The sequence below is a fragment of the Benincasa hispida genome, chromosome 6 (assembly GCF_027475165.1).
Source record: "Benincasa hispida cultivar pf3 chromosome 6, pf3_genome.v1.1, whole genome shotgun sequence".
In the NCBI taxonomy this organism is placed as follows: domain Eukaryota; kingdom Viridiplantae; phylum Streptophyta; class Magnoliopsida; order Cucurbitales; family Cucurbitaceae; genus Benincasa; species Benincasa hispida.
Genome location: NC_143483.1, coordinates 36,525,296 through 36,597,384, shown reverse-complemented (window position 1 = coordinate 36,597,384; position 72,089 = coordinate 36,525,296). Strand labels below are relative to the sequence as shown.

Genomic DNA, 72,089 nt, shown 5'->3' with positions numbered 1-72,089 from the left:
AAAAAACAATGTCATCAACATATATATGAACAATAACAAAGTCTTTATAGATTTTTTCACAAACAGAGTTTTGTCGACTCTTCCTCTACAATGACCATTCTCAACAAGAAACTGAGTTAACCACTCGTGTTAGGCCCTAAGAGCATGTTTAAGACCATAAAGAGCCTTTTTGAGCTTGTAAACATGATTAAGATGGGATGAATCAATGAATCCTTTAAGTTGTTCAACATACACTTCTTCAAAGAAGTACCCATTTAAGAAGGCACTTCTCACATCCATCTAAAATAATTTAAACTATAACAAGCACGAAATACCTAGAAGTAACCTGATAGCTTTAAGTCATGCCACGAGAGCAAAGGTTTCATCAACGCCAACTCCTTCTATCTGTAAATATCCTTGAGCAACCACACGAGCTTTGTTTCTGGTCATATTTCCACTTTCATCAAACTTATTTTAGAAGATCCAGTTCTTCCTTGTAACATTAACATCATCAGGACTAAGGATAAGAGACCAAACATCATTTCTCATAAATTGGCTGAGCTTCTCCTAATAGCATTCACCCAACATTCATCAACAAGAGCTTTCTTGACATTCTTTGATTCAAGCGAGGAGGTAATGTTGGAGTATACCAACATGCAGCGGAAGCAACAAGGACCAATAAGCATTCTAATTCATTAATTTTGGCAATAAATTAAGCATGCTCATAAACTAATAAGAGTATTTCATGACATACCTTTCTAGAGCCACTTTAATCTCGAATTCAGCTGCAAATCTTCTCCAAGTCTTTTTGTGAACCACCTCAAGGTCTTCCCTACTATTCTCTTGGAGTCTTAGATTGCATTGTAGGACTCAAAATAAGCTTGAATAAAAGGGATTTGGAGAACAAGCACACTGCTGCAACTTGAAGAATACCTTTTTCAACCTCTCAAGTTTTTCAACAAAAACTCATGATTGCATTAGTTTGCATGCCCGATTTCACTTCAATCTTCTCTATTTATTGTAAGACTATCATGTAATGAAGATTGCTACATGAAGAGTAGCTCATGCTAGGAAATTTGACTCGAAAAGAATGTGGGAAACGAGTGAGCTAGTTGGATAGTAAGTGGAGATTACCCACTTTTTTCATTTTTGTGTTTTCAATTTTTGTTTTACAAATTTGATTTCCAAAATCAATTTTGTTTTCAAAATTGATAACTTTATTAATTTTACAAAATTAATTCATTAATTAATTTTCTAACAAAATTAATAATAAGTTTAATGTAATTAATTCTAATTAATTCAATATCAAATACTAAATTAATTTAACACTAATTCCACCATCATGAATCCATATTCATGAATTAATATTTAAATCATATTTAAATATTAATCGATTCTTCAATTGCGTTTAATTCCAAAGTGAAACGCATAATTATATCACATATAATTACTAATTTCATTAATTCTAATTTGAACGTTTCAAGTTAACTTATCACACTACTCTAAGGTTAATCAATTTATGAGCTAATAGAGGGGCATCATGGACCTACAGATCATGGGCTCCAACGATCTCAGATTAATTAGCTAAACTCTTTACACCGAATTAACCCTCATTCGTTAACTAATGGGTCACTTCATAGTTGCACTTCCCTCACTGTAGATATATTATGTCCACTCGATATAACCATGATTAGTAAGTTAACCCTTCATAGGTTATTCGTAATAACGGCTGGGTCAAATGTCTATTTTACCTCCGAGATTACCTCTTGTTTCTTAAGTTCCACAGATTCTCTAATGAACAATTGGTTTGTGATCCAATCAACAAACCGAGTCCCTCTCAGGCCAATGAGACGGTGCGGCCCCTTGTTCAAGACCCGGAGTCAACACTTAAGGGAACAAGCTCTATACTATCTCTAAAAGTAGGTAGGAGTGAATTCCATCTTACACCCTATGTCCCCAGCTATCTACCCGTTCTTACCCCTGAAATAGTCAGCCCTCACCTATGCAAATCTAAGGATAATCCCGAATAAACAGGAGTTCATAATTAGCTCAAGATTAAGGTCAAGTTACCTAGGTCATCGCTTTGAAATAGTCAATCTTAAATAATAAACAACGTTATAAAGTAAAAGTGACTAATTTCATGGTACAATCTTGTACAAACACATTGCACGGGATGTTTCCACTTCTCATGTCACAACATGTACAAATTAGGATCACATCGTCTGTAGCACTTCACAACTCCTTGTAACAACTACAAAGTGAGCCGCATCCGATAGTGTCACCAGAATAAGGCACTCAACCTTATTCATATACTATAGATCATTTTGACTATTTACTCGAACCTAATCCACTTTTATGTCTCCACATAAAGTTCAAGTACTCATGTAATAGTCATGGATCTTTTAGTTTATTGGGTTTATTTCTAAAACGAAATAAGCAATTTATAAATTCAATAACAACTTATTGAATTTTCAAAATAAGTTTTATTGTTTACAAACCACAAGTTTTAGGACGTAAAACCCAACAAACTCCCATTTAGACTAAAACTCCATTGGTAACATATATATCTGAATATATAATACTGAGTTTCTGAGTTTTACAGAGAAATACAGTAAACTAGGGCATCACATACCCACGATTTACCTTTCGGTATCCCATACCTAGCTTTTCTCCCACTTACCCTAGGTTATAAACCTAATATTTCTAGTCTTACTAGGTGATTCTCAAATACTTTAGCTGAGACAATCGCTATAAACATGTTAGTGTACAATAGACTTCTTATTAAACTATATGGGGAATGCATCTTATTCTCACAACACTTATTTCTCAATAATGGCTAGGAAGTCATACATTCCTCCCACTACATCGAGGTACTTTCAACTCTTTGAGTAAGATGCATCTAACCTGTCTAAACAACTTTTGTTTACAGTGTCAATTCACTAACTCTTTATTGATATATGCAAGCTTTTATGAAAACAAATATACATGGTGATCTTGAACAATGTTCTAATAACTGAAATGATGTTGGGAAAACAATTGAAGGCAACTAGAAAGTTTTTCACCAGATTTCATGCTCTATCAAATAGACTTAGAAATCTTAAACTTTCTGTACTTTGATCCAATTAAAGTATTTTGATTTTATTTTACCTAACAAGTTTTTTAACACTCTGAACTTTTCAAGTGTTCTAAACTTATCACTTAGGTTAAATAACTACTTGACTTTATTGATTTCTAGCCGTTTTAAATATCTAAATATTTGCAAATGGCTTTTAACTAGGTTGGTTCTTAACAAAAGTTGCTATGCAGTAGAACAAACATAACTTTGGCTAATGAACATTTCATTTACAGAAATATATACAATTTGTTTTTTAAAAACAGGGTAAACTAACTTTTATTTCAATAACAAAAGCTGATAAGATTATCTTCAGATAGCAACATCTCCCACTAGTTATGTTGAGGACAATAAGCAATCTTCAGGAACTAGTTTGCTTTCTCTGCTCTCTTCTCCGCAAGGTACTGAGGGAAATTGCTCTTACAGTGCCCTTCCTCGTTGTAGTGGAACACTTTTCTTTGTCTGTGGCGTTAGCCTTGCCTTTTACCAGCGGCTTTCTTCTTCCCTTTCCTTTTATTCTTCTTAACAGGAATACTCTTACTCTATGAAGAGGAAGCAACATCGGGCTTTTTGGAGGACATTCCTCTCTTCTCGGCGGTACTAATGTTTACTTTCGCTTCCAGACCTTTAGCTCTCATCATAGTTTGGTAAGCCTGTAGCTCATTTAGAAGAGTAGTTAAGCTGTATTCTATTTTATTCATAAGCGCGTTCGTGCAGAATTGCATAAAACTCTTCAGAAGAGATTCTAGAATAAAACTGATTTGACTCCTTTCGTCAACGACAACTCTATTTACTTCTGCCACATTGAAATGGACCATCATATCCAGGACATTTTCTCTAACAGAGGCCTCTTCTTTCATACGGTAGTTTTAAACGTATTTAATACCATCATGCCTTAGGGAGAAGGATGGTTGTCCAAACATCCCACGTAGAGATTCCATAATCTCTTTGGCATACCTATACTCTCGTGTTTCTTTGCCAAGACATCAGATATGATGGCAAGTACATATGCACGGGCTTTGTCATTCGCCTTGATCCATCTTTCATATGCATCCCAAATAGCTTGGTTTGCATTTGAGCCAAGAATGAGAGGACAATCCTTTATTAAAACAAACTGTAAATCGTCTATCACCAGTATAGTATTCAGGTTTGATTTCTAAGTTGCATAATTATCCCCAATCAGTTTATCAGATGCCAACAATTGTACTAATGAACTCGTCATTCTAAAAAATATAAATAAATTTTATGAGTGAATTGCTTTTTAAACCCAATCAAGTTTTAACAAAGTAATAATATACCCAAGATTTATTTTTTTGCAACGATACTACAACATGACATTCTTGACTAAATACTATCTCCAGAATAACTCATATTCCGATTGTCATTTAACTATTATTTTTTGTCAGAAATTACTAACTCTTTAGTAATTCTATAAGTGTAATCCTCTGTTTTCAGACCTCAGAAGTCGACCTCAACGATGCTTTCGAAGTTGGAAAGTCAAAGTTGAAACTGACTTTAGAAATTCTATCCATTTCTGGAGTTTGAGTTGTTCCGAATCCTATGTTAAAACCCTCCAAGGGGATAGCCATCGTTAAATGACTAGCGAGGCCGACTTAAAGACGACAAGCAGGCGCAACATAGGAATCTAATGGTTCAAACTAACAGAAGAGACCGCATATCCTTCGCCCACTTATTATGAATTACTTCCCCCATTCGCTTTGATCTTGATCTCATGACGAACACTTTGCGAATGATGGTCACTCCCACGATGACACGAAGTGCTGCCTGGATCTCATAGCGGGAATTATCTAGGGACGTGAGAATTGAAATCAATATATCGTATATTTAATTTTCCATTGAACAGCTTCCCCTCATTCACCATGATCAATTCACGCAAATACTTTCCGAATGCAGTTCACTCCTAAGGTGACACGAAGTGTCACATGAACCTTTCGGTGTTACCATCTTGAGAATGTGAAAATTTTAAAATCAAAAAGTCACATTTGATTTTAAGGTGAACAACTTCCCCTATTCACCCAAATCTCGATTCGTGTAAACACTTTCCGAATGGAAGTCATTCCCAGGATGACATGAAGTGCCACATGAATTTCGATCGTAAACTCTTAGAGACGTGAGAGCTAAAAATAATTATATCATTTATGTTTATTAATCTCCCACTGAAGCATTCTAACATATCATATACGTTATTTGGTTTTCACTGAAGTGTTCTAATAGCATATATATATATATTATTAAACTCCCATTGAAGTGTTCTAACGTTAAATGGGTTATACATTTTCTTAGGTTTGTTCCGGCTAATTAAACAACCTAAGTCTAGGTGTTTATCCAAGAATAACGTTTATATTTGGATTTAACCTACGATGTCTAGGTGATAAAGCAGTTTTAAAACCTCACATCTTTCACGTATTACTCATAAAACTGGTTAACAACGCTCAATTATTTAGCCATAATCCCCAGGTACCCCTAACCTTCGACAGGATTATATACCCGTTGAGTTTGTAACCCGAGTTTTACAAGTTTAACGATCTATTTTAACTATTAAAACGAGTGGTTAACTTACGTGAGCATGCATCTGTTCTTTGTTATGGACTTTAAATGTCTAACCCAATTTTATAACAGTTTACAAAATTTTAGACATGATAAACATCCACAACATACAACAAAGGCATTCAATATTTAGTATAACATTTATATTAAATAAAAAAAACCCCTAAATATGCATTCTATATATTATAACACTTTATAACATACTTTTAATGCATGTAACATATTTCCTATGGTGGGATTTTAAATCTACATGGCATACTGTATGTACATACAAGATTTATTTAATTATAACATACATTACATGCATAAATAATTAAACACATACTGATATGGTTTTAGTTTTGGCATTTTCAAGCAAAAAAGCCTAATTATTAAAAAAAACCAGCAAGAAACAACTCTAAAACTCTTTCGAACCACTCGAACTGCTCTAAACCGGACCCGAATAGCTTGAATCGGACATGAACTGCCTGAACCGGACCAGCCAAAACCTTTTTTAAGCTGAACCGGACAAAATTTGAAGAAAATCGGTCAATCTTCACTCGATCAAACTCGTCAAGCCGGTCAAACTCGCTTCTGGACCGTTTGATACTCAATCTTCGATGGCTGGTTGAATGAAAACTCAATCCTCACTCCTCGATGAAACTCATTCCTTGCTCGACTATGAGCAGCTCACGACGTTCAAGGGCAGCGTTGCAACACTGCCTGGACAGAAGCTCATGATCCAGTTTTCTGCAACTCGGCCTTCTTCACTTATTTCTTTAATTACAACTTAATTTCAACTCTAATGACTCCAAATAAATTACAGACTCTTAAGCACACATATAAGCTGATTAAACAAGAGCCAATTACAAATTTAAATAAGGAATCAAAGATAATTTAAATGCCAAATCTCAGAAAACCATATCAATGCAACATTTTCATATATCTCATAAAAACACCCACCACACCAAAATTAAACCAAATTGAATGCTTAAATAATGCTCTGATACCAATTGTTGGAGTATATCCGCATGCAGCGGAAGCAACAAGGATCAATAAGTATTCTAATTCATTAATTTTGGCAATAAATTAAGCATGCTCATAAACTAATAAGAGGGTTTCATGACATACCTTTGTAGAACCACTTTAATCTCAAATTCAGCTGCAAATCTTCTCATGAACTATCTCAAGGCCTTCTCTACTATTCTCTTTAAGCCTTGGATTGAATTATGAGACTCAAAATAAGCTTGAATAAAGGGAATTTGGAGGACAATCACACTGCTGCAACTTGAAGAACACCTTCTTCAACCTCTCAAGTTTTTCAACAAAAACTCATGAATTGCATTAGTTTGCATGCCTGTTTCTACTTCAATCTTCTCTATTTATTGTAGGACTATCATGTAATGAAGATTGCTGCATGAAGAGTAGCTCATGCTAGGAAATTTGACTCAAGAAGAAGGTGGGAAATGAATGAGCTAGTTGGATAGGAGATTTTCCACTTTTTTCATTTTTGTGTTTTCAATTTTTGTTTTACAAATTTGATTTCCAAAATCAATTTTGTTTTCAAAATTGATAACTTTATTAATTTTACAAAATTATTTCATTAATTTTCTAACAAAATTAATAATAAATAATTAATTAAACAATTAATTAATTCTAGTTAATTCAATACCAAATATTAAATTAATTTAACACTAATTCCACCATCATGAATCCATATTCATGAATTAATATTTAAATCATATTTAAATATTAATTGATTCTCCAATTCTGTTTAATTTCAAAATTAAATGCATAATTATATCACATATAATAACTAATTCCCTTAATTCTAATTTGAACGTTTCAAATTAACTTATCACGATACTCTAAGGCGAATCCATTTATGAGATAGTAAGGAGACCTTGTGGACCTACAGATCATGGGCTCCAATGATCCGAGATTAATTGGCTAAACTTTTTACACCAAATTAACCCCTATACGTAAACTAACGAGTCACTCTACTAAAGCCCATAGTTGTACTCCACTCACTGTAGATATATTATGTCCACTCGATATAATCATGATTAGTAAGTTAACCCTTCATAGGTTGTTCATAATAATGGCTGGGTCAAATGTTTATTTTACTCCCGAGATTACCTCTTGTTCCTTAAGTTCCACCAATCCTCTAATGAACAATTGGTTTGTCATCTGATCAACAAACCAAGTCCCTCTTGGGCCAATGAGAGGTGGGACCCCTTGTTCAAGACCCAAAGTTAGCACTTAAGGGAACAACCTCTCCACTATCTCTAAAAGCGGGTAAGAGCGAATTCCATCTTGCACCCTATGTCCTCATCTATCTACCTATTCTTACCCCTGAAATGGAGATTTATTGAGCCAATGCTGTTGAGCCAGCCCTCACCTATTCAGATCTAAGAATAATCCCGGATAAATAGGAGTTCATAGTTAGCTCAAGATTAAGGTCAAGTTACCTAGGTCATCCTTTGAAATAGTCAGTCTTAAACAGTAAACAGCATTATAAAGTAAGGGTGACTAATTTTGTGGTCCGATCTTTTACAAATCTATTGCATAGGACGCTCCTACTCCTTATGTCATAACATGTACGAATTAGAATCACATCGTCTGTAGCATTTTACAATTCCTTATAACAACTATAGAGTGGGTCATATCCAATAGTATTATCAGAATAAGGCACCCAATCTTATTCATATACTATAAATCATTTTGACTATTTACTCGAACCTGATCCACTTTTATGTCTCCACATAAAGTTCAAGTACTCATGTAATAGTCATGGATCTTTTAGTTTATTGGATTTATTTCTAAAACGAAATAAACAATGCATATATTCAGTAACAACTTATTGAATTTTCAGAATAAGTTTTATTTTTTTACAAACCACAAGTTTTAGGATATAAAACTCAAAAGATAAAACAATTATTGCTAATCATCTCAAGGTAGTTAACTTTGTCTTTTCTATTGGTTGGAACACCTTCTTCTAGAATACCAATAATGTTAGAGACATGATGATTTTTGCGAACCCTACTAGAAGGTTATCTCTCTTGAGTTCACAATTTTCAGGCACATCACAACAATTTTCAATCTAGCTATCAAAACACTTGTTAGATAACTTGTCCTGGACATTAGAGCTAACAACAAGTAAAACGTCATTCTCCTCTTCCACAGACAAAATCTGAACTATTCACAACATCATCAATAACAACATTTATAGACTTCATAACACATCGTGTGCGTTTGTTGAACACCCAGTAGGCTCTACTATTTGTGGAATAACCCAAAAGTATGCCTTCATCGAATTTAGGATCCCATTTCCTTCTGAAGTCTCTATCATTCAAGATATAACATCAACTACTAAAGATATGAAAATATTTGACATTAGGTTTCCTCCCCCTCTAGATTTCATAAATCGTGCTGCAGGAACCCGGACACAAGGCAACACGGTTGTGGATATGACAAGCTATAATCAAGGTTTCAACCCAAAAGTGTAGGGCAAATTTTTGGCATGAAGCATTACTCGAACCATCTCTTGGACAGTTTGATTCTTCCGCTGTAGGAACCCAGATGCAAGGTGTAACACTCCGAATTTTTATTATTAATGTAATTTCAGTAATTTTTATTAATTGAGGGCATTTTTGAAATTTTGGACTTTAAGTGTAATTGGGGAATTTAATTATTGACGTTGGAAATTATTTATGTTGGAAATGAATGGCATGAGTTAATTCTTTTTTAAAGAAAGGGAGTTTAAAGAATTTATGTGGAAATTATTTTATTTTATTCTTTCCTTTTCTTTTCTATTTCTTTTTCTTTTTCTCCCTCTCTTCCCCTCTTCTTCCTCACGCAGACACCCCCCATTTTACCCCTTGTTATTCACGTGCCCTAGCAGCCACCTCAACTCCCGCCGCCAGCCACGAACCCCGCTGCACGCCAAACACTCTCCATCTCTCGCATCTTTCTCTCGGCAACCTTCGCCCTCGCGCCGTTCGTCTCTTCTTGCTGCATCGCCCCTTCGCTCGCACCGGATCTTGCCAACCGATCAAGTCGCGTCGCCTCCCGATCGACACCTCAGACCCAGCCGCGCATCCATCCAAAGTAGTGTGCCGCTCATCCTCGTGCGTCGCTGCGTCTCCCCAAGATCGTCCATGTCGAATTTGAGGATTTGATCGCACCTCTAGTAGTCGCCCGACGCTGCGAGCACGCTGCCACCCAGCCCTGTTTGGTTGAGGCTGACCCACTCGTCCAAGACCTCTGCCGCTGCTCGCTATCGCTTCTCCATTCGGCCAGCTGTCGGTTCGATCTTCGCCGTGCACCGCCTATCCCCTACCGGCGTCGTGGTTGCCGTCAGATCTGATTTGGGTAAGACATTAGTTTTATGTGTTTTCCTTGAAGTTTTGGGTGTTGTTTTGTTTTGAAATCATGTTGGTTAAAATCCATTACGATTGGACTTTCAGAAGCGAGATTCAGAAGATTGTGGGACATTGCTCATCGAGGAAGAGATCGATTTTCGACAAAAATTGTTAAGTTTGGGTGAGTAGTTGGGTTGGGTGTCTTTTGGGTTAAAAGTACTTATAAAGAAAAATAAGTTATTAATTTTGGACTAAAATTTTGTTCAGGTTGGCCTTTTGGTTTGAGTTTTGGAATTTTTTTTAGGGTCAAGCCAAGATTTCCGAAGTTAAATTTGGGGACATTGGGTTTAATTTGGCTAATTGGATTTAGACCCCAAAGATGAATTTAAAACTTTGGATTTATTATTTTTGGACTAGGGGTGCTAAATTAATATTTGTAATGTATGTTATAGGGTGGATTCAAAGCCTTCCAAGAGTTGTAAGAAGGTTAATTACTTGGATTAATCTGTGACCAAATCTGAGGTAAGTAATCTTACTATTGGAACTACCCACGGGCCAGGCACTAAATGTAGTTAGTATGATAGATGAATGTTATGGCAGAATGACAGCATGATAAACTGATAGTTTAGTATAACTGATGTATGTTCTGGATTGAGAATTTGAAAGATGTATTTGTGCACATAGATACATGAATGCTAGCATGAGATGATATTTGATTCCATGAGATTGTATGTGATCAGTGGATAAGGCATGTGTGTATATTGTAGAGCCATGATGTTGAGGTGTATATGTATGTCATAGAACCATATTGTGATAATTATGGTGTTGAGCCTATGATAGTGATTTTACTATTTAGTTAGAATGACCACTAGATTTGTGTTTCCTTCGGGATTCACCAGTTTGTGTTTCCTTCAGGATTCACCAGTTTGTGTTTCCTTCGTGATTCACCAGATTTTGTGTTTCCTTCGGGATTCACCAGTTTGGGTTTCCTTCGAGATTCACCAGTTGTGTTTCCTTCGAGATTCACTAGTTTGTGTTTCCTTCGAGATTCACTAGATTGTGTTTCCTTCGAGATTCACTAGATTGTGTTTCCTTCGGGATTCACCAGAGATAGTGGCCATATTTAACTACAGTAAGATAGAAATCCGTTTTTTTTTCATGTATGTATGTGTCCCATGAGGACTAGGACAGTTAATATGTTCCACCAGAGGTAGGCATCTAGAGGACATAGATGCCTAACCTGACCCCAGTAGTGAGGTTACTTATTGAGTATTTTATACTCATTCTTTCTTATGTTGTTGTTTCAGGTAAAGGTAGAGATGCACCAGCGATGGACAAGCAGAATTCGTGATCGAGCCACTGGGACTAGTTTTATGCTTCCACTCACGAGATTTAGATTTATTTTCATGTTTTTCTTAACTTTCAGTTTTGATGTTTTAAACTTACTATTAAGAATCGTTTTCAGACTTATTTATTATCGTTTATGATTTATGGGTACCCTAGTTGTTTTTAATATTTGAATTTAATGAAAGTCTTTTGAACTTACCTTATTTATTTAGCATTTATTTCGCCATAAAAGAGTGTCGTTTTAAGTTCCATGCATGCATGTATTTAGTAACGACCTAACTTAAGTGCTAGAGGGTCGGCGAGTTGCAGCCTACAATCTGAACTGAGGATGGGTTTTTGGAGTTAGCTCACCCTCGCGGGATCACGACCCTTTGTCCCGGCCATTGTAGCACGTGTGTCGCCCACAGCATAAGGGGCATGATGACTTGACGTCATCCTCACCTTCCCCTGGCTTATCACCGACAGTCTGCTCAGGGTTTCAACCTCAACGGTTGGGTCGTTACAGTTGGTGTTAGAGCCCATATTTTGGGTTATGTAGACTGACTTACTACGTAACTCTAGATAGTCTCTATGGCCCAGTAACGGATCCCTTGTCATCGCCAGGTATGTCATACTAATGAAAGTTTCAATGCATATATGAGATTAGTGATGTAGTGTTTTAATAGCATGATTTTTGAGAAATACCCAGAGATAGATAGTTAATTTATGAGTTCATGACAGGACATGGCACCTAAACCTAGAACAAGATAGACCATTAGAGAAGAAGTGCAAGAAGAGGGATCTGAGAGTAACCAGACCGTCCCGGCAGTCCGAATCCACCTATGGCTCAAGTTCATGAGAAGGCAATGAAAGCCATAATTAGTGAAGCTGTTGCATCCTCTCTAATAGAAAAACTGTAGGAGCTGATCCATAGCACGATGACAGGGCAGACTGCCCAGACCGAGGCTCAGGAGGAACCAGTGCCACCCGAGCAGTTACAGCAGACCCGACTGCAAAACAGAGATATGCAGGGCCTACCTCTTGAGGCTAAGCATCTAAGGGATTTCAGAAAGTTTGACCCCTGCTCTTTTGATGGGTCGTTGGGGGACCCCACTAAATCAAAGATGTGGTTGTCATCTATCGAGACGATTTTCCATTTTATGAGGTGCCCAGAGGAGCATAAGCTTCAATGCACAGTTTTCATATTGACTGGTAATGCAGAAATCTGGTGGCATTCAGCAGAGAAAATGATTGATACTGGTGGTGAACTTGTAACCTGGGAGCAGTTCAAGGAGCGCTTTTATGAGAAGTACTTTTCGGCCAACACCCGATACAACAAGCAGGCAGAATTCTTGAACTTGAGGCAGAGAGTTATGTCAGTGGAAGAGTATGAGCAAGAATTTGATAAGCTATCCCACTTTGCTCCTGAACTAGTAGCCACCGAGGCAGCGACGACATAGAGATTCATTCAGGGTCTAAGGAGCAGACTGCGAGGTATGGTACATGCCTTGGACCTCAAGACGTATGCTGTGGCACAACGGGCCGCTGTGAGGATTGATGCTAACTTTCAGGTGGGAGAGGATTACAGGAGGTCGCTCGGGATTGGGACCTCCGCAGGTCAGAAAAGGAAAGCTGAGCCTAGGGCTCCTGAGCACCAGCAGAGGAACCAGAACACAGTGAATGCTCCACATCAGTGGGGACAACAGGGTTCCCAGGTTGTGACTGGCAGGGAGGATAGGCCGATTTGTACTACCTGTGGTAAGCGACACTAAGGACGTTGCCTAGCCGGCTCTGGGGTCTGTTTTCAATGTGGCCAGAATGAGCATATGTTAGAGAGATTCCCAAGAAGGAACGTGCCTGAACACAGGGGCCAGTCCATAAGCTCATTTCAAGGAGGCTCGAGTCATCAGCAGCAGTAGGGTAGGGTGTTCTCTACCACTTGACATGAGGCCGATAAGTCAGGCATAGTGGTGACAGGTACGCTTCCCATTTTGGGGCACCATGCTCTAGTTTTGTTTGACTTTGGCTCTTCGCATTCGTTTATATCTTCTGTATTTGTAAGGCATGCCATGTTAGACTCAGAACCTTTTCTATTTGCATTATCCATTTCTACTCCATCAAGAGAGATCATGTTAGCTACAGAAAAGATAAAAGCATGTCAGGTAGAGGTAGAAAATCGCGCATTAGATGTAACCTTGATAATTTTAGATATGTGTGATTTTGATGTGATATTGAGCATGGATTGGTTAGCTGCTAATCATGCCAACATAGATTACTCCCGTAAGGAGGTCATCTTTAACCTTCCTACGGGAGCCAGTTTTAAGTTTAAAAGGGTTGGGACCGTAGTCCTACCCAAATTGATTTCAGCATTGAAGGCTAGTAGATTGTTTGACCAAGGAGCCTGGGGCTTTATGGCCAGTGTGGTAGACACTAGAGAAAATAAAGTCACTTTGACTTCAGAGCTAGTAGTGAGGGATTTTCCAGACGTTTTTCGAGAGGATCTTCCTAGACTACCCCTGCAGCGGGAGATAGATTTTACTATAGAGTTGGAGCGAGGCAAAACCCCTATTTCAAAGGCTCCGTACAGGATGGCCCTAGCAGAGTTGAGGGAACTGAATGTCCAATTGTAGGAGTTATTGGACAAGGGTTTCATACGCCCTAGTGTGTCACCATGGGGTGCACTTGTTTTGTTTGTGAAAAAGAAGGATGGATCGTTACATTTGTGCATTGATTACAGAGAGCTGAACAAGGTGACCATCAAGAACAAGTATCCCCTCCCCAGGATTGATGATTTGTTCGACCAGTTGCAAGGAGCTATGGTATTCTCAAAGATTGATCTTCAGTCAGAATACCATCAGCTGAGAATAAAAGACAGTGACATACCCAAGAAAGCTTTTCGTTCGAGGTATGGGCATTATGAGTTCATAGTGATGTTGTTCGGTCTAACGAATGCACTAGCAGTGTTCATGGATTTAATGAATAGGGTGTTCAAGGAATTCCTCGACACCTTTGTGATTGTTTTTATTGATGACATCTTGGTATATTCCAAGATGGAGGCCGAACATGAGGAGCATTTGCGGAAAGTTTTGGAGTCATTGAGGGCCAATCAGCTGTATGCTAAGTTTTCTAAATGTGAATTTTGGTTGAGGCAAGTGTCCTTTCTAGGGCATATAGTATCGAAGGAAGGTGACTCTGTGGATCTTGCAAAGATTGAGGCAGTTACGAGTTGGGCTCATCCAACCACAGACAGTGAAGTGTGCAGTTTCCTGGGGTTAGCAGGCTACTATAGACGATTTGTAAAATACTTCTCTCGCATAGCCGCCCCATTGATCTAGTTGACTCGGAAGGGAGTGGCTTTTGTTTGGAATGAGACTTGTGAAAACAGTTTCCAAGACCTCAAGCAGAGGTTGGTTTCAGCCCCAGTTCTTATAGTACTAGATGGATCAGGTGGTTTTTTCATTTACAGTGACACGTCCAAGAAGGGGTTGGGATGCGTATTGATGCAGCAGAGCAGAGTAGTTTCTTACGCTTCACATCAGTTAAAAAAGCATGAACAGAATTATCCCACTCACGACTTGGAATTAGCAGCAGTGGTTTTTGCTCTCAAGATCTAGAGGCATTACTTATATGGAGAAAAGATTCAGATCTTCACCGACCATAAGAGTTTAAAGTACTTTTTCACTTAGAAAGAGTTGAACATGTGGCAAAGAAGGTGGTTGAAGCTGGTGAAGGATTATGACCGTGAAATTTCGTACCACCCAGAAAGGGAAAATGTGGTGGCAGATGCTCTGAGCAGGAAGGTGGCTCATTCAACAGCCCTCATTACCAGACAGACTCATTTGTGTAGGGAGCTATAGAGGGCAGAGATTGCAGTGGCAATGGAAAATGTCACGACACAGTTAACATAGTTGTCAGTGCGACCGAGTCTAAGGCAGAAGATTATTGATGCGCAACAAGGTGACATTTATCTGGAGGAGAGAGTTCGTAGGATGGAGTTAGGCCAGGATGGAGAATTCTCAGTATCAGTGGAAGGTGGTCTCCTTTATCAGAGAAGTTTGTGCGTGCCAGCAGTTAGTGATATTAAAGATGAGTTGTTATCAGAGGCTCATGGTTCCTTATTTTCAATTCACCCCGGCAGCACCAAGATGTATCAGGACTTGAAACGTTACTACTGGTGGAATGATATAAAAAGAGAGATTGCAGAGTTCATCAGTAAGTGCTTGGTGTGCCAGTAGGTGAAAACCCCGAGGCAAAAACCAGCAGGCTTGTTACAGCCATTGAGTGTGCCAGAATGAAAGTGGGAGCATGTGTCTATGGACTTCATCGTGGGGTTGCCACGGACAGTCAAAGGTTTCACTGTGATATGGGTTGTGGTAGACAGACTTACAAAGTTAGCATATTTCATACTTGGGAAGTCCATTTTTTCAGTAAATAAGTGGGCACAGATATACATGAAGGAGGTGGTGAGATTGCACGGACAGAGACCCTCATTTTACGTCTAATTTCTGGAAAAGTCTTCAGGCAACTTTGGGGACCCAGTTAGATTTCAGTACAGCTTTCCACCCACAGACTAATGGGCAGACAGATCGATTGAATCAGATATTGGAAGACATGTTGTGTGCCTATGCCATAGAGTTTTCAGGAAGCTAGGATGCTCACTTGCATTTAATGAAGTTTGCTTGTAATAACAGCTACCAGTCTACTATTGGGATGTCACCATTTGAGACCCTATTTGGGAAGAGTTGCAAGTCCCCTGTGATTTAGGATGAGGTAGGAGAGAGGAAACTGAGGACATGAATTAGTGTAGACCACAAATGAGGCAATACAGAAGATCAGGGCTCGTATGCAAATAGCTCAGAGTAGATAGAAGAGCTATGCCTATGTAAGACGTAAGGAACTGGAATTTGAGACTGGTGTGAAAGTGTTCTTAAAAGTGGCACCCATGAAAGGTATTCTGAGGTTTGGCAAGAAAGGAAAGTTGAGCTCGAGATTCATTGGACCTTTCGAGGTCTTGGAACGAGTTGGCCCCGTAGCTTATCGTCTGGCATTGCCCCAGCATGTCTTCAATTCATAATGTCTTTCATGTTTCGATGCTGAAGAAGTATGTGACAGACCTATCCCATGTAGTTGACTTCGAGCCCTTGCAGTTGAATGAAAACTTGAGCTATGAGGAGAAACCTATAGAGATCCTCGCCAGAGAAGTAAAGACATTGCGCCGCCGGCAAATTGCATTTATGAAGGTCATGGGGCAGAATCACAAGTTCAAAAAGGCTACCTGGGAACAAGAGGATGAGATGAAGGCCCAGTACCCGGAGCTTTTTCAAGAATAAAATTCCGAGGACGAAAGTTCTTTAAGGAGGGAAGAATGTAACACTCCGAATTTTTATTATTAATGTAATTTCAGTAATTTTTATTAATTGAGGGTATTTTTGGAATTTTGGACTTTAAGTGTAATTGCGGGAATTTAATTATTAACGTTGGAAATTATTTATGTTGGAAAGAATGGCATGAGTTAATTCTTTTTTAAAGGAGGGGAGTTTAAAGAATTTATGTGGATTAAGAAAAGAATAAAATAAAATATTTTATTTTATTTTATTCTTTCTTTTCTTTTCTATTTCTTTTTCTTTTTCTCCCTCCCTTCCCCTCTTCTTCCTCACGCAGACACCCCCCATTTTACCCCTTGCTGTTCACGTGCTCTAGCAGCCGCCTCAACTCCCGCCGCAAGCCACGAACCCTGTCGCACGCCAAACACCCTCTATCTCTCGCATCTCTCTCTCGGAAACCCTCGCCCTCAAGCCATTCATCTCTTCCAGCTGCATCACCCCTTCGCTCACGTCAGATCTCGCTAACTGGGTAAGTCACGTCGCCTCCTGATCGACACCTCAGACCCAACTGCGTGTCCATCCGATGTAGCATGCCACTCGTCCTCGTGTGCCGCCACGTCTCACCAAGGTCGTCTGTGTCAGATCTGAGGATTCGACTGCACCTCTAATAGTCGCCTGACACCGCGAGCACGCCGCCACCTAACCTTGTTTGGTTGAGGTCGAGCCGCTCGTCCAAGACCTCTATCGCTACTCGCTACCACTTCTCCGTCCGGCCAGCTGTCGGTTCGATCTTCGCCGCGCACTACCCAGCCTCTACCGCTATCGTGGTTGCCATCAGATTTGTTTTGGGTAAGACATTAGTTTTAGGTGTTTTCCTTGAAGTTTTGGGTGTTGTTTTGTTTTGAAATCATGTTGGTTAAAATCCATTATGATTGGACTTTCAGAAGCAAGATTTAGAAGATTGTGGGAAGTTGCTCATCGAGGAAGATATCGATTTTCGACAGAAATTGTTAAGTTTGGGTGAGTAGTTGGGTTGGGTGTCTTTTGGGTTAAAAGTACTATAAAAAAAAAGTTATTAATTTTGGACTCAAATTTTGTTCAGGTTGGCCTTTTGGTTTGAGTTTTGGAATTTGTTTTGGGGTCCAGCTAGGATTTCAGAAAGTTAAATTTAGGGACATTGGAATAATTTGGCAATTGGATTAGACCCCAAAGATGAATTTAAAACTTTGGATTTATTATTTTTGGACTAGGGGTGCTAAATTAATATTTGTAAGTATGTTATAGGGTGGATTCAAAGCCTTCCAAGAGTTGTAAGAAGGTTAATTACTTGGATTAATTTGTGACCAAATTTGAGGTAAGTAATCTTACTACTGGAACTGACCACGGGCCAGGCACTAGATGTAGTTAGTATGATAGATGAATGTTATGGAAGAATGACAGCATGATGAACTGATAGTTTAGTATAACCGATGTATGTTCTGGATTGATGATTTGAAAGATGTATTTGTGCACATAGATACTTAAATGCTTGCATGAGATGATATTTGATTCCATGAGGTTGTATGTGATCAGTGGATATTGAGGCATGTGTGTATGTTGTAGAGCCATGATGTTGAGGTGTATATGTATGTCATAGAACCATATTTTGATAATTATGGTGTCGAGCCTATGATAGTGATTTTACTGATTAGTTAGAATGGCCACTAGATTTGTGTTTCCTTCGGGATTCACCAGTTTGTGTCTCCTTCGGGATTCACCGGTTTATGTTTCCTTCAGGATTGACCAGTTTGTGTTTCCTTCGGGATTCACCAGATATTGTGTTTCCTTCGAGATTCATCAGTTTGTGTTTTCTTCGGGATTCACCAGTTGTGTTTCCTTCGAGATTCACTAGTTTGTGTTTCCTTCGGAATTCACCAGTTTGTGTTTCCTTTGGAATTCACTAGTTTGTGTTTCCTTCGAGATTCACCAGAGGTAGTGGGCATATTTAGCTACAGTAGGATAGAAATCAGTTTTTTTTTTTCATGCATGTATGTGTCACATGAGGACTAGGATAGTTTATATGTTCCACCAGAGGTAGGCATCTAGAGAACATAGATGCCTAACCTGAGCCCAGTAGTGGGGTTACTTACTAAGTATTTTATACACATTCTTTCTCATGTTATTGTTTCAGGTAAAGGTAGAGATGCACTAGTGATGGACAAGAAGAATTCTTGATCGAGCCACTAGGACTAGTTTTATGCTTCTGCTCATGAGATTTAGATTTCTTTTCATGTTTTTCTTAACTTTCAGTTTTGATGTTTGAAACTTACTATTAAGAATCGTTTTCAGACTTATTTATTATCATTTATGATTTATGGGTACCCTATTGTTGTTTTTAATATTTGACTTTAATGAAAGTCTTTTGAACTTACCTTATTTATTTAGCATTTATTTCACCATAAAATAGTGTCGTTTTAAGTTCCATGCATGCATGCATTTAGTAACAGCCTAACTAAAGTCTTAGGGGATCGGGTCATTACACAAGGAAACTCATGATGAAAACCCGTGGCTGAGCAAAAATCATGAAACTGAGAGTTCTCAAACTCACGACCATGATCATTTCTGATACGAACAACATTTAAGTTCTTTTCTCTTTGAACTTGAAGACACAAAGCTTAAAGGTAGTAAATGTTTCTGATTTATCATTAAGAAACCGCATCCAAGTGTACTTGGAATAATCATCTACACAAACAAGAACATACCTTTTTCTACCAAGACTCTCAGCTTGCATAGGTCTCATGAGGTCCAGATGTAATAACCCCAAAATACGATTAAAAATAGTATGGGCTACTTGTTTATGAACCACATGAATTTGTTTACCAGCTTGACAGTCACCACAAATTGTTTTATTTGAGACTTGCAAAGAAGGAATACCAAAAATAACATTCCTCGAAATAATCTTTTGAATAGACTTCATACTCATGTGCCCAAAATGCTTGTGCCATAAACTTGCTTCCTCTTAATGAGAGAGATGACAGACTTGTGATGTATCATTAAGGGATCATCATTAACAGTTATCGGAAGAACGTATACCTGTCATGAAAAGAGCCTTGGAATCATCTGTGACAATACATCTTTCTTTGGAAAAGCTTACATTCTGCCCTTGATCACACAACTGACTAATACTAATAAGATTCACTGTAAGCCCATCAACCAACATCAAATCACTGAGAGAAAGTAACCAAGAAAATACAATTTTCCTTTTCCAACAATTTTTCTAATAGCCCCATCCCTAAAATTAGCATGTCCGGAACTCATAGGTTTGGGGTAAAAAAAATGTAGCTCTTTTCTCTAGTCATGTGTCTAGAGCTGCCACTATCAAAGAATCAGTCTTTCTTAGCTGAATACTTGAGGGAAGTTAAAATAACATTGCATTTATGTTGGGCCTCTTTAAGCCTCCATACCTGTGTCATTTGAAGAGAATTATATCTGCTAGAATAGGATATAATGGGCATGTTAATGTTGGGTTGTATGTCCTAAAACTTGCAATTTGTAAGATTAAACATATTCTATTTTTAATAAAGATGCTATTGAAGTTTTGTTCAATAAAACTGTTACTAAATATGTAAATTGCACTAAATCCAATAAATTAAGATTCATGGCTATTACATGAGTACTTGGACTTTATGTGGAGACATAAGAGTGGATCAAGTTCGAGTAGATAGCCAAAATGGTCTATAAGTATACGAAGAAGGTTGGGTATCTTATTTTGGAAATACTATCAAATGGGCCGCCCCTTTGTACTTTGTACAAATAATGTGATCCTGAATCATTCATGTGGAGACATGTGAGTAGATGCATCCTATGTAAAGAGTTTGTACAAGACCGGACCAAGAAATAAAGTCATTCTTACTTTATAACGTTGTTTACTGTTTAAGACTGACTATTTCAAAGCAATAACCTAGGTAACTTGACCTTAATCTTGAGCTAACTATGAAATCTTGTTTATTCGAGATTATCATTAGATTTGTATCGGTGAGGGTTGGCTTAACAGCGTTGACTCAATAAGCCTTCCATTTTAGGGGCAAGACCGGGTAGATAGTAAGGGATATAGGGTGTAAGAAAAAATTCACTCCTACCTGCTTTTAGGGTTAGTAGAGAGGTTGTTCCCTTAAGTGCTGATTTCGGGTCTTAAACAAGGGGCCTCACCCTCTCATTGGCCCAAGAGGGACTCATTTTGGTGATTGGATCACAAACCAATTGTTCATTAGAGAATCAGTGAGACTTAAAGAACAAGATGTAATCTCGAGGGTAAAGTAGCTTTTGACCCAGTCGTTATTACGGACAACCTGTGAAGGGTTGACTTATTGATTATGGTTATATCGAGTGGACAGAAATATATCTACAGCGGGGGGAGTGCAACTACTGGGTTTTAGTGGAGAGACCCGATAATTAATGAATGTTGATTAATTTGGTTTAAAGAGTTTAGTTAATTAATCTCGAATCGTTGGAACCCATGGTTTGTAGGTCCATTAAGTCCCTCCTACTAGCTCATAAATAAACTAAACCTTAGAATAGTGTGATGAGAGAATTTGAAAGTTCAAATTCGAATTACGGGAATTATATGTGATATGATTAAACGTTTAATTATCGAACTAAATGTAATTGGAGAGTTGAAAAATATTTAAATATGATTTAAATCTTAATTACATGAATAGGGATTCATGTTAGGAATTTGTGTTAATTTAATATTTAATATTAAACTAATTTATTTAATTAAATTGTTTAAATGAATAAGAATTGATTTTATTTAAATTAATTGTAGAATGAATTTTATTTAAAATTAATGTTTTTTATATTAATTATTGAATTAATATTATTGTTTTTCCAAATTTTATTTTTTGAAATTAGATTTCAAAAATAAGTATATTGAATTGTTTTAACTTAATTAAAAATGAAAAAAAAATTGAATTAGTGGGAAATTCTCAAATTTTTTCACTCATCAAAACACCTCACTATCACTCAAATTATTTGAAGTTTTGGTGTCATGTTGATATATATTGTAATAGCATGCATAATTTGTTTAAAAACAAATTCAATTTGCTGAGATTTTTTCTTTGATGCATTTGATTTTAAGAGAAAAGGGTTTCTCTCTCAAGTTCTTACCAAATACTAAAAACCTCTCAATTTTGGATCCCACAATCTAATCTAAGGTCCTAGAAAATAGTAGGGGAGATCAAGTGGTGGTCTACAAGTCTTGGAGAGGAGATTGCAACTGGATTTGAAGATTGAAGAGTTCTTCAAACGTATATCTTCAAAACCTTATTTTAGTTCTTGAACATACTTGCTTAGATGCTAAAATTGATTGAATTAGAGTGCTTAATGATACTGATTGTTTCGTTAATTGCATGCTAACTTCATCAGTTAGATGACCTATAAGGAGATTCATATAGTTGAAAGCATAATGGTCTCTTATGTCCCTCCTCCCCGCCCTCCTCCCCGCCCCCCCCCCCCCCCCCCCTTTTTCCACAGTAGTGGCAGATCCACACTTGTTTAAATTGACGATTGTGCTGATTGTGCCCTTTTTTGTACTACTTGAGATTGTTTCCTGAAAGACATAAGATTCAGGAAGTTGCGCTCTAATAAACTCAATTTTCTGTTTTCGTTTGAGTCGGGATGATTGGTTGTTCTCAACTACTCCTTTTGATAACCCTACGCCAACATTGTCACTCAGAGATTTTCCTTTAAACAAGATTTTGTCTAAAGTTTCTAATCTTGAATTGAGCATTCCAATAGACTTACAATAGAGTCTTTCTTGACCTTAGGAGTTTTAGTTCACATTTTAAATCAGCAACTGTAGACATAAGTCTATGATTGTCGACCAATAGAGATTTTCAACCTTCTCCTTTTGAACGTCAAGAACCTTCAAGTCGTCTTGCCACTTGTTAAAGAGTGCTTGATAGGAAGAATCAGATGAGATAGGGTTATTTTCACTATTGTCACTCCCAGCAAACACATCAAAATCAGGATTCTTGTAAGACGAAGTATCTAAGGAGATGTTACTAACAAGTGCCCTAACATCCACGTCAAATTCACTACTGTTATTAGAATCATCATCAGGCCAAGTTAAGACATAACTTTTATTCTGCCTTTTTAGAAAGTTTGGACATTCAGCTTGGAAGTAACCAAAACTTTCACACTTTCTGCATTTAAATAACTTTTCTTTATTTTAAACATTGGTGGAGTTAGTCTTGTTTGAATCTGTTTGAAAATTGTGAGGTTTATGTTATTTAAAAGGAAAATTACTTCCTGATCTGGTATTCCAAGAACCTGGATTTTCTGATTTCTTTTCAAATCATTTGAGCATACGATTAAACTACTTAGACAATAAAGAAATAGAGTCAGCAAAAGACTCATCAGACTACCTATTCAAATCATCAAGCTTTTCTTAAACTAAGAACTGCAAGGGTACACTCTTAAATTTTTTCTCCAATTTTCCTTCAACTGACATTTCAAATATGAGAAGAGATTTAAATAACTCATCCACTTTCATCTTAGAGATGTCACGGGCTTCCTCAATGACTGTCATTTTCATGTTAAATTTCTTAGGCAAAAACCTAAGAACTTTCTTAACCAATTTTTCCTCTAAGATTTTTTCCCCAGGGCAAATGACTCATTGGCAATATCAAGTAACTGAATACTAAATTCAATAATTGTTTCATCATCCTGCATTTTGATATTCTCTAACTTCGATGTTAAAAGTTGTAATCTTGATAGCTTGACCTTTGAAGTTCCTTCATGAGCAACAGATAAAATGTCCCAAGCTTTCTTAGCTAAAATGCAAGTATTAATCAAACGGAATATATTGTGATCCATACCATTAAAAGTAACATTTAAGGCATGAGAATTTCTTAGGGAAGCTTCATCTTCAGTCCATTGAATCTCCGATTTTAGAACTTCTTTGTTTTCAGAATTCTTCATAATTGGAGGAGACCAACCAATTACAATGGCTTTCCAAGTTTTTGTGTCAATAGACTACAAGAATGCAATCATCTTGGCCTTTCAATAAGTGTAATTTGTTCTATCAAGAACAAGAGGATATGCAATGGAACCATCTTCCTTAATACCTTCTATGATCGAAGTACCTGAGATAAAGTTGACCTGCTCTGATACCAACTGAAATTTTGAAAAATGATTGTAAGCACTCAATATGTGTCTCATACAATGTCCTAGCACAATAACATACAACAGCAAAAATAATGTAAAGCAAATTAAAACAAACATACCAAGTTTGTTAACCCAATTCAGCGATAAAACCACCTACATCTAAAGGGCAATATGCCCAGGAAAGATAATTCACTAATGTAAGAAAGTCAAATGATTACAACATTGTACTTATCTGTAAGGTAATAAACTTACAATGATACCCGTTCAACCCGAATTTGTTGAACACCTAGGGTCCCCATAGATGTGAGACTCCCTCTCTTGAACTTAGGCTCCCACAAGTATATGAACATTAGTGATGAAACACTTATGTTCCCCCTAAGTAAATAAAACTCCCTCTCACAAGAGAATATCTTTCCTTCTACTCGTGAACTCCCTTCACAAGAGAACTTTGAATCCCTCTAAGTAATGAGAACTCCCTTTCGATGCAAAGAACTTAGGCTCCCCTTAAGGCTTGAGAAATCCTTCTCGATGAACAAAGTCTTAGACTCCCTCTAAGACCAAACAATCTTCGTGAATAGTGATAAGAATTAGCGAAGAATACATCGCCACAAATGCAACACAAAGGACTTCATCTTCACCGCAAAAGAGAAAGCCTTGACTGAATAAAGATGATACACAATATGCTCAAACAAAGAATGTGTAGCAACCCTAGCAAATGATCTTCTTGAGCATAAATAGCACAACGGAAACAAGGAAAATAATCCTACAGAAAATCGCCATCAGAAAGGAAAATATTTCATAAGAAATATTCTATAGAATATAATAAATAAGGAAAGAAATATTCTGCATAATCATAAACTGAAAAGGCAACTTCTGAGACAAGATCCATTTAAGACAAGAAAAGAGACAACTCCAAAAAGCTCAAGAAAGTGAAGCCAGAGAACTTAAACAAATATATTTAGCTAATATCATATTTCTAATAAATCTCTATAAATATCTTCAATCACAAAAGGAAAAGAATATAAAAAATATATTTTTTTAAGAAAAACAAATTTTGTCACATAAAAATTTATTATTAGGTGTGTTATTCAAAGTTAATACAGGTCGTGATACAACCAAATATTTTTCCAGTAGAAATAATTATGTTAAAAAAAAAAGGCCAAAAATGACGACCTTCACAGTGAAGGATCAATTTTATGACTCTAGAATTGTTTTCATTTGACTTTGGTCTATTTTCTTGGCTAACTAACCAAACAATCAAAATCTTGTTCAATTTTTTATTTGTTAGAGAAAAAGGCAGCTACTGGAAGGGAATTCTTCGAATTTTTTTAAATAATATTATTTTAATAAATAATGAAAAAAATAGTGGGAAAAAAATATTTAACAAAAATAGGTGGCGAAACCATGGACTCAATACATCATTTCTAAAAATCGTGGACTTGATTGATACATAATTGCTAAAAATGGTGGACCGGGTCCATGCCAACATAAGGGAAATCGTAGACCCCCTCCACGATTTTGGAATAAATATGGTTCGGGTCCACGATTTTCACCCCCATGGCACCACGTCCCACCCGCCTGTTGCCTTGCCTGCCACGTCAGATGATAAAAGTCATAATGGGCCGACCTTAGGCAAAGTACTGGAATTACCGAGGATCAATAGGTCGAGAAATTAAAGAGGCTCATTTGGATGAGAGTATCGGTGGTTCTTTGGTCTCTTCATCTCCAAAATCTAAAGCCTTCACTTTCCATATATTGGAAAACTTGGGAATTTTTTTAAATATAATTTTATTTTTTAAAAAAAAATTATTTAATCGTGGACATGGTCCACAAGTTCCATCTTACTTGTGGACCAGGTCCACGAGATTTGTGTTGTGGCAGACGACATGGACGAAAAGTTTGACCAAATTTGAATTGAAAGAAATTATGGACCCTGTCTATAATTTCGTCACCTATTTTTATCAATGCTTTCTAGTTGACCATAAATGAGATAGTTTTTTTTTCCTATTATCATATTATTTTTAGAAAAAAGTTTTCACAGTACCCTGTTTTTGTTATTTAAAAAAAACTATATTATTTATGAAATTAACTTGAATACTTTTTTATATTTAAGATTCAAATTATTGGTTTTTGGAATTAAATGTAAGTTTCTAATATGTCTCTATACTTGAAAGTGCGTCATTAGTAAGTTTTAGAAAATATTTAACTGATCAATGGACTTATTATACACAAAATTAATATTGTGTAAAAGACTATATATATATTAATTGAGGAACTAAGGCCTTAACTACAATCTAGTGTTTTGATTTTGGAAATTGTTTTTATTTTTTTACCATTTATTTTAATGATTTTTCATCTTTTCTAAGTAAATATACGTCTCTCCTAAGTAAATATATGAATGCATAGCCAAATTTCTTTTTTTCAAAAGGAAAAATTAAACTACTTTTCTTTTTTAATTTTCAAAACTTAAATTTTGAAAACAGCCTTCAAAAGAGGATAACAAAATAAATAAAGTATTTATAAGCTTGATCTAAAAAAAAAAATAAATAAATAAAGTCTCGTTTGGTAACTTTTTTTTTTTTTTTTTTTAGTTTTGAAAATGAAGCCAAATTGATTGAATTCTTAGACAAATTCCAAAAACAAAAAATAAATTTCTGAAAGTTACATTTTTTTTAGTTTTCAAGTTTTAGCTTGGTTTTTTAAACAATCAATAAATAATGAATAACAAAGGAAGAAATTTGGAAGTGGAAGTAATGTCTATTAGCTTAATTTTCAAAAAACAAAAAATAAAAAATCAAATTATTACCAAATAGAGTCGGGCTATCAAATTAGTGGTGCATAAATTTGAGATTTAATCTTTTCTTTTTAAAATATTTGGCCATTGATTTCTTTTAAATAATATTTTTTACCAACAATGAACTTTCAAAAGATCAACCTGTCTAGATTTGAAAAAGTATTCCTTTGGCTTTTGCTATTGTTTCTACTTAATATCTACACTATCATACTTGTCTGAACTAACCTATATGGCTCCGACATATGTCTTAATTATGTGTTTGTACATATATTCAAAGCAACATTATCAATTGATTAGAGCTTAAAACCCCACTTTTAATTTCTAAACTTTTGTGAAAATAACAATTTAGTCCTTAAAATTTTATTTGTAATGATTAATCTCTGTACTTTTAGTTTTATAACCATTTAATCCTTGAACTTTAGTATGTAACAATTTAGTCATTATACTCTCAAATTTGAAACAATTTAGTTCCTAACGTTAAAAAAAAAAATCAAATTTGATATCAATTTTTATTATTTTATGACGTAAACTTTGTATTTTATAAAAAATATTGAGTCCTAATTAGTTTATTAGGTTGCAAGAAATCTCTTTAAATCTTAATACTAATTTCTACCATAGGTACTAAATCGTTATAAATTTTAAAGTATAAAAACTAAATTGCTAGTAGAGTTCAATGGCTAAATTGTTACAAAATCGAAAGTACAATGACTAAATTCTTATAAATCAAAGTTCACGAACTAAGTTGTTAAAAGTTTAGAGATTGAAAGTGATATTTAACCCTCTATAAAAAAAAAATAAAAACAATAAAGATAAAAATAATCATTTTGTTAAAAAAATTTATTGTTTTTTTCTTCAAATTATAAACTAAAAAAAGTCATTTTGAAGATTGTAATTATTTTATTTTACTATCTGCACTCTCTTATAACCTTTAATTTAATTCTTACATTAGATATAAAAGAACTGTTTTATCTTTGCTGTTGTTTTTTTCTTTTTTTTTTCTTTTTACTTTTTGTAAACTATTAAACATGATTCTAAAAATAGAAATTGTATTGAATCTTTTTACGAAGGAAAAATAATGGAATTGCATTTAGGAGGTTAGGATCAAGCTTCAAATTGAACTCAAATTTATGCTAATCAAATAGTCGATGAAATATTAGCTATGAAAGCAAATATAAATTATAATGTAATGTTCATGAATTAAATAAAAATATTTGATTAAAGGTTTAAATACTATTTTGGTTTGTCTATTTTAATTTTTGGTTTATTTTAGCCTCTATATTATTAATATCTATTTTGGACTCTTTATTTTTAACTTGTACTTTCAAAATATTTTTTGTCATATAATTTTTAAAATTGACCATTTAGTCCTTTATTTTGTTATTTATCTGATTTCTTTCTATCAAAATGCCACTATTATACTTTCATAAAAATGTAAATATAGATTCATATTAAATGGATTTTATTGTGTATAAAATTTGCGTTTGATTTTCGTAAATAAGGATCCTAAAAAGTTCACTTTTTAAAAGTATAGAGATCAAAATAGATGTTTTGAAAATATATGAATTAAAATAAATATAGATTAAAAATACGTACAAGACCAAAATAAACATTTTAAAAATAACAATTTGATCGTTGGAACTTCAAAAGTAATGACGATGTAGTCCCTATACTTAAAAATAGTAACAATTTAGTCATTGCATTCTAAATTCCATCCATCTCTAACATTTTCGTTAACTTTTCTTCTCTTCTCATCACTTGGTTCTGCTCTTCTTTTAAGAATTTCTTCTCACTCGTTTTGTTTTGTCATTTTAGATGCTTCGGTAATAGAATAAGAGAAGGGCTATAGCTCACTTGGTAGAGCACCTCGTTTACACGCGCACCAATCAAGATAAAAGATAAGTAGTGTTTCCATTCTTGCAAAATAAAATGTTACATTCATGTATGATTTCTTCAATTTTTATATCTTTTCTTCTTCTCGATTGTGCAACTAGAATTGAATGTAAAAAATAGGAGGTAAATAACTAAAAGTGATTTGAATTATTTTATCACTTTCGAACATGCCCTAAATTAGGATTCAATTTTTAAATCTATCAAACAGATTTTGAAAACATTTAAAACTTGAATACAACTCTATTTATTTATTTTTATTGAATCCTATGTTTTCAAATTTATATTTTCATATTCATAACCACAATGATACCATAAATATTTAATATACAATTGTTCGACTTGAGTCTCTATCTAGCTATTCTTCTAAATCTATCTAATACATCCCAATTATTTGTCATTTATGGTTTCTGTTTATGCAAAATCTTGAGGGAGAAAAGGACAACTAACCTTTATGTGACAACAAATGGTTTGTAATTTGAGGAGAAAATGACATACAAAACAAAAAAAATTGTGATGAAAAGTTAGAGAAGAAGAATGAAAAAAGATGTCAAAAGTTCAAGTTACCTCATATATGGTTATAATATATATATATAGAGAGAGAGAGAATAACCTAAAATTTACTTTTTCCTTCAACTATTAGGATGTGATGGATTTTTTCTTATTTAATATAAGTTAGGATTAGATCTAATTGGATCAATAATTTGGCCGAGACTTATTTGAGCCTAAGTCCAAAACTTATTATTTCCTAACTTTCGACATATTTCATTAGGTCCAGTTTCACCTACAATATAATTAGTCCCCTCTCCCAAATTGGAATTCATGCTTCGACTTTCTAATCGTAAGTTGGACATTTAAAACTTAATTTGGAAAGACTATTTTATAGAGTACATAACTTTACAAAAAAAAAAAAACAAAGAATTATAACAAAATAACCATGTCATGGATCATTTGGTCATTAATTAATAACATGAGATTTAGACATACTCGTTTTCAATTTTCAATGTAATATTCAAATATGTCCATTTTTTCGTAGGACTAGGACCTCAAGGGACCCGCCTCTAACAGGGTGGAGAATCCCCACTTAGGAGTGAAATGGGAGAGGAAGTGGAGGAAGAAATTTCCAGCAAGCTAAATGGGACAGGGATAGAGAATGCATTCCCAATCCTCATTTTACATTCCTTGTCTTGTTTATTTTCATTGTTGTTTTTTTAAAAAAAAGTTATACACACATATATAAATACAAAGATATGTGTATATGTTTGAATCATTTTAAACTCTTTTATATGGATAATGATATTGTATGAATAATATAATATGTTTGAACATTTTTTAACTCGATAATTAAATGACTTAACATGAATTTTAATTAAATTTAATATAAGAGGTTTGTGAATTTTTTTTAATAAGGAATGAATAATTTAAAGGAGGATTCATTAGGAATTAACCATTTAAATTGAGGATTTACCAAAAAAATTAACCATTTAAATGAGAATTTATGGTGGAAAGACAACTATTTAATTGAAACTTTTTCTTAAAAAATCATTTCATTTATCTTTCTATTAAAAAGGGGAATAATTCAACTCGGGAGTACTAACCATCTAGTAGCATTATTTGAAAATTTTGAGTTTGAAATAAGACTTAATTGACATTATGCAACTTGGGAGTACTAATTATTTATTTATTTATTTATTGCAATTTAAGCCTGTCTGCAATTCTTTGATGATCTTAATTTTTTTTTTCTATTTGATAACTTCTTAAATGGGCCCTTTTTTTTTTTTTTTCTAAATCAGGTTAGTTCTTATGAATTTAATGTTTAGATGTATTCTTAGATAGAAAATCGTACAAAGAAAAATTTTGGAACGTTTCGAGTACAAAACGGGTCAAAACGAATTAACAAGCATCAAAAGAGGGCTAAAAGAAGAAATTGCCCCCAAAAGAGGAAATGTTGCACTATTGTATGGTGCTAGCGATAGAAGCAACCCAGGTAAGGGCGCTGCAACGCCTTTCACAGATGCACATGCTGAGACGCTATCCTGTGGTGCTGTAGTGCCATTGTACACGACCACTGAAACGTTGTAGGAGCTCCAACCCACAGAGATGTGGTGCTATCCTGCGACGCCGCCACCATATTATGTATATTTCACTACTTTTAGGGTTTTTAGAAAGGAGGAGGAGTTCTAATTCGAGTTGTGGAGCCTCTTCTTCATTCTTCTTCATTCTCTACCTCTTTTCTTTAGTTTTAGATTGATTTCTTTGGATTGTAAACTGATTCGATCGATGTTTATGAACCTCAATTACTTCTTGACTATATGTAATCTTGGTTAACTAGTTTTATTTTAGATTTGGAATTTGGATTAACCCAATTGTACTTGTGTGAGGATTTGAGCTTGAATGCATATATTTCTGTCTCAACATATTTATCTCTTAATTTTGTTCTTTAGCTTATTGAGTTGTTAGGATGGACAAACCAAATTATTTATGCATGTTAATTGCTAGAAAATCAACATATAATCTATAATTATTATGTTTTGATTGCCAAAATAGCTAGGGTCATCTCATGGGTGTGTCTTAAACGACATTATCGGAGACGTCATATAAATGTCTTGAGTGGCTTAGAGATAAAGAACAATTGATTAATTATTCGACATTACCATTAGCTATTTGTCATGACTTAACCCTAAAACTTAATGCATATGTTTAGGTTAAATCTTGGATGCATTATATTCTTGATTAATTAACATATAATTTAATTAGAATGTAAATCTTGATTAATAATCTAGGACGCTTAATGCGACACTATTAGCTAAGTTGGCCATGTGTTTGAATTGATTGAGCAATATCCTAACATCATATTTACAATTTGGGTGATTCTACTTCCTTTAACTAAAAGCATCTCTAGTTAGTTTACCTTCCAAAGAATTAATCGCCTTTATTTTAGATCATTTACCAAATTTTCTAATTCCACAACAAATCCCTTATTTATCTCTTTAACTAAAGAATTAACTTTGAGAAACTAATCTTCATACTTCCCTGTAGATTGACCGGTCTTGCCACTTATACTACTGAGTAGTATAGATAGTTTAGAACAGTAAATATAAATTTTCATCGATAGAATGTCCTAATAACCTTCTTTCCATCATCACTATCATGGAAGGTTAGCCGCTTTATTGGGTTTTACTATGAGATGAAATTCTCCATGTCTTTTACCATAAGACTTTTCATTCGTAGAGTTTGTCTTTTTTGGTTTATGACTAAGATGTGAAATTCTCCAATGTCTTTTATCATTAGATTTTTCCTACTTAGAGTTCATCTTTCTTTGGTCTAAGACTATGGATGCAAAATACAATGTCTTATACCATAAAGCTTTTCTGTTTGACTAGATTGCGAACAAATTTAACTTGTTGGTCTTGGTTTTCTTAATGTTGATACCAAAGTTCATCTAGCTTTCACATGATAACAATAGTAAATTTGTAATTTAGGGAGAAAAGACTTGCAAAACAAAGAAAAAAAAGGTTTTGATACCAAAATCATAGATTAAAGTTTGAGAAATTCTAGAATAAAGAATAAGTCAGAAGACTTCATATGGAGTTATAATAATATATTTATAAGGAGAATGACATAAAGTTTATCTTTTCTTCTTAGGACTAGGATAACATGAATTTTTCTTTATCCTTCATAAGTTAATTGGATCAACGATTAGTTGGCCCTAAATTTATTTGAGCCTAGATCCAACCTATTTTTCTAACTTTTGGCATAATTTTTCGGATTCAGTTTTACCTTTAATAGCTAATAATGCGTTGTGTCACCTCATTCATATTTTCACAAAGTAAAAAAATAAAATATTTTTAAAATTTTAAAAACTACAAATATTAAATGATTTATGAGTTTTAAAAACTTCACTGACCATCAATGATTTTTAGTTACTTTTCACTTTTCTTTATTGGAAGTTTATAAAACTTACTTAGCCTATTTGTTATAGTGTCAATGATAGTTAAGTGGATGAAACATCGATTACCGTCTCAATATTAAAATTTCAATTCTCACTAACAAATTATTAAACTAAACGAAAATATTAGAATATGTCAGCAACTACTTACCGTTGGAACTTAAGAATTACTCAATATTTAAAACATATATTATCGATGGGAAAGTTAAATATTTAAGTTTTTTATTGTTCAACAAAGAAAATTACCATCAAAGTTATGAATGAAAATTGCTAAACATAGGATTTCACATATATATTTCATAAATTATATGATGTACCCATATTTCAAAAATTTGGGATTAATTGGATAATTAGTATAGTTTTAAAAACAAATTACGAAATAGAGGTATTTTTGAAACTATTTAGAAAAAAGTGTTGTTTTTTCATAAATTGGGTTAATTGGATTTCACACATATATTTCATAAAAATTATAATCTACGTATTCACCTTGAAATATGTGCAAAGTTTAAGTGAATTGAATGTTTATTTTTTATTTATATAAAATATTGTCTTACACTTTTCTATGCCCCACCTAGGTTCAAGCCCAAATTCAAACAATTTTTTTATTAATTTTTTTTCTTGTTTTGAAATTTTCAATCTTAAATATTAATAGTCGATCACTTTGCTATATATAAAAAAACTATAATTAGTACAACATTAAATATTTGATGAATTAAGTAATTGTAAAATTTTAATTTAATAAAATAGTATTTACAATATAATTTAATATTAAGATAATAATCATTTTAGTTTAAATTTTTTAAAAACTGTTTTACTCTCCCACCGTGCATTTTTTTCCTTCTTTTATTTATGGAAATTTTAATATTAAATATTATCAATCCAATAATTTTGCAATAAAAAAATAATTAGTCCATCATTTTTATTTAATACTATAATAGCTAAGATTATATTTTTAATAGTAGTTAAAATTTAATTTAAATACTAAATACAAATTCGAAAACTATTTATTTTTTTTATTCTTAAAAGTATTTTCTTTATTTAAAGTATATGCTATAGACTACAAAGCCAAATTTTGAATTCTCAACTCTAAAAGTAGTTGAATTATATAAAAAAAAATATAATTAATAATTAAATTACAACTTACATACTAAAATATCAATCATTTTAAAGGTAACATAAAAAATTAATATATCATTCAAATAAACCAAAGTACAATTAATAGATCTTGTTTTATAAATAAAAACACTCGAACACTTTTAATAAATATCAAAAGTAAAATGATTATTGTTAAACTAAAATTATACAAACTTGATCTACTAGTATACATTTTTTGTGATGAAAACATGTTATTGTAGAATTTTAGGACTGTTTTTAAATATAGGAAAATAAACTAAAATATTTATAAATATAACAAAATTTTACTGTCTATCTATGATAGACACTATCCGTGTTGGATACAGATAGCAGTCTGTAACGACCCAAATTTCTAATATGTTTCTAGGACGCTATTTTATGCATGCATAGGCTTGACAATACATTTTCTCAAAGAATATTAAAATAAAAGAATAAGAACAAAATTTTATTTAATTTAAATAATGCTCAAATAAGCAAAGGTGAGAAATCATAAAAAAAATTACCGTTTGGTGCACCCCTAACCTAACTTTAAAATGAATAACAAGTAAATAATCAATGAATATTTCAGAAGATTCTAAAAACGCCTAACTTCTAAATCAGACTCCAATACTTAAATCCTAAATGCGGAAGCAGTAAAACGTCCAAATGGCCAGGTCACGAATCCCTCTTATCATGCGCCGATCTATCGTTACCCTTACCTGAAAAGCATGAAAAGAAAAGAATGAGTATATAAATATACTCAGTAATCGGTCCACTACTGGCCCACTCAGTGATCTATTAGTTTTCCCACTGGGCCAAAGTGCACAAGGGCATCATAGGCGAACCCGAAGGCACGCTTTCATAAATAGTGATCTCGATGGGCACTAACATAAACATAGGTGGTGGTCCCAAAAAGGGACACTGTACATAAGCATAGGGTGTGGCCCGAAGGCTCACAATATGCGATGTGCATAGCCCAATGGTAACACTAACAGTCACTAGAATCTCAAATAGACATAAACATGCAAACAAGGTCATAGATCATAAGATCATAAATCATGCTAAGAACATCCAACTATTCACAGTTTACCCACCCAATCAAACTTTGCAACAACATACAACACTGACATACAGTGGCATAAACATAAGCTATCAAAATTCTCATCAGACCAGTATGCATACCAAAGTAGTTTATTCCAACCAAGGAACCAATACGTAACACATGCTTAGGATTGAGGGCAAACCGGTAGTAAACCACTTACCTCGAAATTATGTCGAACAATTAGCAACCAAACTCCAATTATCAACCAAATCCCTCTTTGACTCGAGTCAAATGCTCGAATTGCCCTAGAATAAACCAATTTAATGTTAATCTTTATAAACACAACCTACTCATCCAAAATGTACCAAAAATCTCCAAACCATTCACCCAAAAGAATGCCGACATAACCAGAACTACATTGAGCTCCAAGGACGGAATCCAAAATAGTCCTAAGCCAAGCTAAAATGTTTCAAAACTAAATTCTAAAATCCAATAAATACCAACATTCACCAAACCAATTGAGGAAACGAGATTTAAATCAGAACAACTAATATAGCTTATCAAAAGGCGCCTAAGCGAACTTTAATGCTGCTGGACAGTACCAAAAAATATCTTGAAATCTCGAATTGAGCAACAACGCACCCTAAGTAAACTTAAATCAGACCAAAATCTGTAGCCATTCAAAACCCATTAACTAAAAACAAAAAAAAAACTTAAATCTCACCAAAACCAAGTTCTTGACAGAATAGAAGCGGTCGGAAATTGGCGGATGCAAGAACGAAAACGAAAAAAATTGAAGAACCTCGGCTGGTGGGGAGCGGCGGTCGAGCAACGCTGCTGGAAGCGACGGTCGAAGACGAGGCATGAGGAGGCGACGACGAAGTAGTTGGGTGAAGGGGAGCTTCATGAGGGCTGGAAGGAGGAAGAAGAAAATAAAAAGAAAAAAAAGTAATTTTTATTTTCTTGCACACAAACCGAGATTCCCTAAATCCTCATTTATAACCATTTGCCCCACTAAACCCTAGTTCCCCTTCTCTTTTCCTTAATTAACTATTATCTCTCTCTTTCTTTCTTTATATATATATATATATATATATATATACATATATATATTTTCCGAAATCCCCTAACCATTTCCATGTAATTTCAAACCCAAAAATACAAGAGAACAAGATGGATTTTACCTTATGATCTTTGGGGCGTCACACTCTTCCCCCCTTAATAAACTTTCGTCCTCGAAAGTTTTAATCCTGGAAGAGCTCTGAATGCAGTGCTCTCATCTCATCCTTTCGCTCACAAGTTGCTTCCTCAAACTAATGGTTTTGCCACAGAACCTTCACTAGTGGCACCCCCTTGCTGCGTAAAACTTTCACCTCCCTGGCCACAATTTGTGCAGGCTTCTCCTCGTAACTCAAGTTTTCATTCAGCTGCAAGGGCTCAAAGTCCACCACATGAGACGGGTCCGTTAAATACTTTCTTAGCATGGAGACATGAAAGACATTATGGACCACGGAGAGACGGTGGCAAGGCCAAATGGTAAGCCACAGAGCCAAATCACTCCAAAATCTCGAATGACCCTACAAAATGTGAACTTAGCTTACCTTTCTTCCCAAATCTCAGGATACCCTTCATCGGCGCCACTTTCAGGAACACTTTGTCACCTACCTCGAACTCTAGATCGTTACGCCTAACATCAACATAAATTTTCTGTCTATTTTGTGTTGCTAGCATTCGAGCCCTAATCTTCTGCATGGCTTCATTCGTCAACTTCAATAACTCAGTTCCCACCAGTTTCCTCTCCCCAATCTCACCCAAGCAAATAGAAGACCTGTAACCTATACCGAAAGAGCTTCAAACGGCGACATGCCAATGGTAGCCTAATAGCTATTATTATAAGCAAACTCTGCCAAATGCAAGTGGGAGTCCCAACCCCCTGAGAATTTCAATGCACAAGCGCGCAACATGTTCTCCAACGTCTGATTTAAACATTCTTGTTTGCCCATCAGTTTGGGGGTGGAAAGCTGTACTAAAGTTCAACCGCGACCCTAAAGCTGCCTGAAGGCTCTTCCAAAAACTGGAGGTGAAACGAGGGTCCCTGTCGGACACAATTGATACTGGCACACCATGCAATCTTACTATCTCCTTCATATATAGCTGAGTCCACTTACTCACCGCGTACGTGGGCTTTCTTGGAATAAAATGTGCCACTTTGGTGAGTCTTTCTATCATAACCTAAATCACTGAGAAACTCTTCGTTGTCTTAGGTAAACCCGTAATGAAATCCATAGCCACGCTCTCCTATTTCCATTCTGGCACATCCAATGGCTGTAGTAAGCCTGCTATCTTTTGCCTCGGGGCCTTCACCTGCTGACAGACTAAACATCTGCTGACATAGTCAGCTATCTCCCTTTTCATATTAAGCCATCAGTAATACCGCTTCACATCTTGGTATATTTTGATACTACCTAGGTGCATCGAGAATGGAGAGTTGTGAGCTTCTGCCAACAGTTCTCCCTTCAGGCCATCATCTGCTGGGATGCACAACCGTCTCTGATACAAAAGGCCCTTGTCCACCGATACAGAAAATTCACTTATTTAGCCCGACCCTACCTAACAACATTTCTGAACCAGGTCCGGATCACCCTACTGTGCAACAATAATCATTTACCTCAAGGTTGGTTGCACTGCCAATTGAGTTAGCTGCGAAGTGACTTCCCCCACTGCCACCGCAATCTCTGCTCACTCCAGATCTTTACACAACTGAACCTGCTTGGTGATCAAGGCGGCTGAATGAGTGACGTTTCGACTGAGGGCATCAGCTACCACATTTGCATTACCGGGGTGGTAGAGGATCTCGCAGTCATATTCCTTTACTAACTCGAGCCACCTGCGCTGCCTCATGTTTAACTCTTTTTGGGTGAAGAAGTATTTCAGACTCTTGTGGTCGATGAAAACCTAGATCTTTTCCCCATACAAGTAGTGCCTTTAGATCTTCAGGGAAAACACCACCGCTACCAATTCCAAGTCGTAGGTAGGATAGTCTCGCTCATGGTTTTTCAATTGGCGGGAGGCATAAGCGACCACCCTACCATGTTGCATAAGCACACAACCCAAACCCTTCTTAGAAGCATCACTGTAGATCACGAAGTTCCCGGAGCCGTCTGGTACAGTGAGAACCAGTGCTGAAACCAACCTCTGCTTGAGGTCCTGAAAACTGTCCTCACAAGCTTTGCTCCAAATAAACGAAGCTTCCTTCCTGGTCAGCTGAGTCAACGACGTGGACATGCTAGAGAAATTCTCTACAAACCTACGATAGTACCCAACCAATTCTAGGAAACTGCACACCTCATTGACCGTTGTAGGGCGGGGCCAATTGGTAACTACCTCAATCCACTGAAACCCCGTCCTTCGGCACGACATGCCCAAGGAAAGACACCTTTTGTAGCCAGAACTCGCACTTAGAAAACTTTGCATACACTTTGTTTTCCCTAAGCATTCCTAGGACCTTCCTAAGATGTTCCTCGTGTTCTTCATTTCCCTAAGCATTCGTAGGTAACATCTTGAGCACCAAGAGAACTTTGATGCTTCTAGACAGTATCGAAAAATATCTTGAAATCCTGAATTGAACAACAACGCACCTTGAGTAAACTTAAATCAGACCAAAAATCGGTAACCATTCAAAACCCATTAACTAAAAACCAAAAAAAAAAAACTTAAATCTCACAAAAACCAAGTTCTTGGCAGAACAGAAGTGGTCGACAACTGGTAGATGCAAGAACAGAAACGGAAAAAAAATCGAAGAAGCTCGGTTGGCGGGGAGCGGCGATCGAGTGGCACAGATGGAAGTGACGGTCGAGCTGTACGGCTGGAAGCAAACGAAACCTCGCATGGCTGGAACGACCGAGACCTTGCGCGGTTGGAAGGAGGAGACCCTACACGGTTGGAACGACCAAGACCTACAGTCGAGCGGCAGACGATGGACGAAGACGAGGCACGCTGGGCTGAGGCGTGAGGAGGTCGCGGTGGAGTAGTTGGGTGAAGGGGAGCTTCGTGAGGGCTGGAAGGAGGAAGAAGAAAAGAAAAAGAAAAAAAGGAATTTTTATTTTCTTGCATTCAAATCGAGGTTCCCTAATTCCTCATTTATAACCACTTGTCCCACTAAACCCTAATTCCCCTTCTCTTTTCCTTAATTAACTATTATCTCTCTTTTTTTTTTTCTTTCTTTATATATATATAAATATACACATATATATTTTCCAAAATCCTCTAACCATTTGTCATGTAATTTCAAATCCAAAAATAAAAGGGAACAAGACGGATTTTACCTTACGATTTTTGGGGTGTCACACAATCTCGTAGTCTATTGACCGATATAGATAGTAGTCTATTGTAGATAGATGGTGAAATTTTTCTACCATTTATAAATATTTCCAGCAGTTTTATCATTTAAAATAATTGTTTTTACTACAAATAAAATTATAAAGTTTCTTGATATATTGATTATTACTTTTTATATATTGTCACTTTAGAAATATAATGAGAAATAATTTAGAATTTTTCAAGAGTATCTAATGACATCGATATTTTTATCAATATTTCCATAAAATTAAAACATTTATATTTTCATCGACATCAATACTTTAAATTTTGGTCGATATATTAATTATAACTTTTTCTCACTCATATTGTAAAAAAAAAAAATATCAGTGATGAAATTGTAATATTTTGAAACCTAAGAACTAAATTGAAATCAAGAGACCAAATTCAAATAAAATTCAAATTTGAATTGGTAAATTTTTAACATTAAGAAATGTCGAAACTAAATTAAAAATAATTACTCAAAATTAAATAACTGAAAATATAATATTTTGAAACATATGGACTAAATAGTAATTAGACCTAAAATCTAGAGATAAAAAATATGGTTTTCTCATAAAAACAACCTGAGACAATCTAAATACAACGAAAAAGGAAAAAAGGTAAACAAAAGGGTTAATAAGAAGAAATAAAAAAAATAAAAAATAAAAAAAGAGAAAAGGAAAGAAAGAAATTGTAAGAGAACTTAACGGCAGAAAATTGAAAAAATAATAAATAATAACTAAAATGATGAAATGCACTAAAGGACAAAAAAAACCCTATTTATCTAAATAAATTTTAAACAACCCGTTTTTCCCAATTTTTTTTTAGAAATAGCCTTATTTCTCCAATGGACCCAGAATTTGGGGTCGTTATCTATTTAAATTATAAAGTTCAACTATTTTTAAGATTTTTTTTTTTGCCATTGAAAGAAATTTATTTTTCTATTACTATATATATTTGAACATATTGATATGCAGTTAAGGCTAATTACACAGGAAAACTAATTTGTCAACATAATAACATAAAAGATTTTAAAATAAAATTTAGTAAATAAATTTACAAAATAACTTTAATAAATTCAAAATAGAATTGAAAATTGTAAGATATTAAAACCAAAACTATATTGTAAGTTTTCTTTCTAGAATTCAATATTTTACCATCAAAATTTGAACATCTAATTATTTAATTAAGTCAAATTAAAATCTTAATGAATTGAACTATGTTACACGTATGTTATAACTTGTAAAGTCTTTTTTTTAAAGTTTATATAATATATATTATTAATTAAAAAGAAAAAAAAATTCTAATTTGGCGGCCGACGACGAGGCAACTTGTGGAAATACAAAGGCAAATTCCGACGCAGTTCCGTTCAAACGTTCAATAAAAGTCAACGTAAAACCCAGCGACCAATATACTATAAGAAATAAAAAACCACGCGCCGTTAAAGCGCGTTACATTACACGCTCCGACCACCTCTGTCCAATCAGAAATAAGAAAAATGGCCCAACGAAAACCCAAATTTTTATTATAATCAAATTTAACGAGAAACGCCGGCCCCGAAATATTTGTGATTGGAAGAGTCATTGGCCCTCCAAAAACGAGGACTGCGTCCACTACTCTCTCTCTTTCTCTCTCTCTCAGCACCATTTTTATATACACAGACTTTTAGAGAGAGAGAGCGAAGAAATTCAAACCGAAGAAGGAGCTCGAGAAATCAGTTTCTTTCGATTTGTTTACCAAGGAAGGCAAAAGGGTCGGTTCGATTTTCCGAATTTCACCTTTTATTTTCTTTAATCTGACTTGGCTTTTGTGGGTTCTTTATGGAATGGTCGTCTTCTTCAACTTAGATCTCGGTATTTATCAATACTTTAGAGCTTGGGGGTCTTCAGATCTTCGATTCGACGGTCGGATTCCGATCACTCAGCTCAATAACTCAGGTAATTTGTGTTTTTTCTTGTTCCCTTTTGAATCGAATCGGTCCCCATGTTTCAATTCTTCAATTCCATTTTCGGGGTCTCTCTGTTTTGCTTCTAGTTAATGATGGATGAACTTAAGGGATTAAGGTTTTGGGGTTTATTGCATTGTATTGTGGATTTAATGTTTACCCACCGACGTAACAGAGCATTAGAAGAATTGGGGTATCGATGGAGTTTTTTGGGAGTTTGACCAGCGAAGCGAGGGAGTTTTAAGGCTTATTGATTGGTTGTTTAGATTAGGCTTACTTGTTTTAACCTAGAGAGGTGGTTGTTGAATTGAATGGGTTTGACTTTGTGGAGTAGTTTGAGTTATTTGTGTGATGGTTGAGGATATTGTAAGCTAATGTTGATTGAAACACAAATCAACGAATCTTTTAAGTTTGAAGGTTTTGTATCAGCATGAAAGAGATGGAAATTATTGGCTAGCTATCTGAGTGTTACTTTATAAAGGAAAAGAAGTGTTGGTCACATTTTAATGTCTACAGCCAGCTTTTAGGATAAAAGTGTCTCATATTATCCCTTGTGGGAGAATTGAATATCAGCTTTAAAGCACAGTTATGAATAGAGGGTTATAAGGTATTGATGTTAAATGTTTGTTAATGATGCATTGATTTTCTAGGTTAGTGATTTCATTTCTTGAAACTTGACTTGAAAGCTAGGTATTTGTTTATTTTTTTCTTTGAGTTAGGAAAAGACAATGGGTTTTCGTTATCATCTTTTTTCTTTTTTTTTTTTCTCTTTTCTTTGGGGGGATTGTCAAAGTCAATCAAGAGTAAAAGTTTAGTAGAAATTTTGGTTATTTGACAAGCAACCAAGATGTGGGAGTGATTTTGAAACATTAAAATCACTTTTGAATAATTGAAGACATGTTTTTAAGTGATTTTAAAGAAGACAAAAGGGATTTTAACCAGTTCAAAATTACTCCTAGATATGTCCATAGTCTTCATAAACTATTTTTGTTTTGTCTAAGTCTAATTTCAAATATAATAAGTTAAATGAATTTGACAATTTATTGGTTCCCTGAATTCATGTCCAGTGGTCAGTTATAAATGGATATGTAGTTGTAGTTAGAACATGGCTCAGAGTTCTAAGTTCACTCGATTTCTAAATTTGAAGGACATTTTGGATCAAGGATGGAAAAGATGTCTTAAAACAAGCCAGTTGAGCATGGTTTTAGTTTCTATTTTAAATCAGATCACACAAATACATATTTGAACGAATCAATGCTTGCAATTCTTTATTTAATAATCTTCCAACCTTCTGCTATTCTTCTTTCCTTAAAGGACATTGTTTGAGCCCTTTGGCAGTTTAAATGATCCTAGAAGTGTATAAGTCTTCCTTTTGGTTGGTTTCTTGTTGAGGAATTTGTACTAATGACAAAATATGAAGTAGGAATCAGAAATTTTCTATTCAGCAGAAATTCTCAGATCCTTTCGGGTAATGTTTGGTGGAAACTTTTCCAAATTCTTGGAGTACAGTTTGTCTTCCCAAGCTTGGTGAAAGAAGTCCCTGTAACCTATCACCTACCTTTTTTGTGTCCTCATCAGGAAGTCAAGGGTCATATAGTTTAATGCTATTACAGCTCTTCCTGGGAGTTTTTGGTTAGAACAAAACACACATAATTTCCCAAATGTTTGTAACAGTCTTTTCTATATCTGGGATTTGTTTCTGTAGCCTCTCTTTTGAGATTCTTGCCGCAAAGAGTTTTTTTTTTTTTTTTTTTTTTTTTTTTTTTTTAATTATTATTATTATTATTTCTCGTCTATAGCCTCCAACTGGAGTGTTTTTTTTTCCTTCCCATTTTTGACATTTCCTTCAGAGATGGTTTTTACATATTTCAGTAAGATGGTTTTGAATGTTTCATTGCTTCATGATGTAATTGTTTCTTGTGTGTCTGTGTGTTCAAAAGGATTCTTCAAATAATTTTTTTGATACTCACTTTTTTGTTTTGGTTTTGGTAAGAAACAGAGCATTGTACTAATGCCAATGAAATAAAAGACACGCCTGGAGGGGTCTATTTTTTGGGAGCCTGTGTCTAAAATATCTCTTATTCTCAATAACTAGCCCCTTCATTTTGTAGTTCTTTTAATAGGCTCCTTCTGTTTTGGTTTTCTTTTTGTATTATTTGTTTGTATTCTTTCATTCATCTGAATGGAGGCTTGGTTCTCATCAAGAAATGATAGAACCAAAGTAGGGAACATGAGACACCTGCCAAACTGAAAGATAAGAGCTAGTGCATAGTAGTGTCCATGCATTTTTTTTCAGCATGAAGATATCATCTAATTAAAGCTCATGTGATTCAAGTTTTGACCATTTAATGGTTTCTTAAACTCCTAATGGATCAATTTGTGTATTCAATTTGCAGATTCTTTATCATCGCTGTAATTGAGAATTTGATTGGTGGTATTCTGGGACCAGATCATTACTAGACTAGATAGTATTGGTCATTGCCTTGTGGTGGACACAATTGACACCATTTATATATGTAGTGATGCATTTGTTCTAGATGAAGACAGGTCAAAAGTGGCAATTAGACATGGGCGATATGAAAATTCTGCCTGGTCCTCGACCTCGTACAACCAAGAGGCCGTTATGGATCATTATCTTGGTTTCAATGGTCAGCGTGTTTCTAATATGTGCCTATATCTATCCACCCAGTGGCACAGGTGCTTGTTACATATTTTCTTCTAAGGGCTGCAAGGTTATTACGGATTGGCTCCCACCTGCACCTGCAAGGGAATATAGTGATGCTGAGATTGCATCACGCATTGTTATTAGAGAAATTTTGAACACACCATTTGTTACATCAAATACTCCTAAAATTGCATTTTTATTCTTGACTCCTGGTTCCCTGCCTTTTGAGAAGCTATGGGATAAGTTTTTTCACGTAAGTTTCTGTATTTGCATACTGTTATTTTGTTACATCATCTTTTTCTTAGATTTTGAAGATGTGTTTAGTTTTCATCGAAAGTTTACTCATTTTATTTGCTTGCATCTGTGGTGCATTGATACTGCAGCGATCATTGACTACTGTGGCTTGTAATATTTTATGATATTTATCCTTCATGTATTTGTTTGGACTCTGCAATCTGCCTGATGAAAAAATATGTTCTGCATTAGTTTCAATTCTCTCATCTTACCAGTTTTTCTAATAATAATACCTGAACCTGGCATACGTTAGCATAAAACATATTCAAGGTGATCAAGGTTACAGACAGCCTAGATAATGTGGGAATATCTCATGTCTTTTGTTTGCTGTTTGATAACAAGTTGGGTTCAGTTGTTTGAAACTGTAATGCCTCTAGTTTAATAGGATGGTATATTTTGAGATCTCTTGTTCTCAAAGCTTGTGAGGATTTAGGGTATGATTTTCATTCGTGGTTGCTATAGCCTCTATGATAAGGAAATAACTGGTAATGATAAGAGCGAGAGTTAAAGGTAATCATGGAAGAGCAATCTGCTGAAGTAATATCTGAATCTCATGTGTCAATCTATAATGTCTAATGATGCTAGTGAAGCCTATATTATTATGTTTTCAGCTGAAAATATTCCTCTCTTGTCAGGGCCATGAAGGGAAATTCTCTGTTTATGTCCATGCATCTAAGGAAAAGCCAATGCATGTTAGCCGTTACTTCGCTGGTCGTGAAACTCATAGCAATGAGGTCTATATTTAACTTTCAGAATGAAAACAAAATTTCTTCAATTGTATCCTTATTTGCAAATTATTCCTCTTCGTTTTGTTTGTCAAAGTAGTGTCTGTAACTGCTAATGCTACTATCAATTACTGATCTTACCTTGCACTGGTTTGTTGAATGTTCAGGTCATTTGGGGTAAAATTTCCATGGTTGACGCAGAGAGACGATTGTTAGCAAATGCTCTCCATGATCCTGATAATCAGCACTTTGTTTTACTTTCTGATAGGTGACCTTAATATGGAATCAGTTCAATTTCTCCACGATTACTTCTGCGAGTTACAATACTGATTTATTCTATCTGGAATTGCAGTTGTGTACCGTTGCATAATTTTGATTATATCTACCAGTATTTGATCAATACGAATATCAGCTATGTGGATTGGTGAGTATTACCCGGTCGAGATATCTTTTACACAACATTGACTTAGAGGTATGGGTGACTTATATTATATGTCATCGTTTCTTGCATTCAGTTTTAACGATCCTGGTCCACATGGAAATGGGAGATATTCAGAGCATATGTTACCTGAAATTGAGATGAAAGACTTCAGAAAAGGTGCTCAGGTATGAAGAGTATGGTAATTGTCCACAATAACATCATCACTTTCCAGATTACTGTTAGCTATTTGATGTTTAAAGTTAAACTTTAAAGTAATCATTTCTTCTTGTGCTGCTTCATAAGTTTTATCAACCTTATGGTCTGTTTGGTTTCATTTCATTCGTTTATGGTCAATCTCTGGACATATTTTGTTAAAAAACACTTTTGGTCCCTAAAACTTTTATGAAAGTAATAATTTAGTCTCTGAACTTTAGTTAGTGGTAATTTAGTCCCTGTACTTTCAAATTTGTAACAATTTAGTTTCTGAACTTTTACGAAAGTAATAATTTAATCCCTATACTTAACAAATTGGATTGATTTAGTCGCTATCATGAAAATTTTCATCAAACTTAAGTGTCAATTTTTATTACTGATGACTTAGTCTTTATATTCTATAAATAACCTTGATTATTAATCTACACGTGTAAGTAATTTCATTAAATCATACTAATATTTTTCATGATAGGTACTAAATTCTTACGAATTGTAAAGTACAGGGACTAAATCGATATCTATTAAAGTTCAAAGACTAAATTATTACAAATGTGAAAATATAGGGACTAAATCGTTATCAATTAAAGTTAGGGACTAAATATGTTACTTTCATGAGAATTTAGGGACCAAAAGTATTTCTTAACTGACATTTTTTTCTGAGGCATAGTGTGTATCCATAAAAAAAAATTTGATTTTCTTCATGTGGCTTCACATTCTCAATTTTTGAAATTTTTTATACAGTGGTTCTCGATGAAGCGACAACACGCTTTGATTGTTGTGGCGGACAATCTTTACTATTCAAAATTTCGAGATTATTGCAAGGTAAATTGTATTTTTCAGTTCAGTGATTACACTATCATTGTCCGGAGCTATGGATCACTTGAAATAAGTATGCATAGAATCTGTATTCTTATGCTGGGAAATCTTTGATTTATAGAACCTACATAGTGAGATGACTACATAGTAAGATGACTACATAGTGAGATGACTACATAGTAATGACTAATGAGAATGTCTTGGTTATTTCAGCCAGGTCTGGAGGGGCACAATTGCATTGCAGATGAGCATTATTTGCCCACCTTTTTCCATGTAAGAATTTACCTAAATATCATATCTCAGTCTTGTGAATATCGTTGCATTTTGTGTTGAGTGTCGTTTTCTCGTTGTCTAGATGACAGACCCTGGAGGGATTGCAAACTGGTCAATTACTCACGTTGATTGGTCTGAAAGAAAGTGGCATCCAAAATCGTACGGCGCTCAAGATGTTACCTACGAACTTTTGCAAAATATCACAGTATGATTCCCAACGGCCTCTAATTCATGTACACATTGATGACACCTTACAAAGAAATTTTAGCTATAATTATGTTGGATATTTCTGTTTGCAGTCAATCGATGTTAGCGTGCACGTTACGAGTGACGAGAGGGTATGCTCATTCCATAAACTCTTGATTCCATATATGTTTTCATAAGTATTATGCAGTCTACGATGACGAATATTGAAGCATTTTGTATTTTTGAGCTTGTGCAGAAGGAAGTTCAAAGATGGCCATGTTTGTGGAATGGTGTACAGAGGCCATGTTACTTATTTGCAAGGAAGTTCTATCCTGAGGCTCTAAATAACCTTCTGAATCTCTTCTCCAACTACTCATCCATTTCAGCCTAAAATTTTTGACCTGATATTCTTTGATCATATCAGTTGTTGCTTCGAACACACCCATCCGCTCTTACCACAAAAGCTTAAAAGTCGAGAAATGCCACGTCTTGAATGCTAAAACAGAGCAACCATTGTTTGTTGACATTGAAGATAGGAGGGAGGGAAGGAGAGGGAAGCCAACTGAGTGGAGTTTGCTTCCTTAAGGATAGTGAATTGATGTGATTTTTTTCCTTTTATTTAATCCATTTTGGGGCATTTTGTGGGTCATCACTTTGTAAAAGATGACAGTGAAGTAGCATATAGGCATTATAGAAGTAGTAGCTACTTGAATCTCATGGTTAATTAAAGCAAACATTCTTGCCTCATTTGCCTATGCAATGCCATATCAAATTAACCCCTCCCCTTCCCAAAAAAAGAAATTTTAGTAAATGTATATATGTTTGAAGTTATACTTTGTCGAGTTTTCGAGATGTTATATATGTATATCTGTTAGTTTAGGTTCGAAATCATATATCGAAAAGTGTAGAGCAGAGATTTATAGCCTGCAAATGAATACATGGAATATAATTCAAGGAGGGGCTCAATATTTAGAACTTTGTGAAGCATAATTGGTCATTGTAAATTTGTAATGAGTTAGGACTTCGGATGGATTTTCAATTTTGATTTAGTTTAGTTTCACAGCAGGTTGGACTGTAACATTACATTGAGTAAGATAACACTCAAAATCTCTCAAATTAAACTTGAAGGTGAGTATGAATTCACATAGATGTCAATTTAAACCGAGTTTGGTGGTTAAGATATTAATTACCATTTTAAAGTTGATGGTTCAATCTTTTACTCTCGTTGAACTTAAGGGAAAAGATTTGAAAATATTTATTTAATTATTTTATGATGGATTTGTGTTTTTTTCTAATGATTGAACTCATGTATATGAAAACTTATAGATCCTTTGAAGAAAACAATATAGTCAGTTACCATGGAGTGTAAAGAGAAGGGTCTATATTTAGCATTGTTCAAAAACTTTCCTATGTTATTATTTTTGAGATTTATCCTTAAAACTTTGTAATTTATGTTTTATTATTAGTAAAATAATTAGTTGATTATTTTGATTTGCCATGACCTCATGGATGCTAATAAATAACTATGTTGGTAGCTCTAGATCTAGAATGCAATATTCATTATTTGTTTTATGAAATCTTTGTTTAGTAATGTAGTTTTGTATATCGAGTGAACATACGAAAAGTTTACAACGAATAGTTAACATAAAAGATCTACAATATATCATCAACTGATTAATATAGACATCTACACTTGGTCAATGGTGGAGCCAGGATATTATGCCAGGGTGCAAGTTCAGCTAAATGTAATTTTTTATGTATTGACATAATATTCAACTTATATAATATCGTCAAAACAATCATAATTAACTAATATCAGACAATGTTAGATCTAGAATTAAATGTTAGGGCACAACTTTATATAAGATTAAAATTTTAGCTCATTAACGTCTCAATTTACGTCATATATAGTTCTTGAACTTTAAAAAATATATACTAGACGACTAACATCTTGATAAGTGCGTATAATATGCAATACCATACATTTTTTTTAAAGAAAATAATGTAAATATCGGCTACAAAATTGAATTATGAGGTTCAATTAGAAACAATTTTTTTTTATCTAACGATTAACTTTTAAGCATTTCAAATATTTTACGAGATTTTTATACACTAAATTTAAAGTTTATATATCTATTAGACATTTTAAGGGACTTATTAAAGTTAAAATTAAAAGTTTAGATATTTATTAATAATAATTTTAAATACTAAAAATTATACTTGGATTGACTTTGATGTAATTTAAAAATAATGGTAAAGTAAATAACAAAGAAATATATATATATATATATATATGTGAAATTGGTGTTTATATGTTTTAATTTTCAAAAATTAAATAAATAATCGAATAGTAACCACATGAGTTAAAAATTTATAAAATATTTGCATATAAACATGAACATATATGTGAAATATATATATGAAACTTTAAGCAACAAAAATTGGTTAAAATAAAAAAGAAAATACTTTGGTTGCCAACATACTAAATTTCTCCATCACCACTTCTTTGGTTGCCAACATACTAAATTTCTCCATCACCACTGAGAAAAGTACCATTTTAAGGAGCATGCATTGATATATGTTTAATATATAAAGAAATATTTTTTATATTTAATAAAAAACAATATATGTATATAATATGATACCATGTGAGAGGACACGTGCCCCTATCTTCTTTATAGATCCATTTTTAATTTTTGTATCATTATTCATTCATTAAATGGAATTTCAAGTTTCAATTCCCATCGAAAAAAATGGGTGGGTTAAGATAATTTTAATCACATCAATACTTTAACATAATTCAACTCCATAAGTGCGATTCTATATTAAAAAAAAAAAACTTCAATGCTATTAATTCAGTTAATTTCAGTTTAGATCCATTATTGTTTGGGGATCCTAGAGCAACATGGAGCAATTTTAGGTCATTGTCCCCAAGTTCCACTTAAATATATTAAAACCCTAAGGTCAATGGATCAAAGAGATTCTAAGGGAAATTTGAAACAAAAGAAATGTTTATCAAATCAAAAGTTTTCAAACTCAAAAAGTATGGTTAGAGTACAAAAATGTTTTTTTTTTTTTTTAATGTTTTAGTAAAAGATACTTTAATTACTAAGTAGAGTTGAATGTGATCTTTAATATTTGATTGAGAGGTAGAAGTCAAAGTACGTGTAACATCTTGAATTTTCATATATATATTAAAATTTTATCTTGAATTGTTTGGGCGTTGTTTTGTTAAATTGAGGCCAAATTAAATTTAGGAGGTAAACTCTTTAATTTAAATCATATTTGTAAAGATCTGGAATTTTAAATCAATTTAGAGAAATGTTGGATTAATTTATCCAGGGACCTAATTTAATTTGGAGTTGAAGTTTGAAAAGGAGGGGACATTTAATTATGCATATTTTATTATTTGAGAATTTTGAAATTTATTTGAGGAAAATTGGATAAACGAATGTGGAACTTGAAAATTAATTAACTTACTAAATTAATTCCAATTTAATTATTTTGCGGAGTTACATTTATGGTCAAAATTGGATGATAATTCAATTTTATTAAGTGGTGGAAGATATAAAATATATTGGAGGGAAATTTTGTATAAAAACTTGAAAATAAAGAAAAGGAAAAAAACTTAGCCTAGACCAAAGGTGCCTAATAGCGTAGGTGCGGCCGAAAGGCGAAACTCTCGTCGTAGTTTAGCGACCTAAGGGGCGGCAGGCAATAGCAGACCACCAACGGATCATCTCGGATCTTCGAGCCTGAGCCCACGCTCATGCAAGATCCTGTGGAGCTCACTCAGGAAAAGCCACTTAATGGGATTAGGATTTTGAAAATTAAAAGGAATTTGAAATTTAAGAAGGAAAAAAGGAAATTGTGATTTTAAATTTTAACCTCTTTAATTTTGAAGTTTGGATCCAAATAGAGAAGATAATTAATTTAAATTGAGTTGACAAGAAAAATTTGAATTTAATTTAAATTAGTTAGATTATGGAATTTCTAATTTAGTTATATTGTGAAATTTCTAATTCAATTAAAATATAGATTCACAAGTTAATTTGATTATGGATTTTCTAATTAATTTAAATACGAATTATCTAATTAGAGAAAATGTCATGAAATTTAATCTATCTACTACTTCAATTAGTTTACTACTCTAAGTTATGAAATCCCAAATAATTTAGGATTATGATTATTTTTCCTTTATAAAAACAACTATCCACTTCATTGCAAAGGAAGGTCAATTAGTGAGGAAAAATCCTTCTTACATTTAATTTTTTTTAGCCGTTCGCTGTTGTGTGTCCGTCGTCACTGCCGCTCGTCGGATTTTTATTTGGTGAATTGTAGATGAGATTTTTTTAGATTTCTTGGTTGATTCTTTAGTATACACTGAATTTTGGGCCAAATTTGATTTGCCCATAATATTCAGAGCATCGATTCAAGTTTTTGAAAGTTGTTAATGTACTGTTCAATAAGTTCTGGAGCATTATGGCGCATATTTGATGAGTATTAAGATTAAAACCTTTTGGATTAGTTATATATGTTGAAAATTGGATTTTAAATTCTAAATTATGGTTTATGTGTAGATTTGAATCTTTGAGTGAAGTTTGCAATAATTTGGAGCAAACAAAGCGTTTGGTAAGTTATCGAAGAATTTTAGAATGAATTCAAATTGGTTGATATAAAGTTTATGTGTTTGGGATGAAATTAAAAGTTGTATTTCTATGTTAGGAAAGTTAAATCAAGGTTTTATTGGAGATTGATTTCTTGGATTAACTTTGGAATTTCAATATGAGGTAAGAGTCTTACTAATGGTTCGCCTTCGAATCAATCGTCCCAACCTTATGATGATGATGATAAGAATATTTAATTTAATGTTATGAACTATTTTGACTGAATTTTTATGATATGATGACTGAGGGCATTTTGGTAATTTTTTATGAGTTAAGCGATTGTGATTATGACGAAGTACATATACGTGGATTGATGCATGCTAAGTATATAGGGTAACTGTTAACCTTCTTATTTGGGCAGTGTACATCTTATGACTAATTGTGTGTTCCTTCGGATTCACACCTATGATTGTTATGTGCACCCTCGGGTTCATATTTATGATTGTTTTGTGTATCTTTGGGTATACACCTATGACTGACGTGTGCTCCGTCGAGACACATCTATGATTGATATGTGTACCTTTGGGATACACGCCTATGATTGATATGTGTTTTCTTTGGGATCATGTTTATGACTGATTTGTGATCTCTTCGGGTTCACCACGACTGATATGTTATAGGATATACACTATCGTCTGGATATGAAGGTTAACATGTTACCTAGAGGGTCCAACAATAGGTCACTTACTGAGTATTTTTGTACTCTTCATTTCTTATTTTATGTTTAGGTAAGGATATGACAGACCAACGTGTGACAGGAGGAATTCGTGACCGTGCCATGAATGGGACAAGAAAATCGATTATGCTTAGTTTATGTTTTCAAGTTATTTAAAAGTTTTATCGGAAACTGGATGTTAGACATAAATTTTTAATGTTTTGTTTGTTATTTTCGTAAATGTTTTTAGGGGACCCTGAACAAAAGTTTTATTAATTTGTTTAATTATTGATTTGATAAAACGATATGAATTGTCATTCCTGTTTTAAAGAATTTTACTTCAAAGTTCAAAAGTTTTGAATGTAAACGTGTAATTATGAAGTAATGACCCATGTTAGAGATCTTGAAAATTTAGGTTGTTATACTAAGATTTTGCTTTTAGTTTTGCTCTAACAAATCTCATACATATGAAAAAATTGCACGTACTTATATACTATGAATCTTTCAAGTTAGACTTAGTTTACACTCCTTACAATCTTTCTCTCAGAGAAATTAAAATATCATACTTAGGGCCGATTTGTTTCACATATATTGGCATAAGATTTCCAATATACATTAAATATCCTTATTTACTTTACAAGATTTCACTTTTTAAAACCTAGGATATTATTATCTATAAACATTAAAACCCATCTAACACGGGTCTTTCAGTACCCTTCATATGTATGGAATGTTTATACCTAAAAGATGAAAGAGTCCGATTAATTAATAAATTAATATCAATTAATCATTACTATTAATTTTAATTAATTATTAAATATAAATATATTATTTAGACTTAATAAATTTTAATTAATACATTTACCATTAATATTTTACGTTATCTTAACTATTTAATATAAGACTTTATTATTTATTATTAATATACTAATTAGTTTATATTTATTTTATTATTTTGTTATTATCAATTGATTAAATAATTAATTTTAGTTATGACTACATTACTTATGCTCTTACATTTTATTAAATAATTATTTAGTTTTGGTTTTTATAAACAAAATTAGTAAATCAAATACATTTATTTAACTTCCAGACATTAATTATTCTGCATACAAACACATACATTAATTATCTCAGGCATTTAAAATTGAAAATTTTAAATTCCAAACATTTAATATTGGTACCCGTGAAATAATATCTGTGATCCAAATGGTCCCAGAGATGACAAAATTCCTCGTGGAGTGGGGTCACTGACCTGGTAGAGAATTCCTAGTTTGATTGGATACAGGGGTCAAATCGAGGATTTAAATTGAGTCACTGGTTGAGGACGGGGAGAGAATCCCCGCCCTATCCCCAAACCCACCCCTGCCTCTATCCTAGATTTTTTTATTGTTTATTTATATATATAAAAAGTAAAAAAAAAACAATAAAACATTTTACTTATACATATATATTAGATTTTAAATATATATAGGTGTATTTTATATACCCCGTATTGATTGCGTTGTGAATTCCTGCCTATGAAGGCAGTCCTTTGATTTGTATGGGTGAGAGTGGCCAGATCGTCGACTCAACAAGCCTACCATTTTGGGTATTCGTCTGATTGGGGAACTAGGAACACAACTACACAAGAAGGAATTCACTCATTCCCCAATGTCGAGGCAAGTAGATAAATTGCTCCCTTAAGGACTGATTCTAGGGCTTGAACAGTGTGGCACCACACCCTCTCCTGGTTTGAGAGGGGTTTAATCATAGTTGGATTATGATTTATTGTTCATTAGAGAGATCAGTGGTACTTAAAGAGTTAGATGTAACTACAGGGGCAAAACGATAATTTTGGTCCAGTTGTACTTACGAGCAATTTGTGAAGGATCATCGTACTGTTGATTGATTATATCCACTGGACACAAAAATATATGTGTAGTGTGAAGAGTGCAGTTGTCGGTTTTTAGTGGAATGCTCGACAGTTAACGGATGGTGAATAATTTAGTTAAAGAAGTTGAATTAATTATTCACGTACCGTTGGAGCTTCAAGCTACAGATCCATGAGGTCCCCTCTGTAGCTTAACGGGAATTAATGAAAATCACTTTTTGGATTAATTTAAATTGTTCAAATTAATTGATGGAAATTAATTATATATATAATTAATTTAATCTAATTATATATATGATATAATTACTATAATGTATATGATACATTATAAATTTTTTTTGGAGGAAATAAATATTTGAATATGATTAAAATATTAATTATATGAATTTGATTCATATAATTAAATTTAATATAGATGAGAGTTATATTAAATGCCATTGTTGAGGGAATAGAAACTATAAGTTATATTATATTTGATACAATATAGATACTATAGGTTATGTGTAATTCCTTTCCCCTCTTTTCTCTCTAAAAAGGTTGTAGTGGGAAGAAAAAGAGAGTTGTTCTTATTTTTCCTGGTATGTTTTTCACAAGAGAGAGACACAGAAAAGTTCTATGAAAAATTGGAATATCATCTCTTCCTCTCAATACTCTCAAAATCTTTTTTTTTTTTCAAAATAGTCAGAGCCCACAAAACTCCTGGATTCTCATCCAGAGAATATAGAGAAATCTTTCATGGTGGTGTCCTCGTAGATGGTTAGAGGGTTCGAGACTATTCGTGACAAGATTCGGAGAAAGAATTTTGTGAAGAAGTGTTCTTCTAGGGTAAGATTTCTTAAACCATTTTACTTTTCTGTAATCTTTATTTTAATGCATGTTGTAATTTTCTTTTAATTGCATAATCTATATGTTTTTGCTATAAAATGTATATTCTGTAAATTTTGAGTATTTTGTTCGATCCTGTTATAGAAAGACTCGAAATCAAGAAGAAGAACATCACAGCTGGAAGTTGAACCGTTGTCAACCTCTTTCTGTTAAGTGTTGTAACCATCAGAGCTTCCTTGTTGACTGAATCGCCTACACATATATAAAGGAAATCGAATGTGAGATTCATGTAAGAGTGAATAAGAAAATGAAAGAGCAAGACATTCGTTCTGTAATAATTTGGAGAGTAATAAAAGAGAACCTTCTAATTTGCACAGTGGATGTAGGCCTTTGGCCGAAAAATTAAACTTCTGTGTCTTTTTTTCTTACCTCTACGATCGTTTAGATTTTGCTAAAGTATCGTTTACAAAATCTTGTAGTTCCTATCGCATCGTGTACATGATCGTTTAGCTCCGTGTTCAATCGTCTATACGATTGTTTAGCTCCTCAGCCGTCGTCTACACGATCGTCTAGCTTCAATCAACTATCGTCTACAGGATCGTCTAACGCTTCAGCCAATCGTCTACTTACTTGAACTATCATTTAGTTCTTGGTGCATCGTCTACACGATCGTGCAACCATTTGGTAAACGACAGAAGGATTTTCAAGCTTCAACATTCTATCTCCCCTAACTCTTGAATTGTTATCGACCGTTATATCTGAGTGTTTTGTGATTGTTAACGTGAAGATCTTGTCATCTAGGATAACAAGTGGTATCAGAGCTCAGTGAACCGTTCAAAATAGTTCCAAGATTTGAATTCTTAATTCAGAATAGTCAATCTTGAAGACCAAGAATGGCAACTACCAGATATGAGATTGAGAAATTCGATGGCAAGACAGACTTTGCACTATGGAAGGCAAAGATTAAAGTAGTCTTGGGGAAGTAGAAGGCTCTCTTGACCATTACAGACCCTGCAAAGTACCCTAAAATACTCTCTGAGGCAGACAAAGAGACTATTGAATTAAATGCATATGAAACCATTGTTTTCAATGTCACAGATAGTGTTTTGAGGCAGATTGTCAACCAACCTATTGCCTTTGCCTTGTGGAATAAGTTGAATGAGATATATCTCAACAAAGATCTGCCCAACAAAGCTTTCTTGAGGGAAAGATTCTTCAAAGATGGATGCAACAAATTCCCTCACGGATAATCTTAATGAGTTCAAGAGACTGTCTTTTGAGTTCAGATCAATTGGAGATAATATTGGAGAGGAGAATGAGACATTCATACTACTAAATTTTGTACCAGAATCATTCAAAGATGTGAAGACTGCATTGAAATACGGTAGAGAAAGGATTACCACAAAAGTTATCATATCAGCTGTGAGAGCCAGAGAACTTAAATTTCAAATGAGTAAGAAGGATCAACTTGGATGTAAAGACTTATTCTCAAAGGGGAAGAACAAGAACAATGGGAAGGGGAAACAGAACAATGGTGATAAGTCTAAGATAAAGTGTCATTTTTGTCACAAACATGAAAAAGGGCTGTTATGCCTTGAAGAGAAAATTGAACCAACAAAACAAGGGGGGTAAACAGATCAAGGCTGCTGTAGGAGAGATTTCCCTAGTCTATTCAGATGCTTTAACTCTTACTAAAGAAGGTGGAGACCATAATACTTTGGAGACTTAGGATTGGGTGTTATATTCTGGTTGCTCAGTCCACATGACACTATCCAAGGGATGGTTTTGCACTTATAAAAAGTGGGATGGTGGATTGATCTATATGGGAAACAATAAAACTTGCAGAGCTGTTGGATTAGGGTCTGTGTCCTTGAAAATTAAAGATGGTTCAGTCAAATTGATAAAGAACGTGAGGCATGTTCCTACTTTGAAGAGGAATCTCCTTTCATTGGGGCTGTTCGATGCCATAGGCTATAAATATAGGGGTATGGGAGGCACCTTTGAAATTATTAAGGATTCTATAGTGGTTTTGGTGGCAATAAAGGTAAATGGTTTATATGTCATCAAGGATGTGCAAATGGCACACTCGGCTTTGTTAGCAACTGATGAGGAACCTATTGAAGATGAGTTGTGGCAAAAAAGGCTTTCTCATACTAGTGTGAGGGGGGTGTAAGTGCTATCTAAATAGAGGATTCTTCCAAGAAGTGTTGGAGTTGAAGATAGCCTTAAATTCTATGAACATTGTATATTGGGCAAAGCAACAAGACAACAATTCTCTAAAGGACAACACACTTCAAAGGAAATCCTTGAATATGTGCATTCAAACTTGTGGGGGCCAACTCACTCTCCATCTCTTAGTGGAGCAAGGTACTTTTTGTCATTTGTAGATGACTACTCAAGGAAGAGTTGGGTTTACTTTTTAAAATCCAAAGATGAAGTATTTAGTAGATTTAAAAAATGGAAGACCTTGATTGAGAAGCATACCTCTAAACAAATTAAACATTTGAGAACTGATAACAATTTAGAGTTTTGTGGAGAGGAGTTCAATTTGTTTTGCAGGGAACAAGGCATAGTAAGGCATAGAACTGTGAGGTACACACCTCAACAAAATGGAGTAACTAAAAGATTAAATAGAACAGTGCTGGAATAAGTAAGATGTCAGCTGTCCAATGCCTTGTTGCCTGAAAGATATTAGTCTAAAGCTGTCTCTTACACCATATACACTCTTAATAGATGCCCTCATCAATCCATCAAGCTAAAGACTCCTAAAGAGAGGTGGATAGGGCAGCCACCTAAGTTAGATCACTTAAAAATGTTTGGTTGTGTTGGCTACATGCATCAAAGCTAAGGGAAGTTGAACCAAGGGCTGTAAAGTGCATGTTCTTAGGCTTTACACTGGGAGTAAACGGCTTTAAGCTATGGCATCTAGTTGAAAAGAGATGTTGAATAGTAGAGATGTGTTTTTAGAGAAAATGAGATGTTCATGATGACAAAACATCCATCTTCTACAGTGACAAAGACTAGTAGCACTAGATTTGAGGTGGAGCCTCAAAATGATTATGGAGCTTCTACTTCCTCTCAAAATCTAGAGGTAGAAGGTGATGAGGCTGCTAAAACCAGTGAGTATGTGTCAAGTGATCAAGTTGAGACACATGGGGACTTACAAAACTATTCATTGGTAAGAGATAGACCTAGAAAAATAATTGTACCACAGCAAGATACCAAGAGTCTGATTTTGCTAGTGTAGCATTGAGTGCTGTCATTTCGTCAAGTAATAATGAACCTTTCAGCTTTAAAGAAGCAACAAACAGCCCAAATGCTAGACAATGGATTGAGGCTATGAATGATGAAATGGAGTCCCTCAACCAAAATGGCACTTGGAGACTAGTACCTTTGCCTAAAGGGTACAAACCTATCTCATGCAAATGGATTTATAAATTTAGAAAAGAGATTCCAGGTGTGCAAAAGTCTAGGTTCAAGGCTAGGCTTGTTGCTAATGGATTCATAAATTTAAAAAAGAGATTCCATGCAATGAGGTGTTTTCTTGTGAAGCATAATTCCATCCGGCTGCTCCTTTCCTTATTTGTGCAAAAGGATTTAGAGCTAGACCAGTTGGATGTAAAGAGAACCTTCCTACATGGGCTGTTGAATGAGACAATCTACATGAGGCAACCTCAAGGTTATGTGAAAAGTGGAGAAGAAGAGCTAGTGTGTTTATTGAACCAGTTCATATATGACCTCAGATAGTCACCGAGATGCTGGTATAAGAGGTTTGATGAAGTGATCTCCAAGATGGGGTTCAAAAGGAGCTCATATGATTGGTGTGTCTACACAAATTCTAGTAGCTTCAAGGAATCGATCTATTTACTTATCTATGTAGATGACATACTGCTAGTCGGAAGATCCAAAGAAGAATTGAGGCAAGTGAAAATGCTTCTTAAGAAAGAGTTTGATATGAAAGACCTAGGGGAGTCAAGGAGGATCCTAGGTATTGAGGTCGAAAGAGACAGAAAACAGGGAAGATTGCTTGTTAGTCAGTCTGAATACTGTTCAAAGATATTGCAGAGGTTAAAAATGGAGAATGCTAAGCTAATAGGTACTCCTCTTGCACCTCACTTCAAGGTTTCAGCTGCCAATAATCCAAAGAGCACAGATGAAGAGCATTTGAACCATATGAAGGTTATCCCTTATTCTTAAGCAGTGGGATCTCTTATGTATCTTATGACTTCTACAAGACCAGACCTGTCCTATGCAACAAGTATGGTCAGTAGGAATATGGCAAACCTTGCTAGAAGACATTGGGAGGCAGTTAAGTGGATACTAAGGTATCTATTTTCATCCAAGGAGGCAAGAGTCTTTGCCATCAAATGATGAAGTTTATGGTTATGTAGATGCAGACTATGCAGGAGACTTGGACAGAAGGCGTTCCTTATTAGGATATGTTTTCCTGTGGGGGAACAATTTGATCAGTTGGAAAGCTACTTTGAAGCCTGTTGTGGCCCTTTCCACCACAGAGGCTAAGTTCATCGCATTGTCTGAGGCTATGAAGGAAGGTTTGTGGCGGAAAGGCTTATAAATGATTTTGGCATAACACAAACAAAAGTCAGAATCTATTATGATAACCAGAGCACAATATACCTATATAAGAGTCAACAGTTTCACAGCAAAACCAAGCACATTGATATTAAGTATCATTTCATCAGACAAGAGAATGAGAAAGGGGAAGTTGAGGTAGTGAAGATTCATACCTCTGGTAATACAGCTAATATGCTAACCAAAACTGTTCCATTAAACAAGCTTGGAAGATGCTTGGACCTTCTCGGGTTTCGAGTTACCTGAAAAAGGTTAGCTCAAGTTAGCTCAGTGAAGCAAAGAAGGAAGGAACTCTGAATGCTTACAAAGGTGGAGTTTGTTACAGAAAGATTCGAAATCAAGAAGAAGAACATCGTAGCTTGCAGTTGAATCGTTGTCGACCTATTTCTGTTAAGTGTTGTAACCACCAGAGCTTCATCGTTGATTGAATCTCCTACACATATATAAAGGAAATCAAATGTGAGATTAATGTAAGAGTGAATAAGAAAACGAGAGAGCAAGACATTCGTTCTGTAATACTTTGAAGAGTAATAAAAGAGAACCTCTCAATTTGCACAGTGGACGTAAGCCTTTGGCCGAACTACTTAAACTCCCGTGTCTTTTCTTCTTACCTCTACGATCGTTTAGATTTTGCTAAAGTATCATTTACATGATTGTGTAGTTCCTATCGCATCGTGTACATGATTGTTTAGCTCCAGGTTCAATCCTTTATACAATTGTTTAGCTTCTCAGCTATCGTCTACACGATCATTTAGCTTTAGTCAACTGTCGTCTACACGATCATCTAATGCTTTAGCTAGTCGTTTACTTAATTGAACTATCGTTTAGTTCTTGGTGCATCGTCTACATGATCGTGCAACCATTTTGTAAACGATAGAAGGATTTTCAAGCTTCAACATTCTATCTCCCTTGACTCTTGAATTGTTATCGATCGTTATATCTGAGTGTTTTGTGATTGTTAAAGTGAAGATCTTGCCATCTGGGACAATAGATCCTATGCTTCTGCTCAAGGACCTTCACTAGATCCTTCAATTGGTATCAGAGCACGGTTTCTAGCCAAATTTTTTCAAAATTTTGGATGAATTTTATAGTGTTCTTGTGGGATTTTGTATTATGTAATTCATGTGTTTTATGGAATGTATGGTTTTGTGATTATTGGATGTTTTCGGGATTGGACAATATAGATTTATCCTTTTTATTTATTTATTTTTACAAATTTGGTTTGTAAGGACCCATGTTTTTTTGTGCGTTTAAATGGGATCGAGTATATATTTAAAGTTTTGAGTCGTTCGTGTTGTTCCAGATGAAAACAAAGTCCGCTTTGGAAGAACTGAAGTTCGTTTGTTCGTTGCTATGCGATGGCAATTAGCGTGAGGTGCTATGTGATAACACTATGCGATCGTGGCTATGCGATAGCTTTGTGCTATCATTGCTATGCAATAGCACTGTACGATCATGGCTTGGCGTGGCATTGGTTGTCCATTTCTATGCGATGGTTGTGGGGAATCAATGCTAGGCGGTTCAGGACGAGTGGTTCAAGACCCGGTTCACCTGTTTCGAACCAGTTGACTCTTAATTTGTAATAGTTAGTTTTAAATTTCTTTTATGTGTCAAATCCCGATCCATTAATTGCATTTTTAAATTATACATGTGATGTATAATTATTTTATTATTATATGTCATATTGCATGCAATATAGTATAAAATCCCACCATAGGTTATGCATTTAATTTTCATGTATCAATTATATTATAATTGTTATAATATATGTTTAGATGCATGTTTTAATTTTATAGCATACTCATGCATCATATAGTATAAGTGTTATAATATATGCATGCATGCATTAATAACATATACATGCATCATTTATGTTATAAGAGTTATAATATATAGTATGAATGTATATTTAGAGTATGTTATTAATAATTTCATTACTTTAGTATATAATTGTTATGTATGTTAGTAATGAAATGAAATTGCATGAAGCATGTCACCACTTTAAGGTAATTTATAATTGTTATAAATTACCTAAGTATGCTTTACTTGCAATGTATGGTTTTAATTTATTTCATTTGCTTATAATTGTAATAACAAAATGAAATTAGAAACTAAAATAAATAATTAAGAGTTGCATGCAAACCTTAGGTTACAATCATCTTTTAAAATTGTTTTAAAGTATGATTCAGATTTAAGATCACATTTCTAATGAGATTAGAAATATAGTTTTAATCTTTTAATCAATTTAATAGGATTAAATTGATTCTTAATAAAAGATTAATTATGTAACAAATGTATCTATACAGGACCTTTTGTCTAAGGCAAGTTCTGTCTAGGCTGAGGTATTTAAGTTGACAGAAACATAACACCCCTATCTAGGAACTTATTTGGAAAGGTCAATTAGATCGATTTGTTACAAGCACTCAAGTTTAATTAAAGTTGGTTAAAGAGTTTAATGAATTTTAATCAAAATTGTTTGGCTATCCAAAGGCAAGTGATGTTTTTGGGCAAATTAAAAAATCACTTAGATAAAATCAGTAACTGGATTTTCCTAAGTTAATCAACCCTAGGCAAAACGCTCAGTGAGAGGAAAATAGGGTATATGATACTTCATTTTATTCTCTTCACGTTTCTCCCTTAAAATTCATACCGTGAGGACTATACTCAACCTCGAGGCACCATAAGTGTCCCCGTATGGGTGACATTTGTATAGATCAATATCAAGGTGAATGGAGAGAGTGTTTATAGTAAGTAGGAGCGGGACGTGTGATAACACATCCCTCGGCCTCTCTCATTAGTTTAAAGTAAAGTTTCATGCATGGCTTCGTGGCACCGTGGGTGTCCCCATAAAGGATGGTATTTTTGCATGATGATTTATTCAAACTCCAGCAATGGATAGAGTTGTTTTAGTTTCATGTCCCAATCGATTTTTCCCCATGGTTAGCTCATTAGGTGGAACTCTAGGACCTAAAATGAGGGGTTACACTTACAATAATTGTTAAGCGAGTTTAACAAATTCTAGATCGAACAATGGTGATCGATAGTTATTGACTCTTTACTAACTTCTTTTATTGTTTAACTCTTTACTACCACATTTGAATATAGCTTGCAAGTAGAATCCATATATATTGACCGAACAAGTCATCAGAAGGGGGAAAAAAAAATGAATGAGATAACCATGTTTTGATACAAATTTTTTAAACAATTATTTTTATTATTTACTTAATGTTGTATATGATTTTTCTTTTCATTGTGTTGTAGGTAGATGAAATGATGGCTTTACATGTAAGATGAAAAAAAAAAAGGTTCCCTTAGTTTTATAAGTTCCTTACATAGACTAAAGAGGAAGTATCACAATTACTAGCAGTAGCCTAGATAATGTATTGGCCACATGAAAAGCTTTTTGTAAATGAAAATGGCCAAGATAATGCATTTAGGTCGTTCAATAATGCTCCCACCAAACATTCAATGTTTTGAAGTTTTAGGTTCATTTAAACTATTTTTCACCCTAACCATTAACATGAGAACATCCTTGTATATGGTACTTTGAATTAGAATATGACATGATACTATAATTGACTTTTTATCTCGTGTTTTGTTTTCCACTTTAGATTATTGCACTCATCATAGAGGTCTAATTTTCTTTAATTTACATTTTTGCATTTGGGTATGTTTCTTGCTTTTCCTTTTCAATTTTCTATATCATTAAATCTTCAAATCTAATCATTCTATAAATATAGTCGTTGAGTTGCATCAATGGGTCTATTATTGTCTCTGGTAGTGAGAATCATAATTCGTTATGCTAAAAATCATTTCTTTTTATGCTTCATATTTGAGTGGAACCGGAAGTCCTTTTGTAGCACTCCAAGGATCTCACGGCTTTCTAAAGAATGATTTCTATATGTATTGGCAGTCATTGATTTGAACCTTAAAGATTATTGTCATGGATTATTTTGATTATAAATGTGCATGAATAATTGTTCTTGAACACTTGGGTAAAAGTATAGTTATCCAGTTTAATAATTTTGTGCCTTACTCATTTTTCGTTAAAAGCAGACTCAGATTGTGTTTAATATTTCTCTTTCAAGCAAGTAATTAGTAGCTGATCTTAGCCTCTAGTATAGAATCTAGTTTGAAAGCAGATTGGGATTGTTTTGATATTGGATTGTTTGGGTATTTATTTAGAAATTGTTTGTACTTAAAGTTGATGATATTCATTTTTATGTAAGTTTAGTATGTTAGAGCAAGTGTTTGTTTGTTTGTTTTTTTTTGTCTCTCTTGCAAATGTTTACTTAGAGAAAGTTTCTATTATTTGGTTTACTTCCGATCACTTGAAGGTATAAAACCAAAAATTTTTTGGTTCAATTTTAGAAATGGATTTTGGCCGAGAAGTCTTTTGATCTTTAAAAGTTTAATTGCTTTTGCGGTTGATCTCTATAAATAACTACAAACAAAATAAATATGCTAAATATGAATTCTGAATAGCAAGACTCTAGGGTTTAGAGTAGTGCGCTATATAAACTCTCTAACCTTAGAGGCGCTGTTTTGATGTAATTTTCTGAAAACATTCTCCCTAATAATACTGTTCTCCCTCTACCCGTGGACATAGCTAACACACCGTTAGTAACCACGTATATCTGTGTGTTGATCTTCTCTATCTCTACGTTCTTTTTTGTATTCTTTAATTGTCGATTTCATAACAAACTGGTATCAGAGCCTTGTTAGGGTTTCTTCGAAATTCTGCATTTGTTCGACAATTGAAGATGTCTGCCGTGAACGTAAAGATCGAAAAATTTACCGGGAGGAACAATTTTGGTTTATGGCAGATTAAGATGCAATCCCTGCTAGAGCAGTAAGGGCTGTGGGCACCGCTGACGGTAAGTCAAAGAAGGCTGCCGTGGTTGACGAAGAGTGGCAGATTCTTGAGGAGAAGGCTCATTCGACAATCATGCTATGTTTGGCTGATGACGTCATCATCGAGGTCGTAGATGAAGAAACTACCGCTGGTCTTTGGTTGAAGTTGGAAAGTCTTTACATGACAAAATCTTTAACCAAGAAGTTGATTCTGAAGAAATATCTGTATCATCTACGTATGCAGGAAGGTACGTCTCTATGAGACCATCTTGATCAATTAAATAAAATTTTGTTAGATCTGCGTAACGTAGAGGTTAAGGTTGATGATGAGGATGCTGCCCTAATTTTGTTGACATCTTTGCCCCTGTCGTATGAGACTTTCATTGACTCGTATATTGGAGGGAAAGAAATAATGATCTTAGAAGATACAAAGTCCATGTTGCTTATGAGAAGGGATTGTAAGAATGCAGGAAGTTCAGTTACAGAAAGTCAGGCATCTGGGTTAGTTGCTACAGAGAGCAAGGGACATAGGAATTCTGGTAAGCAGAAGTCGAACCAGAATAAAAAGTTTTCGAAGTCAAAGAGTTCTCGATTAAATGATATTTTTCACTACTATAAAGAAAAGGGACATTGGAAAACTGAATGTCCTAAGATAAAAAGGAATCAGGAAAAGAATGACAAAAGGGAAGCATCCGCCTCTGTTACACAAGTTGAGATTGATCATGAAGAAGTCGAGATCGATTCTGAAGGAGATCTAACTTTAGTTGTGAATGAACATTCACATTCTGATGATGTGTGGGTTCTTGATTCTGGGACATCTTATCATATGTGCCCAAATAGAGAGTGGTTCTCAACCTATTAGCAAATAGATGGAGGGAATGTTAGCATGGCTAATGGTGCTGTGTGCAAGATAGTTGGAATCGACTCAGTCAAGATATGAACACATAATAATGCCTTCTACACTTTAAAAGAGGTTAGGCATGTTCCACTAATAAAGAAGAGTTTGATATCATTTAGTGTACTCGATAGCAAAGGTTATAGTTTTAAAGGTAAAGGTGGAGCAATGTATGTCTATAAGGGTTCTGAGGTAGTTCTGAAAGGCAAAAAGCGTGGAACACTGTATTTTCTATTAGGTTCCACGATAACAGGTTATGCTGTTGTTGCATCGTCGGCCGTTCACAAGGATGATATGACTAAGTTATGGCATATGAGACTTGGTCAAATGAGTGAAAAAGGGATGCAAATTCTGTCAAAAAGGGATCTTTGTGGGCACAAGGTGCAGGATTTTGAATTTTGTGAACATTGTGTATTTGGTAAGATTCATCGAGCAAGTTTCCAAGAGGTGTTCATCGTACAAAAGGGACACTTGATTATATTCATTCAGACTGTTGGGGACCTTTTAAAGTTGAATCTATTGGAGGCAGTAGGTATTTTTTTTTGTCTATATTTGATGATTTCTCAGGAATGACTTTGGTTTTTATGATGAAACATAAAAGTGAAGCCTTTAAGAATTTCAAGCAGTAGAAGATATTGATTGAAAATCAAACTGGGAAGAAGATCAAAAGGCTGCGAACTGATAATGGTCTGGAATTCTGTGGATTTGAATTTAATGAGTTCTGTAAAACTGAGGGGATTGTTTGCCATCACACTGTTAGGGATACTCCATTACAAAATGGGGTTGAAGAATGTATGAATCAGATGTTGTTGGAGAGAGCAAGATGCATGCTCTCTAATGCAGGGTTGACTAGAAGATTTTGGGCAAAAGTAGTAAATATATCATGTTATCTGATCAATCATGGACCTCACACAGCTATTGATTTTAAAACACCTTACGAGGTGTGGTCTGGTAAGCCTGCAGATTATTTTTTATTAAAAGTTTTGGGTTGTACTATCAACTATCATGTTAATGAGGGCAAATTAGAACCGAGAGCTAAAAAGGGTATATTTGTGGGCTTTGGGGATGGAGTTAAGGGATATAGAGTTTGGTCACCTTCTGAGAATAGAGTCATACATAGTAGGATTGTGATATTTGATGAAAATTCCATGCTTAACTCAACTGTAAAGCCTTTTGTGATGTCTACTGATGTGGGAGAAAGTAGTAGTGTTGATAAACAGATGGAGATGCAATTCACTTCAGCTGTGAATGAATTACAACATAAAGGTAGAGAAAATCAACACGTTACTACAGAAATTGATGTGCAACCAGAAATTAATGTGCCTAAAACATCAGAAGTTGTTTTTCCTGAGAATTCTAGGTCACGAGTAGATCAACCGAGTATAGCTTGTGATAGAGCTAAGAGAGTTGGTATTGGACCTCTTGTGAGGTATGGTTTTGAAGATATGGTTACTTTTGTGTTGCAAGTTGCTGAAGAGGTGAATCCTCCTGAGCCATCCACCTATAGAGAAGCTCTGTCATGTGGTGAGTCTGCTCAATGGCTTGCTACTATGGGGGATGAGATGAAATCTCTTGACAAAAATCAGACTTGGGAATTAGTTAAACGACCTAAGGAGAGAAAAATTGTCATCTATAAATGGTCTTCAAGAAAAAGGAGGGAATATCACCTTTAGAGGGCATTAAATATAAAGCTCGAGTTGTTGCTAGAGGATTCACATAAAAAGGAAGGAGTTGATTATAATGAGATCTTCTCACTAGTAGTCAGACATACTTCTATCAGGGTGTTATTAGCTATAGTAGCACATCAGAATTTGGAACTTGAACAACTAGATGTGAAGACAGCTTTCTTACATGGAGAGTTGGAGGAAGAGATTTATATGACCCAACTAGATGGGTTCCAATGTCCAGGTAAAGAATATTATGTTTGCAAGTTGAAGAAAACTTTGTATGGGTTAAAGTAGTCTCCAAGGCAGTGGTACAAACGATTTGATAGCAGTCTCCAAGGCAGTGGTACAAACGATTTGACAACTATATGATTGAACTTGGCTATAACAGGAGTTCGTATGATTGTTGTGTATATCACAACAAAGCTGATTATAGTTCGATGATTTATCTACTTTTATATGTAGATGATATGCTCATAGTTGCAAAGTCCAAGTTTAACATTTTGAAATTGAAGAATCTTCTCAGTACTAAGTTTGATATGAAGGATTTGGTGCTGCTCAGAAAATTCAGGGTATGGAGATTTATAGGGACAAAGATAAGAATAAGCTTTTCTTGTCGCAGAAAGGATATATTCAGAAAATATTGTCTAGGTTTGGTATGTCATCAGCTAAGCCTATAGATACTTCTAGTGCTGTAAATACTCGTTTGTCATTTGTGCTTTCACCACAGTCTGAAACTGAGAAGGAATACATGTCTCGAGTTCCTTATACTAGTGCAGTGGGAAGTTTGATATATACTATGGTCTGTACTAGGCCTGATTTTGCCCATGCTGTTAGTGTGTTGTCAACAGGTTCATGGGTCAACTTGGGAAGGAACATTGGAAAGCCGTTAAAAGGATTTTTCGTTACCTTAGAGGTGTTGGGCTTGAAGCCCTAAAGTTTCGTATCCTATAGTTTGTAAATAGATTGTATGAACGCTTGTATTATATAATATATGATATTTACTTCACATCTTGTATTTTTGCTCAGTTACTTGTTTTATTTGCTTTACCACAAACTAATAAACATAAAATCCCTGGTTATCTATATGTAACTCAAGCATGTATGTGGTGACATACAAGTAAATCATTATTGAGTGATAACCAAAATAGTATGTAGTATATGGATATAGAAGGGAAACCTTATCCTGGTAACACTACGGACGTGGCCTGCTTTGTGAAATGGTCACAAATGTTGTGACTTGTCACAAATGGTCTGATCCTGATCATTCGTGTTGGGGACATGCGAGCGGGGGCGTCCCATAGAAAGAGTTTGTATAAGTCCTGACCATAAAGTGTTAACGTCTCGTTATATAAAACCGTTCATGACAGAGACTTCACTTCACTAGGATGACCATAGGTAACATGACCTCAATCCTGAGTGAGTCTAGAACTCCTGGCATTGAGGGTGGTTCTTTGATTTGTATGGGTGCGAGTGGCCAGGCTGCCGATTCAAACCTACCATTTTGGGGATTCATCTGATTTAGGAGCTTGGAACTCAGCTACAAAAGATGGAATTCACTCCTTCCCGAGGCAGGGGTAAGTAGATAGATAGCTACCTCAAGGGCTGATTCCAAGGCTTGAACAATATGGCGCCACACACCTTCTCTTGGCCCGAGAGGTGTTCACACATAGTTGGACTATGTTGTATTGTTCATTAGAGGAATCGGTGGTATTTAAGAAGCAAGATGTAACTATAAGGGCAAAACAGTAATTTGGCTCAACTGTACTTACGAGCATTTGTGAAGGGTCATCGTACTTATGATTGGTTATATTCGATGGACACAGAATATATCTGTGGTAAGAAGAGTTCAGCTGTTGGTCTTTAGTGGAATGCGTGACAGTTAACGGATGGTGGATCTCGTGGCTAAAGAGTTTAGTCAGCTATTCACGGACCGTTGGAGCTTCGAGCACAGGTCCATTAGGTCCGCTGGGTAGCTTGGATAAAGTCGAGAACCAGTGTTTGGGTTAATTTGAAATTTTCAAATTGACAAGAGGAAGTTTGATTATATATGATATAATTGGACCGGTTAATTATATATGATATAATTGGCTAAATGTATGAGATATATTATTTTGGAGGAAATTAGATATAAATATGATTTATATCAAGTAGAGGAGAAAATAGTATAGTAGATATGTGATATCAAACTATAGGATAAAAATATAATATGATTATATTAATTAATTAATTAATTGGTTAATTATATGATAATTAAGCCAAAAATCACGTTCGGACGTGGGTTAATGGGATCTGTCGGTTATTGTAACCGATGAATTAAAATGAAAAATGTTTTCATTTTTGAATCGTTCATTCATCGTCCAAAAGAAATCGTGAGAGCACATTGGTAGTATTGTAAACGATCGCTTAAAGAATTGAGAGTCTATACAATAGTCGCCTCGTGCCTAAATGATCGTCCTCCCCACACTTAAACTATCACACACTATTTCCTACACTATCACATAGCTTTTCTAAACGATCGTATAATGTGCCGATTTTGTTAAACAATCTTATACAATTTCCTAAACGATCGTTCAGTAAAACCTACACGATCGTGTAGCTTCTCCTAAACGATAAACACCGTGCTATACGATAGTGCCTTTTCCCCTCCCACTTGCTTATTACCTACACGATCTGGTATTCCTCCTTCATCTACCAAATTCACCAAAGACCACGCTTTGAGTTCTCACTTCGAGAATACCCGGGGCTCTTTACTGGTGGTGTCGTCCTCGCGACGTTCGTGTTTGTGCGGTTATTCGTGTTGCTGTTGTTGACGCTGCTGCTGGGCGTTGGTAGATCACTTGGAGGGTTCTGCTGCGCTGAGTTCCAAAGTGTGAAGACTGTCTTCAATTGGTATGACAACTCATTCCCTTGTTTTGTTGTTCAGAGCATGCTGATAATTACTATTTATTTTCATAATTGTATGTTTGAATGTATTATATGTATTTCGGTCACGTTGAGATCGAAGCGATCTGAACATGTTCGTGAAACTCTTCGGTAAGAAATCCTTCAATTGGTATCAGAGCCAAGTTCTGATACTCCGATTTCATATGTTGCAACGAAATGACATATATGTTCTTGGTGGGTGCATTTCTACACTGATTTAATGGTTAAATTTGCTGTGGATGTGCGAGATCAATGGATGTTTTTCGGGATGATTAGCCTCGATTTGGTTTAGATCCTTTTACATTTACGATTGTTTATAAAGGCCCCTGTGTTTTTGGGCATTAATAATCGTTATCGAGTCTGTATTCAAAGTTTGTTTGAAGTTTTGAGTCGTTTGTCGAAGAAGTTCTGGGCAAGCATTGCGGTTCTTTGAAGAAGGAGGCGATCTAGGGTTGATCGCATCGTGCAGTCGATGGAGTACGCGATTGCTATTGAATGCATCAGTTAAATGATGGGGTATACGATCAAGAGTTGATTGTATCGTATTGACGATCGAGTACGTGATCACTGAGTATCGCGTCATGTAGACGATGAGATGCTCGCAGATCGCTTAACGTGCGAGTGCTAGATGATCGTTTAGGTTAGCAAGTTTCATCGCTTAGTAACCGACTAAACGATCACTTAATAATGCAAGGTAAATCGTTTCCTTGTTGCACGCATCGTTTAGACGATGAGATGCTTGCGTATTGTTTAACGTGCGCGTGCACTGGACGATCGCTTAGGTCAGCAAGCTTCATCACTTAGTAACTGACTAAACGATCGCTTAGTAATGCACGGTAAATCGTTTACCTGTCATCGCGTTACACGATCGTATAGACGACCAGGCTTCGCAGCTTTGTCGTCGCCTACGCGGTCGTTTACTAATGCTCCTATTGTCTAGTGCGCATTGAATGATTGTCTACCTGTAGCGTTTGCTACACGATGAAGACCTCCTGACAGTTCAAGACCCGGTTCGCCTGTGAACCGGTTTGCTCGATGAAAAATGTAATAGATAAGGTTTTTTCATTCCGATTTTTGTAAAGGCTCATCCTGGTCCATTAATCCTTTATTTATTACATGCGATGTATATTTTTTTATATGTCATATGGTATGCACATATAGTAAATCCCACCTTAGGTTATGCAATGTTCATGCATCATCTCTTTATTGTAATTGTTATAATTTAGAGAAGCATGAGTTAATTATGTAAGAGCATGCTCATGCATCATATAATATAAGAGTTATATTTATGCATGCATAAAAAGCATTAACATGAATCATCTTTATATTATAATTGTTATAGTATAAGGGTGAATGATAGCATGTTTGCTTGGTTGTTACGTGTTATATAAAAGTTATATATAGTAATGACCGGACATTGCATGAAGCATGACACATAGGTTACTTTATAAATGTTATAAATGCCTCGTTGTGCGCAATGGTTTTAGTTGTTTCTTTTTAAAAGTTAAAGAGAAATTAGAACTAAAAGAAATTCATTTAGGTTTAATTCATGGTTTTAAAATGTTTAAACTTGGATTACATAGACCTAAGATCACGGTTCTAATACGATTAAAACCCTAAGGCTTTAATCTTTTAATCAATTTAATAGGATTAAATTGGCTAATAAAAGGTTAAAGTGTAGCAAATCTATCTATAAGGAACTTTTTGTCTAAGGCGAGTTCTGTCTAGACTGGGGTATTTAAGTTGACGGAAACGTAACACCCCTACCTGGAAACTTACCTGGAAAGGTGAATTAGATGGATTTGATACATGCATGCAAGTTAAGGACAGTCCATTAAAGTGTTTAAATGTGACTACTTGATCTTGTTTATATTTCATAGACAAATGTTGTTTATGTGCAGAATTTAAAAAGACGACTTAGACTAAAATTAATAGTCGGATTGTCTAGGTTAATGAACCCTAGGTAGAACATTCAGTTGGAGGTACTTGGGGCATAAGATGCTTCACTTAAACCTTTCATGTTTCTCCTAAATAGTCCACACCGTGAGATCTACCCTCCGCCTCGCGGCACCTTTGGTGTGTACCCCCAATGGATGGTGTTTGGGTAGGTCAATATCAAGGTGGATGGAGAGAATGTTCATAGTAAGTGGGAGCGGGAAGTGCGACAACATATCCCTTGGTCTCCCTCGTTAGGTTGAGTGAAGTTACTGCGCATCGGCTCGAGGCACCCTGAGAGTGTCCCCCTAAAGAATGGCAGTTTTGCGCGTTTCTTTATTTGATCTCCTGTAAGAGGATATAACTTAGTCTCTTGTTCTAATTTGCTTCTTCCCTACGGTAGGCTCATTAGGGTGGGACTCTGGCTTCGAAAGCAAGGGGTTACACTTACGCGGAATAGTTAAAGGTTAACGATTCTGGATCGAAAAATGGTGGCTGTTAGGTTCAGTTCCAAGAGTTGGTTTTGCCTAATGGTTGAGAGTGTCTCATCCCAGCGAAGGGGCAACTGATGACCCCACCGGTGACGTTTTCCTGCCTCACTGGGGCATCATTGCAAAATAAAAGTCTATAACTTAGGGTACTTGAAACTGTTTTGCAAAACTGATTGGTTTAAAAGTGGTTTAGCAAATTCTAATAAAATTTTGTTCGTATTTTCAGCAACTT

The 72,089-nt window shown here is 34.8% G+C and overlaps 2 protein-coding genes across 2 annotated transcripts; both read left to right on the top strand.

The window, feature by feature from the left end:
• Positions 1-12,266: 12,266 nt before the first annotated feature.
• On the top strand, positions 12,267-12,788 carry LOC120079215 (uncharacterized). Its single transcript, XM_039033377.2, has one exon. It carries the CDS (start codon positions 12,267-12,269, stop codon positions 12,786-12,788), a length of 522 nt encoding a protein of 173 aa, XP_038889305.2.
• A 27,670-nt stretch (positions 12,789-40,458) lies between these two features.
• LOC120080016 (glycosyltransferase BC10-like) lies at positions 40,459-47,227 on the top strand. The gene is made up of 11 exons (XM_039034538.2): positions 40,459-40,879; positions 43,284-43,805; positions 44,482-44,580; positions 44,739-44,839; positions 44,924-44,995; positions 45,087-45,177; positions 45,947-46,027; positions 46,235-46,294; positions 46,377-46,499; positions 46,594-46,632; positions 46,737-47,227. Exons 2-11 carry the CDS (start codon positions 43,425-43,427, stop codon positions 46,869-46,871), a joined length of 1,182 nt encoding a protein of 393 aa, XP_038890466.1. The 5' UTR covers positions 40,459-40,879; positions 43,284-43,424; the 3' UTR covers positions 46,872-47,227.
• Positions 47,228-72,089: the final 24,862 nt, after the last annotated feature.

Bases quoted from the DNA above. Each gene is read 5' to 3' on its own strand.
- LOC120079215 (XM_039033377.2), top strand. From the start codon at position 12,267: ATGACAGGGCAGACTGCCCAGACCGAGGCTCAGGAGGAACCAGTGCCA.
- LOC120080016 (XM_039034538.2), top strand. From the start codon at position 43,425: ATGAAGACAGGTCAAAAGTGGCAATTAGACATGGGCGATATGAAAATT. The intron at 44,996-45,086 runs GTGAGTATTACC...TCTTGCATTCAG, and splicing joins AATATCAGCTATGTGGATTG to TTTTAACGATCCTGGTCCAC. The intron at 46,633-46,736 runs GTATGCTCATTC...GAGCTTGTGCAG, and splicing joins ACGTTACGAGTGACGAGAGG to AAGGAAGTTCAAAGATGGCC.